The sequence below is a fragment of the Somniosus microcephalus genome, chromosome 9, assembly GCF_052327205.1.
Source record: "Somniosus microcephalus isolate GS21.2 chromosome 9, FLI_Smic_1.0, whole genome shotgun sequence".
NCBI classification, from domain to species: domain Eukaryota; kingdom Metazoa; phylum Chordata; class Chondrichthyes; order Squaliformes; family Somniosidae; genus Somniosus; species Somniosus microcephalus.
Genome location: NC_140995.1, coordinates 65775128 through 65846531, shown reverse-complemented (window position 1 = coordinate 65846531; position 71404 = coordinate 65775128). Strand labels below are relative to the sequence as shown.

At 50.2% G+C, this 71404-nt stretch overlaps 1 protein-coding gene and 3 non-coding genes across 4 annotated transcripts; all 4 read right to left on the bottom strand.

Moving 5' to 3' along the window:
* Positions 1 to 32997: 32997 nt before the first annotated feature.
* Positions 32998 to 66696, bottom strand: LOC147112440 (mitochondrial import receptor subunit TOM20 homolog). Its single transcript, XM_085996723.1, has 5 exons — positions 66392 to 66696; positions 63217 to 63263; positions 61711 to 61792; positions 35783 to 35925; positions 32998 to 33478 (listed from the first exon to the last, which is right to left on the bottom strand). The coding sequence occupies exons 1-5, from the start codon at positions 66510 to 66512 to the stop codon at positions 33434 to 33436; spliced, it is 438 nt and encodes a 145-aa protein (XP_085852849.1). The 5' UTR covers positions 66513 to 66696; the 3' UTR covers positions 32998 to 33433.
* Positions 34577 to 34713, bottom strand: LOC147112443 (small nucleolar RNA SNORA14). Its single transcript, XR_015079665.1, has one exon. It is a non-coding gene; the product is annotated as a small nucleolar RNA SNORA14 (small nucleolar RNA).
* Positions 62878 to 63013, bottom strand: LOC147112442 (small nucleolar RNA SNORA14). Its single transcript, XR_015079666.1, has one exon. It is a non-coding gene; the product is annotated as a small nucleolar RNA SNORA14 (small nucleolar RNA).
* Positions 64107 to 64243, bottom strand: LOC147112441 (small nucleolar RNA SNORA14). Its single transcript, XR_015079667.1, has one exon. It is a non-coding gene; the product is annotated as a small nucleolar RNA SNORA14 (small nucleolar RNA).
* Positions 66697 to 71404: the final 4708 nt, after the last annotated feature.

The following is a 71404-nucleotide window of genomic DNA, read 5'->3' as shown; positions in this document are numbered from 1 at the left end:
CTATCAGAAAAGGACCTTACGCTTTCAGTATGGCAGTATCACACGAAGCAGCCGCAAGGGGCGCTGCAGAGATACAACGGAGACCGCAAGAATGTGGCACCAATGAAATGTCCTATGGAACAGGGAAGTACTATCGCTGCGGCAGAACAACACATGACCAGAAAGATTGTTGGTTCAAGGACCAAGTGTGCAGACAGTGTGGGAAAGCAGGACACATAGCAAGAGTCTGCAGGTCTGGGAAGAAAACCAACAGTAAGAAATCTCCACAGGAGAAGTACAAAAAGGTACACCAGGTGATGGACAGTGGTTCAGACGAACAGAAAAGTGACACAGACTCCGGAATCAAGGAGCTGGGTTGTCTGAAACGACATAAGGTAACCAAAATGGAGGATCACCAGACTATCTGGGTTACACTCAAGATAGACAGAGTCCAAGTGAAAATGGAATTGGACACAGGGTCAGCGCTAACAGTCATAAATCAAAGAGACTACAAGCGGCTATTTTCACACATACCCTTGAAAGCTACAGAGATTGTCTTGAAGACGTATACGGGGCAAAAAGTCTACCCCAAAGGAAAAATAAGGGTGAAAGTGACATATAAAGGCCACGAAATACCTAAAATGGATATATATGTATTCCCAGATGGAGGACCACCACTGCTAGGACGTGAATGGATCCGGAAGATACAATTAGATTGGCATTCCATACAGGCACTGAAGGTTGAGGCCAAAAAGAATGACGACGTCTCACCTGGACGACTGTCAAAAATGCTAACTGACGCAAAAGAAGTGTTCCAGGAGGGACTAGGAACACTAAAAGGAATAACAGCAACGATTAAAATAGAGGAAAATGCAAGCCTAAAGATTCTGACGGCCAGACCAGTGCCTTATGCGCTGTTGAAGCAGAGCTGGAAGGGTTGGAACGTTCAGGAGTACTGTCCAAAGTGGACTGGAGCGAGTGGGCTACACCCATCGTTCCTGTAATGAAGAGGTCGTTGAGTAATACGCCTGGGGAACCAAAGAAGGTCCGCATCTGTGGGGATTTTAAGGTGACAGTGAACCCAGTCCTTCACACGGTACAATATCCGCTTCCACGAATTGAGGATATTTTCGCCTCGCTATCTGGAGGTAAACGCTTCACCAAAATTGATCTAGCCCAGGCGTACTTGCAAATGGAGGTAGAAGAAGCTTCGAAACAATACCTTACGATTAACACTCAAAAAGGTCTCTATCAATACAACCAGCTGGTGTTTGGAGTAGCCTCGGCTCCGGCTATCTGGCAAAGGGCGATGGATCAGGTCCTGCAAGGGATTCCAGGGACCCAGTGTTATTTGGACGACATCTTGGTCACGGGCGAAAATGACAGTGATCACCTCGCCAACTTGGAGAAGGTGCTCACCAGATTAAAGGAGTATGGGCTACGAGCTAATCGCCACAAGTGCGAGTTTTTCCAGAAACAGATCTCGTATTGTGGCCACGTCATCGATGAAGAGGGGTTACATAAGTCCCCTGACAAGATTGAGGCAGTAGTCAAGGCTCCAGCACCGGAAAATGTGTCACAACTGAGGTCATTCCTCGGGCTGGTAAACTACTACCACAAGTTCTTACCAAATTTGTCTATGGTATTACACCCACAGAACACCCTACTGCAAACAGGGGTACCATGGAAGTGGGATGACGAACGTAGACGAGCTTTCCAGAAGTGTAAAGAATTGATCACATCAAAAGAGGTGTTGGCCCATTTCAACCCAGCACTACCAATTCGTTTGGCATGTGATGCATCACCCTATGGTATTGGAGCGGTGCTGTCGCACAAATTCCCTGACGGGTTGGAGAGGCCAGTAGCCTTTGCGTCTTGGTCACTAACCTCAGCCGAGCGCAACTACGCCTAGATTGACAGGGAGGCCCTCAGCCTAGTATGGGGAGTAAAAAAATTCAACCACTATCTGCATGGGCAGAAGTTCACCTTGCTGACTGACCACCAACCACTTGTCTCCATCTTTAATCCTAAGAAGGGCGTTCCAGTGATGACTGCACAGCGGTTACAAAGATGGTCCCTGTTTCTAGGGGCGAATCAATATGAAATAGAATATAAAGGCACGAAACAGCATGGGAACGCTGATGGGCTATCGCGCCTGCCACTGCCTACGGTGGAGGAAGCACCAGCAGTGGACCCTAGCGAGATATTTTATTCATCAATAATTGAACGATTGCCAGTAACGAACGCGGATATAGAGAAGGAGACCCGCAATGATCCGCGCTGTCTCGGGTATATGAATTGACGGTGAGGGGATGGCCAACTCATGGCGGCTCACTGTTGCCAGCATTCTCATCCAGAAGAGAACAGCTGTCAGTATGCCAGGGGACAGTGATGTGTGGATCCAGAGTGGTGATTCCACCCAAGTTAAGGGAGAGAGTGCTAAATGAGCTACATGAAGGTCATCTGGGGGGAGTGAAAATGAAAAGCCTTGCTAGGGCTTATGTGTGGTGGCTGCGAATCGATCAACAAATTGAAGACCTAACTAAGAGCAGCTTAGGATGCCAGAAGGTCCAAAATGCATCACCACATGCCCCTCTACACCCATGGGAGTGGCCCTCCTCTCCATGGCAACGGGTGTATATTGATTTCGCTGGTCCATTCATGGACTCAATGTTCTTAATAGCAGTGGATGCTCATTCAAAGGGGTCTGAGGTGATAAAAATGTCTTCAACCACTACAGAGAAAACGATTGCAGTCCTACGGACCATATTTGCCAGAAATGGTTTGCCAGAGCAGATTTGCTCTGATAATGGACCACAGTTTGTGTCCGACGAGTTCCAAAAATTTATGAGAAGGAATGGGGTAAGACATTACACATCCGCCCCGTATCATCCAGCCACAAATGGATTGGCTGAGGGGTTCGTACAAACCTTTAAGAAGGCGATAAAGGCCATGTGCGACGATGAAATTCCACTACAGCATAAGGTGGACAATTTCTTATTAGCCTACCGAAACGCGACACATGCAGTTACCAACCAAACCCCGGCCATGATGTTCTTTAACCGAAGGTTGAGATCTCGTCTGGACTTGCTCAGACCAAATGTGCGAAGAAATGTTGAGGACAAACAATTCCAGCACATCAATGAGAAGCCAACAAGGAGCTTCAATGTAGGGCAACCAGTCTTGGCCCGGGACTATCGAACAGAGAAATGGCAACCCGAAACGATATGCACACGGCAGGGGCCATTAATGTAAACAGTGGATGTCGGGGAGAACATTGTGAGACGCCACGTCGATCAGATCTTAGCGTCACAGGAACGCGTCAACCCCATGTCCGAGTACCTGGGGATGAACCCGACATACCAGTAGCATCTACCTCAGACCCAGTAGCAGTGGAACCCGATGAACTACCTGATGAAAAGGGGTCAGAATCGCCTCTGCACCAAGAACAAGAGCCTCCGGAAAGGCGCTATCCCGAAAGGGTCAGGAAGCCGCCCCAAAGACTGAATCTATAAATGGACTTTTGTTGTTTAATGTACATGTTCAAATGTTAATTGTTATTTGAATATTAGGGGTACTACTAATCTAAAAGGGGAGGAATTGTAGTGTATGTGCCTTTAAATCAGAACTACTTTTACAGCTCCTGTATACTGTAGTACCGGCAGTGACCACACCTGTATATAAGCTTTGCGCATGCCTCTGTACCCCCAGTCTTGAGACTACCCTCCTCCAGTAAAGACCTGTTTATTGTTAATGTACAGCATCCGTGTGATTATTTAATAACAGCATATCCACTGAACCACGGATCCAACAATGAAGGGTTATGATAAGGTTAATTGTGAAACTGTAGGAGTCTACGTACTCCTAGCAAAAAATACTGAACTCAGAGAGGTTCAACAGAAAAGGTTGAATTCTTGAGATTGCATGTTGAACACAAAATGGCGTCAGAGCCTACACCAAGTCCGACTGCTTTTCATCAGTCCACAGCTTCGACTGCTCCTCCCCCGCTCTGGGCTTAACTATATTGCAGATCGAGTTTCTTAAAGGTGTGATCCTTCATAAAGGCATGACGCCTGATTTATAGTCTACGGACCGAAAAGCGGATTCTGTCTGTTCTGTGGTCAGTACGCCACACAGCTCCCCCCAGAATCCGCTAGTAGGGAGTGTACGAACTGGCGTGGCAGCTTGATGGCACGGCTGGAACGGCTCTTGGCGGTTGGTGTCGGGAGCAGGGCGGTCGGATGCGTCGGGCTCTTAGGTGGTCTGCCCCGCGGTGGGGGTTGGCCCACTGGAACGGGTTCATCGGGCTCTAGGTGCGCCAGCTTGAGCCGATCGACCGACACCTTGTCAGTTCTGCCGCCCACTTCGAGGAGGAAGAACTTGTTCACCGTCTGGAGTACCTTGTAGGATCCGTCGTATGGGGGCCGTAGAGGTCCTCGGTGGGCGTCATGACGCATGAAAACAAATTTGGCCATGTGCAGGCTAGGTGGTACGCGGGTTGCTGGTTCGCCGTGCCGGCCGGTGGATACCGGAACAAAATATTGTGCTCGGTTGGCGAAAGCGCGGCGTTGCTGGTCAGCCGACCAGGGGGTCGTGGCGGTGGGCAGGAACTCTCCGGGTACGCACAGCGGCTGGCCGTACACGAGTTCTGCCGCCGAGGCTTGCAGGTCTTCCTTGACCGCGGAGCGTAGGCCAACTAGCACCCACGGGAGGCGGTCGATCCAAGCCTCGTCCTCGAGGCTGGCGCGGAGGGACGCCTTCATGGACCTGTGGAATCGCTCGCACAGTCCGTTGGCTTGGGGGTGGTAAGCCGTGGTGCGGTGAACGGCCACCCCGAGGTCTCGGGCGATGGCGGCCCACAGATCAGAGGTGAACTGCGGGCCTCTATCCGACGTCATGTCAGAGGGGACGCCGAACCAAGCAACCCAGGTACCGATGAACGCCCACGCGATGTCGGCGGTGGTGGTGGACGTCAGTGGAATGGCCTCGGGCCAGCGGGTGGTAAGGGCCACGATTGTCAGCAGGTGCGTGTGACCTTGTGATGGCGGCAGGGGGCCGACGAGGTCGATGTGGACGTGGTCAAACCTTCTTTCTGGCACGGTGAACTCCTCGAGTGGGGCTTTGACATGCTGGTGGATTTTGGCATGCTGGCAAGCTATGCAGGATCTGGACCAGACGCGCACATCTTTGCGCAGGCCGCGCCAGACAGATCGGTTGGCCACCAGTCTAATGGACGTGCGGGTGCCGGGGTGTGAGAGGCCGTAGAGGATGTCGAACACCCGTTTTCGCCAGGACGCCGGGACTACAGGGCGGGGTTGCGCCAAGGAGATGTCGCATTTGACTGTGACGGCGGACGGGCCGCAGGCGACGTCGGTCAGTCGCAGCCCTGGGAGGGTTGTGGGTGCGGAGAGCAGATCGGGGTCGCTGCGTTGCTCCGCTGCCAGTTGAGCATAGTCCACTGCCAGGTGGGCGCCGTGGACGGCGGGCGGGATAGTCAGTCGGCCACCACGTTGTCTCGACCGGAGACGTGCCGGATGTCCGTGGTGAATTCGGACACCGCGGCGAGCTGGCGTTGTTGTCTGGCTGACCACGGGTCCGCAGATTTCGCCATCGCGAATGTCAGGGGTTTGTGGTCGACAAACGCGGTGAAGGGGCGGCCCTCCAGAAGAAATCTAAAATGGCGGACTGCCAGGTACAGTGCGAGGAGCTCGCGGTCAAAGGCACTGTATTTGGCCTCCAGGGGGCGCAGTTGGCGGCTGAAAAAGGCCAGCGGTTGCCAGGCCCCGTCGACCCACTGTTCGTACACGGCGCTGACCGTGTGGTCGGAGGCGTCCGTGGTGAGGGCCACCCTGGCATTGGGCTGTGGGTGAGCGAGCATGGTGGCGTCGGCGAGCGCCTTTTTGGTCGAGTCGAAAGCAGTCAACATGTCCGCCGACCACTCGATCGCCATTCTGTCTTTCTTACCCCAGAGGGCTTTGTATAGGGGCCGCATGAGGGAGGCCACTCCGGGAATGAAGCGGTTGTAAAAGTTGATCATCCCCAAGAACTCCTGGGGGCCTTTGATGGTGGTAGGCCGGGGGAACTGCTGGACGGCTTGCACCTTGGCGGGCAGGGGAATGGCTCCGTCCTGCGTGATGTGGTGGCCAAGGAATTCGATCCTGCTGAGGCCGAATTGGCACTTGGCTGGGCTGATGATGAGCCCGTGCTCACTGAGCCGCTGGAACAGGGTGCGGAGGTGCTCGATGTGTTCCTGCTTGGAGGAACTAGCTACCAGGATGTCATCCAGGTAGACAAAGAGGAACTTCAGGTCCCGGACGACCGAGTCCATGAGCCGCTGGAAGGCCTGGGCCACGTTTTTGAGGCCGAAGGGCATTCGGAGGAACTTGAATAGTCCAAAAGGGGTGATTATGGCCATCTTGGGAACGTCCGTGGGGTGTACTGGCACCTGATGGTAACCGCGCACCAGGTCGACTTTGGAGAAGACTGAGCGGCCGGCCAGTCTAGCCGAGAAGTCTTGAATGTGCGGTATGGGGTACCGATCCGGCGTGGTGGCGTCGTTTAGGCGCCGGTAGTCCCCGCAGGGGCGCCATCCCCCGTCGGGTTTGGTGACGATGTGGAGTGGGGAGGCCCAGGGGCTGTTGGAGCGGTGGATGATGCCGAGCTGTTCCATTGTGGTGAACTCGGCCCGCGCGATCTCCAGCTTAGCCGGGTCCAGCCTGCGGGCGTGGGCATACACCGGTGGGCCTGTGGTGGGGATGAAGTGTTCTACCCCGTGCTTAGCAACTTGCGCGGAGAAGGTCGGGTTGGTGAGGGCTGGGAACTCAGCAAGGAGTGCTGAGTAGTTGTCCGTTGAGCGGGCGCGGCACTGCCACGCCATTTCGGCGGGTTGAGGGGGGCCATGGCGCCCGGGATAGGTGACATGGTGTTCATGTCCACAAGGCGGCGCCGAGGCATGTCGACCAACAGGCCGTGGGCGCACAGGAAATCCGCACCGAGGAGCGGGGAGAGCACCTTGGCGGTGATAAACTCCCAGTGGTAGCGGCGGCCTGCGAGGTCGATGGTGACGGTGCGGGTGCCGTACGTCCGGATGTCGGTGCCGTTGGCGGCAGCCAGCGCAGGGCCGCGGCCGCCTCGCTGGATCTCGAGGGCGGACGCGGGGATGATGCTGCGCTGCGCGCCCGTGTCGCATAGGAAACGGCGTCCGGAGGCGCTGTCCGTAACGTACAGCAGCGCGCCTGCTTGCCCCATGGCCATCGTGTAGGCCGGTGTGGGGGCGGTTGGAAACGTGCAGGGATGGCTGCAGCGGCGTGCCTGTGCGCCAAACCGGGTATGGAAGTAGCAGTAGCCCTGGGTCGGAGGGCTTGGGGGACGTGGGGGCCTGGGGGGCCTTGTGGCCGAGCTGTGTGGCCGCGCGATAGAGGGTGGAGCGCGCGCCGACGCTGCAGAGGCCAGGTCGGGGGTGACGGCGTGGTTGGAGCCGGCGGACAGGAGCTTATCGGCTTCGTCGGCCAGGACCTCGAGGTCCGTGAGGCTGGACGCCACGATCGCCGGGCGGATGCTGGGGGGTAGTTGGCGGATAAAGAGTGTGCAGAAGAGGGAGCCGGGCGGTTTCTCGTCGGTCAGAGCAAGCATGTGTGAGAGCAAGTCTGACGGCGTGGAGTCACCGAGGCCCGGGAGGTCGAGGAGGTGGCAGTTGCGCAAAAATTGGGAGGCTGTGAATTTTTTAAGGAGCGCGGCCTTGAGATGTGCGTACTTGCCTTCCTCCGAAGCATTTTGTAGTGTTGTCCAGATTTTCGTGATTGTGGAGCTGCCCAGGGATCCGATGAGGTAGTCGTACATCGTTGCGTCGGCGGTGATGCCGCGGAGTCGGAATTGCGATTCGGCTTGAAGGAACCAGGCGGTGGCTAGGTTCTCCCAGAACTCCGGCAGCTTCACAGAAACTGCGTTTGTGTCAGCCATGGTTACGCTTAGGAGTCGTCCTGAGCGTCGGGGTCACCAATGTAGGAGTCTACGTACTCCTAGCAAAAAATACTGAACTCGGAGAGGTTCAACAGAAAAGGTTTAATTCTTGAGACTGCATGTTGAACACAAAATGGCGTCAGAGCCTACACCAAGTCCGACTGCTTTTCATCAGTCCACAGCTTCGACTGCTCCTCCCCCGCTCTGGGCTTAACTATGTTGCAGATCAAGTTTCTTAAAGGTGTGATCCTTCTTAAAGGCATGACGCCTGATTTATAGTCTACGGACCGAAAAGCGGATTGTGTCCTTTCTGTGGTCAGTACGCCACAAAACTGTAGGAACGTGGGTTCCTAACTAAAAGACTGAGTTCTACTCAGGCGATCAGTCAAAATGAACTTTAATGAAACAAACAGGCTTTAACAAGAAACTGCAGGATAACATCGAATGTAGGTCTGCTCGCTCTGGAGGCTCCACGAGGACTGCCCCTGCAGTCCTGTGGCTGACGTCATGACTGTAGTGTATGTGCCTTTAAGACAGAACTACTTTTACAGCTCCTGTATACTGTAGTACCGGCAGTGACCACACCTGTATATAAGCCTTGCGCATGCCTCTGTACCCCCAGTATTGAGACTACCCTCCTCCAGTAAATACCTGTTTATCGTTAAGTTACAGCATCCGTGTGGTTATTGAAAAACAGCATCCACTCAGAATCACGGATCTAACAGTGGCGACGAGTGTCGATTCGAATCTACCTGCAACTCTGCATTTCCCTTCAAGGATTCGCTCCGGGAGGGCGATGTAACAAAAAAAAAAAAAAAAGTCGAGGCCAGGAACACGGGCGTCGACCACAAGCAACTGCCCAGTCGTCCGGCAGAGAGTGAACATCGCAGGGGAGGCTGTGGAGAGCCGGGCTTGGTTCCCCAGCCACGACAATCAGCAAGAGACTGACGACAGGTCCAGCGCAGACCCTTCCCAGACAGCGGTGGCTGGAGCCGACCGACGGTGGAGAGAAAGCCAAGCAGCATTGACGGGGTAAGACAGAGGGTGAAGCGGACAGGGCGCAGTCGGGGGTTGAAAATCGAGTGGCGTTGAGAAAAAAAAAACTGGAGAGAGAGAGGGTAAAGTAACAGCCAGGTTCAGGACCGAGCGGCGTTGAGAAAAAAAAAAGAACGCGCAGAGCACAGCCAGGGCTCAAGGGCTGAACAGTGTCCGCGGGGAGAAGAAGGGAGAGCGTGGGAGATGCCATTGAGCTGCGGAGAAGAAGGGGAAGCGCTGGAGACGCCATTTTTGACAGTTAAATCACACCCAGGGATGCCGAAGAGTGGCAGTATCTCTACATTCGACAATGAAGTCGAAGATTGGGCGACATATGTGGAACGTATTGAGGTGTACTGCAGGGCGAATGAAGTGCCAGATGCTAGTAAAGCACTGGTTTTGTTAAATTCCATGGGTGCAAAAACTTATGGGTTACTGCGAAATCTAATAACCCCAGAGAAGCCGGTGAACAAGAATTTCGAAAGCATAGTAGAAATCCTACAGGACCACTTAAACCCCACACCGCTGCTGATAGCAGAACAGTTTACGTTCCATAAAAGGAACCAACACTGTTAAGTATGTGTATTGTATTGAACAATTAACACAAAGACTTAAACGTATAACTCAAACAGGTCTTTACTGGTTGGAGGTAGGGACTACACTGAATACAAGATTACTGCACAGTGCTTATATACCGGTGTGTTCACCCCCGGTATTACGTCTACAGCAGCCTGAGAAAGTAGTACATCTCTTAAGGTGGAACAGGCTTAAGCTCTCTTAAGGTGGAACAGGTTACATACACAACACTCCTCCCTTCTTAGCTTTATAGTCATCCCCCTATTTAACATAACGTAATAACATATATACATATATAACTTCATGTTTAACGTAACATATCACAGATTCAGTCTCTGCGGAAAACAGTTCACAGGTTCAATCTCTGTGGTGTAGTCGGTTCACGTTACTCATTCAATAGTCCTTTCATGGATTTAACAGCTTGAACTTCCGAACTGATTTGGCTCCGTTCGGAGGGACCACGTGTGTGATCTGGTAGAGGTAATAATGGTTCAGATGGGTCATCTTCTGTTTCGACTTTTCCTTTTCTGCTTCTTGGAGACTCTCTGGGCTCCACTGTCAGCTGCCAGCTGCATGCGCAGTTCCTCCTTCTCTCCCTCCTGTTTCCGTAGTAGAGCCACCTTCTCCCGATGTTCCGTAGACTTTCGGTGCTCCTCCATGATTTCTGTATGGTGGGAGTCGAAGTTACAAGTTGGGCAGGACAGGACATAGTAATATTCGGTGTCGTCCTGATCTAGGCCAGCGAGAGGGTCTTCTATTTCCTCCATACCCAGCTGGGCGTTAGCCAGCTTTTGTTCCAAGTCCAGACATCTTTCCTGAAGAGACTTCTTCATGCGTACCTCTTCATCCAGCTTTTTCTGGGCTTTCAGCAAGTCGTTTACTAATGACCTCATTTGAGATTTTACTACTTCAACTTCTTTTGGAGATTGATTGATCGGACTATTCAATCCCTCTACCGGAGCAGCTGTTTCAGCGGTCTGTTGTTCTACGTTGACGTGAGTCAGCGTACTTTTGGCATCCAAGGGCTGCTCTGTTGCAGTCATCTCAGTCTGTGTTGCCACATCAGCCATCTCAATGACTTTTGAGAGCTCCGAACCCTTTTCCTTTGAAGATCGCAGCTCGTGTTCAAGTTTTTCCCATTTCAGAGTCTTGTCCCTCAGCATATGAAGGAGTTGGCTGACCGTTAACTCTTCTGACACCAGATTATGGCACGCACCTTCAGAACCTGAATCAGCTTTGATTCGTTCGGCCTCCTCGCGCAGATGGTTGGTGTGCTCCTGCTCCAGTTTCTCCATCAGTTGCTTCTGTTGCCTTTCCAGATTCTCCCACTCTGTAACAAAGAACTTTTTTATTTCATTCATCTCTTGCTCAAAACGGCGAATCATTTGTTCTAATTGCTGTTGTAGTTTGAAATGGAGTTGAGTTCGAGCCCAGTGTCCCTCAAAAATGTGCATATCAGTAGACTTGACAGACTCAGAATTCTCTGTTAAACTATGTTGTTGTTGCTCAGTGGAATTCTGTGCTGAAACTTTGTCTTTTGCACATGGGTTGGTCTTACCATCATCAGTTCTAGAGTCTGGGCTGATTATCTGCACCGAGTTCTCACTCTTTATGGCTTTTAGCGAATGCCAGTCCATATTTATGTTTCTAAACCACTCCCGGCCTAGTAGTGGTGGACCTCCCTCCGGTAGCACATATAAGTCCATTATTTGACTTCCTTCGCCCTTGTTGGCCACTGCAACCTTTATTGTCCCGATAGGGTACACTCTCTGCCCCGTGTAGGTTGTCAATATAATCTCCGTATCCTGTAGGGGAATATGTTGGAATAACCTTCTGTAATCTTTCTTATTCATGACCGACAATGCCGATCCAGTGTCCAATTCCATTTTTACTTGGACTCCTTCTATCTGAAGAGTAACCCAAATTGTCTGGAGGTCTGCACCCTTACCAGCGTTGAGTACTCTTAAGCTAGCCAGTTCATTACTGCTAGTGTCTGAATCGGACTCCTGTTCGGTCACCTTGTGTACCTTTGCGTATTTCCCTTGCGGTGACTTCTTGTTGCTGGTCTTCTTCCCTGACCTGCATACTCTAGCTATATGTCCAAGCCTACCACAAGTTCTACATTCTTGGTTTTTAAACCAACACTGGTTCTGATCATGCGTTGTCTTTCCACAATGATAACATTTGCCAGAACTCACACCCAATTTGTGTGCACTGAGCTCCGGTGACCGTAGCTGCATTACTGCCGTGCCTCTCGCTGCGGCTTCGTGTGCTGCTGCCATAGTGACCGCCTTCTCAAGCGCCAGCTCATTCTCCTCGAGCAGTCGCTTTTGTGTATCCTGTTTAAATAAACCACACACAAATTTGTCTCATAGTGCATCTGTCAGTCCCGTTCCAAACTGGCAATATTTCGCTAATTTACGCAATTCCAGCAAATATTCAGCATTGCTTTCATGCTGTAGCTGCCTTCTGTCGTAAAATTTAAATCGTTCCGCTAGCATCAGCGGCGTGGGGTTTAGATGATCTTTCAGGACAGTAACAATCTCATCGAACGTCTTATCCGCCGGTTCATCTGGTGATAACAGGTGTTTCAATTGCCCGTATGTCTTCGCACCCATTAAATTTAATAATGTTAGAGCTTTATCTTGGTCACGAATTTTATTGGCCTTACAATAATTTTTTACTCTTTCAACATATATGGCCCAATCTTCGAGGTCACTATCAAAGGTGCTAATATTCCCGTGTTTAGGCATTGTAGATTTGCAATTTCTCAGATTTTATTTTCTTTACTTGTTATCAAAGATGGCGGCTTCCCGCTCTTGCCGTCGTCCTCCGCCCACAAAATGGCGGTTTTCCCGCGCTTGGCGGTCTTCACCCGTCCCCCGACGCCGTCTCCCTTCAGCCCCCGAGTGCGGCCCTTATCTTCGCCGCGATCGATAGCCCGCGCTGTGCACCGCGGCTCTCGCACCTTGAGCTTCTGCAGCCGCCACGCCTTTCAGTCCGAGTGCGGCCCTTATCTTTGGTCCCGATCGCTGGCCCGCGCTGCGCCTCGCACTTGAAGCGGCTCCCGGCCTCTGGCTCACCCACTCGCGCGGCTCTTGCTCGCTCCCTCCCGGGCTCTGGCTTACCCGCTCGCGCGTTTCACCGCGGCCCTTATCGGGGATTGCGATTGCCCTTATCTTCTCCAACTTCCCCAGCCCTGTCTTTGCAGCCAACGCTGCACGGCTTACCCCACCACCTAGGTTGAACAAGGAAACTGCAGAAAGACTTCTGTCAGTCGCTGGAAGCTGTCAGGATGGCTGCTGCACTCCAGTGCTCAGTCGCTGATGGAGGCTTCAGAGTCCTAAAGCCTGTCGCTTCTAGTGGGGTGGTGATGTTTGAAACCTCTCTTCAACTGCCGCAGGGTAAGAACCTGACTCGTCGCCAGTGTTAAGTATGTGTATTGTATTGAACAATTAACACAAAGACTTAAACGTATAACTCAAACAGGTCTTTACTGGTTGGAGGTAGGGACTACACTGAATACAAGATTACTGCACAGTGCTTATATACCGGTGTGTTCACCCCCGGTATTACGTCTACAGCAGCCTGAGAAAGTAGTACATCTCTTAAGGTGGAACAGGCTTAAGCTCTCTTAAGGTGGAACAGGTTACATACACAACAAACACAAAGATGAAAGCAATGCTGAGTACCTAACGGAACTGCGCAAGCTATCGAAACACTGCCAGTTTGGAGCGGGACTAGCAGATACGTTAAGGGACAAGTTTGTGTGTGGGCTACAAAGTGAAGGAACCCAGAAACGGCTTCTATCAGAAAAGGATCTTACGCTGGACAAGGCTTTCAGTATGGCAGTATCACACGAAGCAGCCGCAAGGGGAGCTGCAGAGATACAACGGAGACCGCAAGAATATGGCACCAATGAAATGTCCTATGGAACAGGGAAGTGCTATCGCTGCGGCAGAACAACACATGACCAGAAGGATTGTTGGTTCAAGGACCAAGTGTGCAGACAGTGTGGAAAAGCAGGACACATAGCAAGAGTCTGCATGTCTGGGAAGAAAACCAACAGTAAGAAATCTCCACAGGAGAAGTACAAAAAGGTACACCAGGTGATGGACAGTGGTTCAGACGAACAGAAAAGTGACACAGACTCCGGAAGCAAGGAGCTGGGTTGTCTGAAACTACATAAGGTAACCAAAATGGAGGATCACCAGACTATCTGGGTTACACTCAAGATAGACGGAGTCCAAGTGAAAACGGAATTGGACACAGGATCAGCCCTAACAGTCATAAACCAAAGGGACTACAAGCGGCTATTTTCACATATACCCTTGAAAGCTACAGAGATTGTCTTGAAGACGTATACGGGGCAAAAAGTCTACCCCAAAGGAAAAATAAGGGTGAAAGTGATATATAAAGGCCAGGAAATACCTAAAATGGATATATATTTATTGCCAGATGGAGGACCACCACTGCTAGGACGTGAATGGATCCGGAAGATACAATTAGATTGGCATTCCATACAGGCACTGAAGGTTGAGGCCAAAAAGGATGACGACGTCACACCTGGACGACTGTCAAAAATGCTAACTGACGCAAAAGAAGTGTTCCAGGAGGGACTAGGAACAATTAAAATAGAGGAAAATGCAGGCCCAAAGTTTCTTAAGGCCAGACCAGTGCCTTATGCGATCAGACCAGCTGTTGAAGCAGAGCTGGAAGGGTTGGAACGTTCAGGAGTACTGTCCAAAGTGGACTGGAGCGAGTGGGCTACACCCATCGTTCCTGTAATGAAGAGGTCGTTGAGTAATACGCCTGGGGAACCAAAGAAGGTCCGCATCTGTGGGGATTTTAAGGTGACAGTGAACCCAGTCCTTCACACGGTACAATATCCGCTTCCACGAATTGAGGATATTTTCGCCTCGCTATCTGGAGGTAAACGCTTCACCAAAATTGATCTAGCCCAGGCGTATTTGCAAATGGAGGTAGAAGAAGCTTCGAAACAATACCTTACGATTAACACTCATAAAGGTCTCTATCAATACAACCGGCTGGTGTTCGGGGTAGCCTCGGCTCCGGCTATCTGGCAAAGGGCAATGGATCAAGTCCTGCAAGGGATTCCAGGGACCCAGTGTTATTTGGACGACATCTTGGTCACGGGCGAAAATGACAGTGATCACCTCGCCAACTTGGAGAAGGTGCTCACCAGATTAAAGGAGTATGGGCTACGAGCTAATCGCCACAAGTGCGAGTTTTTCCAGAAACAGATCTCGTATTGTGGCCACGTCATCGATGAAGAGGGGTTACATAAGTCCCCTGAAAAGATTGAGGCAATAGTCAAGGCTCCAGCACCGGAAAATGTGTCACAACTGAGGTCGTTCCTCGGGCTGGTAAACTACTACCACAAGTTCTTACCAAATTTGTCCATGGTATTACACCCACAGAACACCCCACTGCAAACAGGGGTACCATGGAAGTGGGATGACGAACATAGACGAGCTTTCCAGAAGTGTAAAGAATTGATCACATCAAAAGAGGTGTTGGCCCATTTCAACCCAGCGCTACCAATTCGTTTGGCATGTGATGCATCACCCTATGGTATTGGAGCGGTGCTGTCGCACAAATTCCCAGACAGGTTGGAGAGGCCAGTAGCCTTTGCGTCTCGGTCACTAACCTCAGCCGAGCGCAACTATGCCCAGATTGTCAGGGAGGCCCTCAGCCTAGTATGGGGAGTAAAAAAATTCAACCACTATCTGCATGGGCAGAAGTTCACCTTGCTGACTGACCACCAACCACTTGTCTCCATCTTTAATCCTAAGAAGGGCGTTCCAGTGATGACTGCACAGCGGTTACAAAGATGGTCCCTGTTTCTAGGGGTGAATCAATATGAAATAGAATATAAAGGCACGAAACAGCATGGGAACGCTGATGGGCTATCGCGCCTGCCACTGCCTACTGTGGAGGAAGCACCAGCAGTGGACCCTATCGAGATATTTTATTCATCAATAATTGAACGATTGCCAGTAACGAACGCGGATATAGAGAAGGAGACCTGCAATGATCCGACGCTGTCTCGGGTATATGATTTGACGGTGAGGGGATGGCCAACACATGGCGACTCACCGTTGCCAGCATTCTCATCCAGAAGAGAACAGCTGTCAGTATGCCAGGGGACAGTGATGTGTGGATCCAGAGTGGTGATTCCACCCAAGTTAAGGGAGAGAGTGCTAAATGAGCTACATGAAGGTCATCTGGGGGGAGTGAAAATGAAAAGCCTTGCTAGGGCTTATGTGTGGTGGCCAGGAATCGATCAACAAATCGAAGACCTAACTAAGAGCTGCTTAGGATGCCAGAAGGTCCAAAATGCACCACCACATGCCCCTCTACACCCATGGGAGTGGCCCTCCTCTCCATAGCAACGGGTGCATATTGATTTCGCAGTTCCATTCATGGACTCAATGTTCTTAATAGCAGTGGATGCTCATTCGAAGTGGCCTGAGGTGATAAAAATGTCCTCAACCACTACAGAGAAAACGATTGCAGTCCTACGGACCATATTTGCCAGAAACGGTTTGCCAGAGCAGATTTGCTCTGATAATGGACCACAGTTTGTGTCCGAAGAGTTTCAAAAATTTATGAGAAGGAATGGGGTAAGGCATTACACATCCGCCCCGTATCATCCAGCCACAAATGGATTGGCTGAGGGGTTCGTACAAACCTTTAAGAAGGCGATAAAGGCCATGTGCGATGATGAAATTCCACTACAGCATAAGGTGGACAATTTCTTATTAGCCTACCAAAACGCGACACATGCAGTTACCAACCAGACCCCGGCCATGATGTTCTTTAACCGAAGGTTGAGATCTCGTCTGGACTTGCTCAGACCAAATGTGCGAAGAAATGTTGAGGACAAACAATTCCAGCACATCAATGAGAAGCCGACAAGGAGCTTCAATGTAGGACAACCAGTCTTGGCCCGTGACTATCGAACAGAGAAATGGCAACCCGGAACGATATGCACAAGGCAGAGGCCATTAATGTACACAGTGGATGTCGGGGAGAACATTGTGAGACGCCACGTTGATCAGATCTTAGCGTCACAGGAACGCGTCAACCCCATGTCTCGAGTACGTGGGGATGAACCCGACATACCGGTAGCATCTACCTCAGAACCAGTAGCAGTGGAACCCGATGAACTACCCGATGAAAAGGGGTCAGAATCACCTCTGCACCAAGAACAAGAACCTCAGGAAAGTTGCTATCCCGAAAGGGTCAGGAAGCCGCCCCAAAGACTGAATCTATAAATGGACTATTGTTGTTTAATGTACATGTTAAAGTGTTAATTGTTATTTGAATATTAGGGGTACTACTAATCTAAAAGGGGAGGAATTGTAGTGTATGTGCCTTTAAGACAGAACTACTTTTACAGCTCCTGTATACTGTAGTACCGGCAGTGACCACACCTGTATATAAGCCTTGTGCATGCCACTGTACCCCCAGTCTTGAGACTACCCTCCTCCAGTAAATACCTGTTTATCGTTAAGTTACAGCATCCGTGTGGTTATTGAAAAACAGCATACTCTCAGAATCACGGATCTAACAATGACGTCATCACGTTTTCCTGTCAGTGGGGGATCACGTGATGAACGGCGTGACGTCATCACGTTTTAACCGTGCTGTTAAAGCAATCACACTCTGTACAGTTAAACAGCATAAATAAAGGTACAGACTCAGACCGTAGCTAACATGTTGTTAAAGGAATTATGTACAAACGATCTGAGTCCTTTGGTGGCTCCACCACATGCACCCCCCCAAAATTGTCTTTAACAGCAAAAGTGAGACGCCGAGGAGGCCTGTCAAGTCTGTCCGAGTGACTTCGGTAACCTGGCGGAGGAAGCTGATGGACGGTGGTCGAGCTGGCGGGCGGTTGTGGTTGAGCTGGCGCGACGAACATGGTCGAGTTGGCGGGCGGCTTTGGTTGATCTGGCACGGCGGCTGCGGGCGGTTGGCCACGTTTTGGCAGTTGAGCAACAACGACTGGGCGGTCCAGGTCCAGGTGAGCCGGCTTCAATCGGTCCACCTGATGTGCCTCAATAATTCCGAGACTCGATGTTAGCGAAACAAAACAAGGCTTTTATTAACTTAGAAAGTAACACGTAAGAGAGAGAGGTATCTTCCTTCTGGAGACTGAGGCCAGACTGAGCTAGCTTACAAAAGGGGCCAGGTATGGGCGGAGCCCTACACACACAGCACATTCCAGCACATTCCAATAAACAATACAATGAGGACTGGGGGAAGGGAAATGACACTGAAACCGACCACAGTCACAGGCAGTGATGAATGGAATATTTCATCACACCACCGAAATGTGATCCGGCTTTCCATGATTTCGACCGAAAAGGATTTGTCTCCTGATTCAATGACGCGGAAAGGACCAGTGTAAGGGGGCTTGAGCGGATCCCGGTGAGCGTCGTGGCGGATAAATACATACTCAGCATTCTTCAGCTCCGCTGGCACGTGGGAGTTCTGTAAGCCGTGATTTGATGTAGGCACCGGAGCGAAGCATCTGGCCGCTTCCTGGTGGCTGACGAGTTGCTGGGAGGTGGACCATGGCTCTGTGGGAGAAGGGAGGAAATCCCCTGGTACTCGGAGAGGCTGGCCATAGACGAGTTCAGCTGAGGACGATTGCAGGTATTCTTTGGGCGCTGCACAAAGACCCAAAAGGACCCATGGAAGTCTGTCCACCCATCCTGCACTTTGAAGACTGGCCCGAAGGGCGGCTTTCAGCAACCTGTAGAATCGCTCGCAAAGGCCGTTCGCCTGCGGATGATAGGCGGTGGTGTGATGAAGTTTGGTGCCGAGCCCCTGAGCTACAGCGTTCCAAAGCTCCAAGGAAAATTGTGGCCACGGTCGGAAGAGATGTCCGCCGGTACCTCGAAACAGGCAACCCAACAGGAGATGAAAGCTCTAGCGACGTCTGCCGAAGTGGAGGAAACCAAAGGAATTGCCTCTGGCCACCTAGTGGTGCGGTCCACCATGGTGAGGAGATGCGTATAACCATGAGAAGGCGGAAGTAGCCCCACAAGTTCCACATGCACGTGGTCGAAATGATGCTCCGGAACAGCGAACGTAGCCACTGGAGCTTTAACATGATGCTTGACCTTGGCCTTCTGGCAGACTACGCAGGTGTTGGCCCAGTCACGGACATCGAGGTGCATACCCTTCCAGACGAAATTCGCCGACATAAGCTGTTGTGAAGCCTTCATACCAGGGTGCGACAACCCGTGTATGGCATCAAACACCTTCCGGCGCCATGCGACTGGCACGATAGGTCGGGGAACGCCCATGGAGACGTCGCAAAGGAGCGTGGCGCCTGCGGCCTGGAAACTGACGTCGGTCGCTTGGAAACTAGAGTGGACGGTTCTGTATGATTGGACCTCTGAGTCCGAGGCCTGATCTGCAGCCACGAGGGCCTAGTCGATCCTCAGGTGAACCGTCGCACGGGAGAGGCAATCCGCCACCAGGTTGTCCTTACCAGACACATGTTGAATGTCTGTGGTAAATTCAGAAATAAACATCAGGTGACGTTGACAAGCGGACCACGGTTCGGCGGTCTTGGCCATGGCGAACGTTAGAGGCTTGTGGTTGACAAAAGCCGTGAAGGGACGTCCTTCCAATAAGAACTGGAAATGGCGAATGGCTAGGAAAAGGGCCAGTAACTCCCGATCGAAGGTGCTGTATTTTTTTTCATTTTTCCGTAGTTGACGGCTGAAAAACGCCAGCGGTTGCCACGTGCCGTTGACCCACTGCTCTTGCACTGCGCCGATGGCGTAGTCTGACACGTCTGTGGTAAGGGCGATGATGGCACCTGGAAGTGGGTGCACCAGCATGGTTGCGTTGGCCAAAGCGCTCTTGGTGTTGACGAATGCCTGGTCCATCTCGGCCGTCCAGCTGATTGGATCCTTACTGGACTTGCCCTTGAGGGCCCTGTACAAGGGTTGCATAAGCTGAGCCGCCTTAGGGACGAATCAGTGATAGAAGTTGACCATCCCCAGGAACTCTTGCAGGGCCTTGACGGTTGGCGGGCGCGGGAAAGAGGTAACAGCTTCCACCTTCGTCAGTAAGGGGACGGCGCTGTCTGATGTTATGCGGTGTCCCAAGAAATCGATCTGCTGCAGGCCAAACTGGCACTTGGCCGGGTTGATGATTAAACCGTGCTGACTGAGGCGTGTAAAGAGGGTACGCAAATGGGAGATGTGCTCTTCCTTGCTAGCACTGGCGATGAGAATGTCGTCAAGGTAGACGAAGATGAAGTTTAGGTCTTGGAGCACGGAGTCCATTAAGCGCTGGAAAGCCTGTGCCGCGTTCTTCAAGCCAAACGGCATCCGCAGGAACTCAAAGAGGCCGAAAGGGGTGATGACTGCGGTTTTTGGGACATCTTGCGGGTGCACGGGAACCCGGTGATACCCCCGAACGAGGTCGACTTTAGAAAAGATAGAATTTCCCGCCAAATGGGCCGAGAAATCCTGAATATGCGGGATTGGGTACCGATCAGGAGTAGTGGCGTCGTTCAGGTGTCGGTAGTCACCGCATGGCCGCAAGCCGCCGCCCGGTTTCGGAACAATGTGGAGAGGCGAAGACCAGGGACTATTGGATCGGCGAATAATCCCAAGCCGCTCCATCGTGTCGAACTCCGCTTTCGCAGCCACGAGCTTGCCGGGTTCGAGCCTTCTAGCCCGTGCATAAACCAGGGAGCCAGTAGTGGTGATATGATGTTCACCACCATGCTTCGTGGCCGAGGAGGAGAAAGTGGGCCTTGTCAGCTCCAGAAACTCTCCGAGGAGCCGAGTGAAGTCATCCGGAGGAGGGAAAGCGCAGGCAATAGAGCGCGCCACGGTGGTACCGTGGTAGCACGGAATCGAGTGGAAGGTGGCCGCGTTGATCAACCGGCGGTGCCGGACATCGACGAGGGGGCCATTGGCACACAGAAAATCTGCCCCTAGGATGGCCTGCAAGACTGTAGCCGTGACGAATTCCCAACAGAAGCGCTGACCGCCTAAACAGACTTGGACCCGCCGCTTTCGGAAAGTTCGAATTGCTGCGCCATTAGCCGCCACGAGGGAAAAACCGTGGTTCCCAGCTTGCATATCGAGATTCGACGCAGGTAGAATGCTACACTGCGCCCCGGTGTCACAAAGGAAACATCGACCCGATAGAGAATCGGTGATATAAAGAAGTTTCCCCGTACATCCGACGGCCATCGCAACCGCGGAGCGCCCGTTAGACCGGGTCCTCCTTCGCCAGGAACGCTGCAGGGGCTTTGTTTCTTTTTTGGGCGAAAAACTGCAGGGGGAGCGGCAGCGTCGTGCTTTTGCGCCAAAACAGGCGTGGTAGGAGCACCAGCCCGCTGCAGGAGGAGCTGGAACCACGTCTGTGGGGGATGGGCGCCTCGTGGCCACGCAGCACTGCTGGGTTACTGTGAAAATCTTATCTGCTTCGGCAGCAAGCTCTGTGCAGTCTGTAATCTCGGATATGGCTAGGGCAGCCTGTACCTGCTCCGGCAGTTGGCAGAGGAAAAGCTCCCGGAAGAGGAAGCATTCCGGTTCGGCACCCAAGAGCGTGAGCATTTGGCTCATGAGCTCGGACGGTTTGGAGTCCCCGAGGCCAGGCATCGTGATGAGCCGGCGAGTGCGCTCTGACTTCGAGAGCCCGAAGACCTGTAGCAACCGCGCCTTTATCGTATCATACTTGCTGTCAGTAGGAGGACTACCAAGGAGGCTGACGATCTGCGAGGCAGTTGCGCTATCGAGGGCAGAGACCATGTAGTAATAACGGGTCTGATCCGCGACGATGTTCCTGATGGCGAACTGGGCTTCAGCCTGGATAAACCAAGTGTCTGGTTGTTGCTCCCAGAACTGTGGCAGTTTCAGAGTCACGGCGCTCGTGTCCATGCTGAAGATCTTCTGCGAAAACTGTTCACGAATGTCGGGGTCACCAATGTAGGAACGTGGGTTCCTAACTAAAAGACTGAGTTCTACTCAGGCGATCAAACAAAATGAACTTTAATGAAACAAACAGGCTTTAACAAGAAACTGCAGGATAACATCGAATGTAGGTCTGCTCTCTCTGGAGGCTCCACGAGGACTGCCCCCGCAGTCCTGTGGCTGACGTCATGACGTCATCACATTTTCCCGCCAGTCGGGGATCACGTGATGAACGGCATGACGTCGTCACGTTTTAGCCGCGCTGTTAAAGCAACCACACTCTGTACAGTTAAACAGCATAAATAAAGGTACAGACTCAGACTGTAGCTAACATGTTGTTAAAGGAATTATGTACAAACGATCTGAGTCCTTTGGTGGCTCCGCCACAAAACAAGTTTTTTCCACTGACCATCGCGACAGTAACAAGGGGGCACAAATTAACGAATTAATCTCAAAACAAATTCGACAGGAGATTAGCATAATCTTGACACAGAGACTGTTGCTGAAGCAGAGTCGTTTAAAAAGGAACTAAGACAGTTGCTTGAAAAAGAGGAATATTAAAGGGTGTGGGGAGTGTGCAGGAGAGTGGGATTAGACTCTGTAAATTAATGACGCAGTTATAAATGAGGCATTAATCCCAGACCGGCTGACAAGCTCAAAACCAATACACAGACTCGGCTGGTTAGTATTGGACGGAGGGAGACCAGGAAGAGGATTTGTGAGGCACTGCTGGTCATTCTGAGGGAGCCACTGGACACTGGGGACGTACCAACAGATTAGAAAGAGGCTAACATGTGGGCCCCATATTCAAACAGGACAACAAAACAGACACAGGCAACTACAGACCCATTAGTCTTCCATTCCAGAAATAATGGAATCAATTATCAGGAATAAAGGTGAGAATTATCTGTACAACTATAACCTGGTTAATAGCAGTCAGCATAGAAACATAGAAAGTAGGAGCAGGAGTAGGCCATTCGGCCCTTCGAGCCTGCTCCGCCATTCAACGAGATCATGGCTGATCATCCAAACCCTAGCACCCGGTCCCTACACCGACAGCCATCCCACCCAAGCCGTAACCCCGTAACCCCACGTATTTAATCCCCCCTAACACTAAGGGTCAATTTTTATCATGGCCAATCAACCTAACCCGCACATCTTTGGACTGTGGGAGGAAACCGGAGCACCCGGAGGAAACCCACGCAAACACGGGGAGAATGTGCAAACTCCACACAGTCACCCGAGGCCAGATTTGAACCCGGGTCCCTGGCGCTGTGAGGCAACAGCGCTAACCACTATGCCACCGTGCTGCCCAGGAGTCAGGAGGGGAAGATCTGGCCTGACCAACCTACTCAACGCATTTGAGGAAGTGACAACCCAAGGGGCCACTCAAACACTTGAGCCCAGAAATGACTGGCTGCAATATGAGCAACAACTTGCATTTATACAGCACCTTGAAAGTAGAAAATCATCCCAAGGCACTTCACAGAGGGGTAATCAGATACAAACTGACACTGAGCCACATAAGGAGATATTAGGACAGGTGACCAAAAGCTTGGTCAAAGAGGTAGGTTTTAAGGAGTGTCTTGAAGGAGGAAAGAGAGGTAGAGAGATGGAGAGGTTTCGGGAGGGAATTCCAGAGCTTAGGGCCTTGGCAACAGAAGGCACAGCTGTCAATGGTGGAGCGATTAAAATCGGGGATGCGCAAGAGGCCAGAATTGGAGGAGTGCAGAAATCTCGGAGAGTTGTAGGGCTGAAGGAGGTTACAGAGATGGGGAGGGGCGAGGCCATGGTGGGATTTGAACACAAAGATGAAAATTTTAAAATCGAGGTGTTGCCGGACCGGGAGCCAATGTAGATCAGTGAACACAGGGGTGATGGGTCTGCCCAATATTTAGTTGGAGGAAATTTCTGCTCATCCAGCACTGGATGTTGGACGAGCAGTGTGACAATTTAGAGAGAGTGGAGGGATCCAGAGAGGAGGTGGTGAGGTAGAGCTGGCTGTTGTCAGTGTACATGTGGAACCCAATGTGTTTTCGGATGATGTCGCCAAGGGGAAGCTTGTAAATGAGAAATAGGAGGGGGCCATAGATAGATCCTTGGGGGACACGAGAGGTAGCGGTATAGGAATGAGACGAGAAGCCGTTGCTGGTGATTCTCTGGCTATGACTGGGTTGTGGCGTACCGATCACAGAACGGACACAATCCGCTTTCCGGTCCGTAGACTATAAATCAGGCGTCATGCCTTTAAGAAGGATCACACCTTTAAGAAACTCGATCTGCAACATAGTTAAGCCCAAAGCAGGGGAGGAGCAGTCGAAGCTGTGCACTGATGAAAGAGAGTTGTACCTTGTGTAGTCTCTGACTCCATTTTGTGTTCAGCATGCCTCAACAATTAAACCTTTTCTGTTGAACCTCTCCGAGTTCAATATTTTTTGCTAGGAGTACGTAGACCCCTACATTGGTGACCCCGACGCTCAGGACGACTCCTAAGCGTAACCATGGCTGGCACAAATGCAGTTTCTGTGAAGCTGCCGGAGTTCTGGGAGAACCTAGCCACCGCCTGGTTCCTTCAAGCTGAATCGCAATTCTGACTCCGCGGCATCGCCGCCGACGCAACGATGTACGACTACCTCCTCGCCTCCCTGGGCAGCTCCACAATCACGAAAGTCTGGACAACACTACAAAACCATCCGGAGGAAGGCAAGTACGCACATCTCAAGGCCGCGCTCATTAAAAAATTCACAGACTCCCAATTTGTGTGCAACTGCCACCTCCTCGACCTCCCGGGCCTCGGTGACTCCACGCCGTCAGACTTGCTCTCACACATGCTTGCTCTGACCGACGAGAAACCGCCCGGCTCCCTCTTCCGCACGCTCTTTATCCGCCAACTACCTCCCAGCATCCGCCCGGCGATCGTGGCGTCCAGCCTCACGGACCTCGAGGCCCTGGCCGACGAAGCCGATAAGCTCCTGTCCGCCAGCTCCAACCACGCCATCACCCCCGACCTGGCCTCCGCAGCGTCGGCGTGCGCTCCACCCTCTATCGCGCGGCCACACAGCTCGGCCACGAGGCCCCCCAGGCCCCCACGTCCCCCAAGCCCTCCGACCCAGGTCGACTGCTACTTCCATACCCGGTTCGGCGCACGGGCACGCCGCTGCAGCCATCCCTGCACGTTTCCAACCGCCCCCACACCGGCCTACACGATGGCCGTGGGGCAAGCAGGCGCGCTGCTGTACCTTACGGACAGCGCCTCCGGACGCCGTTTCCTATGCGACACGGGCGCGCAACGCAGCATCATCCCCGTGTCCGCCCTCGAGATCCAGTGAGGTGGCCGCGGCCCTGCGCTGGCTGCCGCCAACGGCACCGACATCCGGACGTACGGTACCCGCACCGTCACCATCGACCTCACAGGCTGCCGCTACCACTGGGAGTTTATCACCGCCAAGGTGCTCTCCCCGCTCCTCGGTGCGGATTTCCTGTGTGCCCACGGCCTGTTGGTCGACATGCCTCGGCGCCGTCTCATGGACATGAACACCATGTCACCTGTCCCGGGCGCCATGGACCCCCCACAACCCGCCGAAATGGCGTGGCAGTGCCGCGCCCGCTCAACGGACGATTACTCAGCACTCCTGGCTGAGTTCCCAGCCCTCACCAACCCGACCTTCTCCACGAAGGTTGCTAAGCATGGGGTAGAACACTTCATCCCCACCACAGGCCCACCGGTGTATGCCCACGCCCGCAGGCTGGACCCGGCCAAGCTGGAGATCGCGCGGGCCGAGTTCGCCACAATGGAACAGCTCGGCATCATCCGCTGCTCCAACAGCCCCTGGGCCTCCCCACTCCACATCGTCACCAAACCCGACGGGGGATGGCGCCCCTGCAGGGACTACCGGCGCCTAAACGACGCCACCACGCCGGATCGGTACCCCATACCGCACATTCAAGACTTCTCGGCTAGACTGGCCGGCCGCTCAGTCTTCTCCAAAGTCGATCTGGTGCGCGGTTACCATCAGGTGCCAGTCCACCCCACGGACGTTCCCAAGACGGCCATAATCACCCCTTTTGGGCTATTCGAGTTCCTCCGAATGCCCTTCGGCCTCAAAAACGCGGCCCAGGCCTTCCAGCGGCTCATGGACTCGGTCCTCCGGGACCTGAAGTGCCTCTTTGTCTACCTGGATGACATCCTGGTAGCTAGTTCCTCCAAGCAGGAACACATCGAGCACCTCCGCACCCTGTTCCAGCGGCTCAGTGAGCGTGGGCTCATCATCAGCCCAGCCAAGTGCCAATTCGGCCTCAGCAGGATCGAATTCCTCGGCCACCACATCACGCAGGACGGAGCCATTCCCCTGCCCGCCAAGGTGCAAGCCGTCCAGCAGTTCCCCCGGCCTACCACCATCAAAGGCCTCCAGGAGTTCTTGGGGATGATCAACTTTTACAACCGCTTCATTCCCGGAGCAGCCTCCCTCATGCGGCCCCTATACGAAGCCCTCCAGGGTAAGAAAGACAGAATGGCGATCGAGTGGTCGGTGGACATGTTGGCCGCTTTCGACTCGACCAAAAAGGCGCTCCGCCACCATGCTCACTCACCCACAGCCCAACGCCAGGGTGGCCCTCACCACGGACGCCTCCGACCACGCAGTCGGCGCCGTGTACGAACAGTGGGTCGACGGGGCCTGGCAACCGCTGGCCTTTTTCAGCCGCCAACTGCGCCCCCCAGAGGCCTTTGACCGCGTGCTCCTCGCACTGTACCTGGCAGCCCGCCATTTTAGATTTCTTCTGGAGGGCCGCCCCTTCACCGCGTTTGTCAACCACAAACCGCTGACATTCGCGATGGCAAAATCTGCGGACCCGTGGTCAGCCAGGCAACAACGCCAGCTCGCCGCGGTGTCCGAATTCACCACGGACATCCGGCACGTCTCCGGTCGAGACAACGTGGTGGCCGACTGCCTATCCCGCCCCGCCGTCCACGGCGCCCACCTGGCAGTAGACTATGCTCAACTGGCAGCGGAGCAATGCACCGACCCCGATCTGCTCTCCGCGCCCACAACCCTCCCAGGGCTGCAACTGACCGACGTCGCCTGCGGCCCGTCCGCCGCCACAGTCAAATGCGACACCTCCTTGGCGCAAACCCGCCCCGTAGTCCCGGCGTCCTGGCGAAAACGGGTGTTCGACATCGTCCACGCCCTCTCACACCCCGGCACCCGCGTGTCCATTAGACTGGTGGCCAACCGATTTGTCTAGCGCGGCCTGCGCAAAGATGTGCGCGTCTGGTCCAGATCCTGCATAGCTTGCCAGCATGCCAAAATCCACCAACACGCCAAAGCCCCACTCAAGGAGTTCACCGTGCCAGAAAGAAGGTTCGACCACGTCCACATCGACCTCGTCGGCCCCCTGCCGCCATCACAAGGTCACATGCACCTGCTGACAATCGTGGACCTTACCACCCGCTGGCCCGAGGCCATTCCATGACGTCCACCACCACCGCCGACATCACGAGGGCGTTCATTGTTACCTGGGTCGCTCGGTTCGGCGTCCCCTCCGACATGACGTCGGATAGAGGCCTGCAGTTCACCTCTGATCTGTGGACCGCCATCGCCCGAAACCTTGGGGTGGCCGTTCACCGCACCACGGCTTACCACCCCCAAGCCAACGGACTGTGCGAGCGATTCCACAGGTCCATGAAGGCGTCGCTCCGCGCCAGCCTCGAGGACGAGGCTTGGATCGACCGCCTCCCATGGGTGCTACTCGGGCTACGCTCCACGGTCAAGGAAGACCTGCAAGCCTCGGCGGCGGAACTCGTGTACGGCCAGCCGCTGCGCGTACCTGGAGAGTTCCTGCCCACCGCCAACAACAGTTCGCTCCGGTACCCACCGGCCGGCACGGCAAACCAGCAACCCGCGTACCACCTAGCCTGCACATGGCCAAATTTGTTTTCGTGTGCCATGACGCCCACCGAGGACCTCTACGTCCCCCATACGACAGACCCTACAAGGTACTCCAGACGGGGAACAAGTTCTTCCTCCTCGAAGTGGGCGGCAGAACTGACAAGGTGTCGGTCGACTGGCTCAAGCTGGCACTCCTAGAGCCTGACGAACCCTTTCAAGTGGGCCAACCCCCACCGCAGGGCAGACCGCCTAAGAGCCCGACGCGTCCGACCACCCCGCTCCCGACACCAACCGCTAAGAGCCGTTCCGGCCGTGCCATCAAGCCGCCACACCGGTTCGTACACTCCCTACTTGCGGATTCTGGGGGAGCTGTGTGGACACAATCCGCTTTCCGGTCCGTAGACTATAAATCAGGCGTCATGCCTTTAAGAAGGATCACACCTTTAAGAAATTCGATCTGCAACATAGTTAAGCCCAGAGTGGGGGAGGAGCAGTCGAAGCTGTGCACTGATGAAAGAGAGTTGTACCTTGTGTAGTCTCTGGCTCCATTTTGTGTTCAGCATGCAGCCTCAACAATTAAACCTTTTCTGTTGAACCTCTCCGAGTTCAGTATTTTTTGCTAGGAGTACGTAGACTCCTACAGGGTAATATATGAATGGAACCAGGTGAGTGCAGTCCCACCCAGCTGGATGAGAGGCGTTGGGCGGGGGATGGTGTGGTCAGCCATGTCAAAGGCTGCAGACAGGGTGAGAAGGATAGTTTACCTTTGTCACAGTCACATAGAATGTCATTTGTGACTTTGATAAGGGCCGTTTCAGTACTGGTGGCAGTGGCGGAAACCTGATTGACGGATTCAAACAGAATTTCGGGAAGGATGGGCAGATTTGGGAAGTGACAAAGAAGTCCATGAGCTCCTCGCTCTTGTTGTTGCTCATGGCCTGTGGAGCAAACTCGCAGCTTTGTGACTCTCACCTTTCTCACCAGTGCTTCTGAAGTGTCCTTTTTCCTCCACCGAGGATTCCCCTCTACCGTGGTTGACACGGCCCTCAACCGTGTTCGTTGCATTTCCCGCACTTCTGCTCTCACCCATTCCCCTCCCTCCCAGAACCACGATCGGGTTCCCTTTGTCCTCACCTTCCACCCCACCAGCCTCCACATTCAACAGATCATCCCACCGCCAAACACATCTTCCCCTCCCCTCCCATTTCAGCATTCCGAAGGGACGGCTCCCTCTGTGACACCCTGGTCCACTCCTCATCACCCCCAACACTCGCTCCCCTTCCCACAGCACCTTCCTGTGCAAACTCGAAAAACACTCAAGAAGCTCGACACCATCCAGGACAAAGCAGCCCACTTGATTGGCACTCCATCTACCACCTTAAACATTCACTCCCTGCACCACTGGCGCACCGTGGCTGCAGTGTGTACCATCTACAAGATGCACTGCAGCAACTTGCCAAGGCTTCTTCAGCAGCACCTCCCAAACCCGCGACCTCTTCCAACTAGGACAAGGGCAGCAGGCGCATGGGAACAGCAGCACTTCCAAGTTCCCCTCCAAGTCACACCATCCTGACTTAGAAGTATATCGCGAATCCTTCATCGTCGCTGGGTCAAAATCCTGAAACTCCCTACCTAACAGCACTGTGGGAGTACCATCACCACACGGACTGCAGCGGTTCAAGAAGACGGCTCACCACCACCTTCTCAAGGGCAACTAGGGATGGGCAATAAATGCTGGCATTGCCAGCGACGCCCTGATCCCATAAACTAATAAAATAAAAGTGCAGGAGATGCAACACCTGCCCTTTTACCCTGTCCAGGGCCCCAAACACTCCTTCCAGGTGAAATAACGATTTATTTGTACTTCTTTCAATTTAGGGAGGTTACTTATCACTTGGAGGATGCGAGTCTAGGTGGGGTAGAGGTACAAAGGGATTTCAGAGTACAAATACAAAAATCACTAAAAGTTGCGACACAGGTCAATAAGGCCATAAAAAGAAGCAAACCAAGCACTAGGGTTTATTTCTAGAGGGATAGAATTGAAAAGTAGGGAAGTTATGCTAAACCTGCATTGAACCTTGGTTAGACCACACTTGGAGTACTGCGTACAGTTCTGGTCGCCATATTATAAAAGGGATATAGAGGCACTGGAGAAGGTGCAGAGGAGACATACAAGGATGATACCAGAAATGCGAGGGTATACATATCGGGAAAGGATGAACAGGCTGGGTCTCTCTTCTCTTGAAAAAAGGCTGAGGGGTGACCTAATAGAGGTCTTTAAAATTATGAAAGGTTTTGATAGAGTAGATACAGAGAGTGTTTCTACTTGTGGGGAAGAGCATAACTAGAGGCCATCAATATAAGATAGTCACCAAGAAATCCAATAGGGAATTCAAAAGAAACTTCTTTACCCAGAGAGTGGTGAGAATGTGGAACTCGCTACCACAGGGAATAATATAGATGCATTTAAGGGGAGGCTAGACAAGCATATGAGGGAGAAGGGAATAGAGGGTTATGCTGATCGATTTAGATGAGGAAAGACGGGAGGAGGCTCGAGTGGAGCATAAACGCCAACATGGACTGGCTGGGCCGAATGGCCTGTTTCTGTGCCGTACATCCTATGTAATCCTATGTAGTATACTGTATTCACTGCTCACGATGCAGTCTCCTCCACACTGGGGAGACCAAACACAGATTGGGTGATCACGTTGCTGAACATCTCTATTCAGTCCGCAACCATGACCGAGCTTCCAATTGCCTGTCATTTTAATTCTCCATCCCACTCTGACCTACACTGTTCCAATGAAGCTCAACAGAAGCTCGACCAGCACCATCTTTCGATTAGGCACTTTACAGCCTTCCGGACTCAACATCGAGTTCAACAGATCTTAATTAGTGTTCCCATTTTCTCTCAGACAGCAGGTACTGGTAATGGAGAACGACTGCACCAGTCACTGGGAGTGGAGGAGGTGTGGGCTGGTGCTTGGGGTGGGGGTTCCACTATCGGTACAAGGCCGGTGGGGTAGTCCGCACCCTCGGGGTCTACCCACCTTTCTCCCCCACATTCCCAGGCCACGGGAGCCTTCTGCTCGTCAGGTTTTTCATGCTTCCCGCCTCCTCTGCTGTAACCATTTACACCTCCTCTGGACCCATCTTTTGTTTCTTTACTTGTCCCATTATCACCTCCTTTTGCTTAGCACCATCATCCCTGTTGACATTTAATCATTCCTGCTCTCCACCCAATCACAGACCTTCCCTTTTGTTCCTTGCCAGTCACCCTTTTCCCTAGCTCTGCAACTGCTTATAAACTGTTAAATCTCAAACACCTTCCAATTCTGATGAAAGGTCATCAGCCTGAACCGTTAACTCTGTTTCTCTCCACAGATACTGACTGAGCTGCTGAGTATTTCCAATATTACCTGTTTTATTTCAGATTTCTAGCATCGGCAGTATTTTGCTTTTGTTTAATGTTGAATATATAAAGTTGCTTTGAACACAAGAGCTTTTCTTTATACTTCACATTCTTCCACAACTTTAAGCACAACATGCACTACCCATTGCAGTGCAATTTCTGCCAACAAGCCCAGGGGGCAGAGATTTAAAGTCATTGCTAGAGGAATCAGAGGGGAGTTGAGAAGTTTTTCCACCCAGAGGGTGGTGGGGGTCTGGAACTTACTGCCTGAAAGTGAGGTAGAGGCAGAAACCCTCATCGCACTTAAAAGTGCTTGGCTATGCACTTGAAGTGCTGTAACCTACAGGGCTACAGATCAAGAGCTGGAAAGTGGGATTAGGCTGGATAGCTCTTTTTTGGCCGGCACAGACTCATTGGGCTGAATGGCCTCCTTTTGTGCTGTAAATTTCTATGATCTATAAGATGTTAAAGAGGTTGCAAAATTGTAATAAAAATAGGACAATCTGCCATTAAAGGGCACAAGGGGAGGTGGGGGGCATTAAGGACATTAGAAATAAGAGATGTAGGCCATAAGGCCCCTCGAGCCTGCTCCGACATTCAGTAAGATCATGGCTGATCATCCACCTCAACTCCACTTTCCCACCCGATTTCCATATCCCTTGATTCCCCTAGAGTCCAAAAATCTATCTCAGCCTGGAATATACTCAAAGACTCAGCAGGCCCAGCCCTCTGGGGCAGAGAATTCCAAAGTTTCACTACCCTCAGTGAAGAAATTCCTCATCTCAGTCTTAAATGGCTGACCCCTTATCCCGAGACTATGCCCCCTAGTTCGACACTCCAGCCAGGGGAAACAACCTCTCAGCATCTACCCTGTCAATCCCCTTCAGAATCTTGTCTGTTTCAATGAGATCACCTCTCATTCTTCTAAACTCCAGAGAGTATAGGCCCATTCTACACCATCTCTCATCATAGGACAGCCCTCTCATCCCAGGAATCAATCTAGTGAACCTTCGTTGCACCGCCTCCAAGGCAAGTTTATCCTTCTTTAGATAAGGAGACCAAAACTGTGCATAGTATTCCAGATGTGGTCCCAAGGCCCTGTACAATTGTAGCAAGATTTCCTTATTCTTATACTCCAACCCCCTTGCAATAAAGGCCAACATGCCATTTGTCTTCCATATTGTTTGCTGTACCTGCATGCTAGCTTTCTGTGTTTCTTGCACAAAGACACCCAAACTGTTAGTGCACTGAATGAACGAACAAACATAATAACTTGTTAATGTTCAATTACCTGTGTACTTCTAATCTCACCCCTTTTAAGTGATGTGGGCAGTTATAGTTTGCACTAAGCACTGACTGCAGTTTAAATGAAGCTGGTCAGAGTGGAAACACCTGGGCAAACACACCCCACACAGGAGAAACACTCATTCAAAACTCTGCTGCCTGTATTCTAACTTGCACCAAGTCTCATTCACCCATCAGTCCTGTGCTCCTTGTCCAGCAACGCCTCAAATGTAAAATTCTCATTCGTGTTCAAATCTCTCCATAACCTCGCCCCTCCCTATCTCTGCAACCTCCTCCAGCCTGGCAACAATGCCCCCCCCCCCCATATCTGCGCTCCTCCAATCAATTCTGGCCTCTTGTACATCCTTCACTCCCTTCACCCCACCATTGGCGGCTGTGCCTTCAGCTGCCTGGGCCCGCAACTGTGGAATTTCCTCTGGTCTTTCGGATGAGACGTTAAACCAAGCTGCTCAGGTAAAAGATACCATGGCACTACTTCAAAGAAGAGATGGGGAGTTCTCCCCGGTGTCCTGGCCAATATTTATTCCTCAACCAACGTCACTAAAACAGTCGTTATCACATTGCTGTTTGTGGGAGCTTGCTGTGCGCAATTGACTGCCACATTGCCTACATTACAACAGTGACTACACTTTAAAAAAAAATACTTCATTGGCTGTAAAGCGCTTTGAGACGTCCTGAGGTCGGGAAAGACGCTATAGAAATGCAAGTCTTTCTTTTCCCTAAAACCTCTCTCTTTGACCAAGCTATTGGTCACCCGTCCTAATATCGCCATGGTTTGCCGTGGTGCGTCTTACCAACACGCCTTAAATCACGTCCGCTTTACATGACTTGTTTATTAAAAAATAAGACCACAGAAAGTTGATTCCGATTTAATAAATTTATTAAAAATCTCTGAAGATTAACAGCATTCATTTTAATCAGGCAGCAGTGGAGCTCTGGGGTTGGGGCACTGCCTGGCTGCGAGTTCCCAATGTGCAAGGAATCGACTCTTGTGTCAACCACAACATATTCCGTGTCTGTACAGGACTACATTTCTGAGAGTTAAGCCGAGAAACAAATGGCATTCAGCACCATAACTGCAACGCAATACCCATCAAATTAGTATCAAAATACAGCTGGCAGACTGGTACAATAAATAAAGTGACGCTACAGGAACGTTTAGTGGTGAAGAGGGCAACACTTGAGTTTAAATTTCCCAGTTTCAATCCAGAGTCCACTTTATGCTAAATATATACAATGAGAAAGAGACGAGACAGGAGGGACTGCGACTGCTCGTGCTCCCGGCTATCGCAGGAAGCTCACTCCACATCATCTTCCACTAGGGTCTGTGCAGTCACAATCCTCTGCAGAAGAAGGCAAGACAGCAGTTAACAATCACCACATCCTGCCGAAAAATACTCACCACTTCAGTTTTGTGCACCCTCCTCATTTGCCACCCCCCCAACCCATCTGGTCATTATCACATTGCTGTTTGTGGGAGTTTGCTGTGCGCAAATTGGCTGCTGCGTTTCCTACATTACAACAGTGACTGCACTTCAATGGCTGTGAAGCGTTTTGTGGCATCCTGAGGTTGTGAAAGGAGCTATATAAATGCAAGTCTTTCTTCTTTCCACAGTTAATGAGTGGAGATCACTGCGTACTGAAGGTTTCACCCAATCAAAATCCTCAACATATCTTTCTATTCCAAAGCCACCCAGATTCCTTTCTTTCCCGCTCCCCTCCCAACAAATATACACAATCATTGTAACAGGGCAGATTGTTTAAATCCTGTCTGGGAAATTATAGACCCTTCCCATGCTGTCAGTCCATTCGCCCCCTCACTGCATGGACAGTCTCCCCTCCCTCAACACCCCACACTGATGTGCTCCTCTGCTCCCCATCAGTTCTATTTGCCAGGGTAAAATCCCCAACCATGTGTAGTGAAGGAACAGTTGGTCTCTCCCTCTGACAAGGTTGTGGTTGAGTGCTTGCCCTACAGGGGAATTGCTGGTGCAATTATACTCTTCTGGAGAAATGAGCCCGACTGAAATGCTCCAAGATCAAGTGTGTGCAATCGGGAGGCAACCTGTCTCCCAGAATCCTTCCCTCAGTCTCGTGTGGAACATAAATGCCAGCATAGACTTCACCCAGCCCAGACCCCACCCACCCCCGGTCCAGACACCCCTCACCCAACAGGGCAAGATGCAAACTTCCCTTCGAAAGGCTCAGGGAGCTGACATCAGCACTTGGCGTGACAGAGACTCTGTGCCGCACAGGGACTGAACCTCGCACAATGCGGGCCACAAACAACGCCCGATTCCTTCCTCCCAGGTCCCGTTGTGTCGCCAGTATCTGCACTGAAAAAGGGAAACAATCTCCCGACACACCCCCCCCCCCCACCCCGCAACCAACCACCTCAGCCTATGGAAATGCCCATCGACAGTTCAATGCTCCTTTTGAGAGTTTGTCAGAGAGGTGAAATAGTGAAAAGCACAAGTGAAGCTCGGCACTTTGGAGTTCTCTGGAACTTTAATTTAGCATTCCTTTGTGTCCTGGACGTTGAGATACAAAAACAACCAGGGGATTTAAGAGAATGCAGCCCGCACAACCCTACCCACAGCTCCTCCACACCTAGCACACAGCAGGACATTCAAACGACACAGGGTGAGCACAGGCTATAAAAGGATCAACAAACCTAGGGTCATGGACAAGCAATCGTCAATCAACCGAGAAAAAAAAGTGCTCCATTCACACCCCCCGTCACCGATACACTGAACTCTTCCCTACTCACCCTGACTGCGCACCTCCCCATGCCCTCACCCCCTCCCCTTCCTCACAACACTCCACACTTGTGTGCTCCTCAGCCCCCTACCCATTCCATTTACCAGTGTAACATTGTCAGCAGAAGATATTAAGAGGGTTTTGATAAAGTAAATAAAAAACTGTTTCTAGTGGCAGGAGGGTTGGTAACTGGAGGACACAGATTGAAGGTCATTGGAAGAACTAGAGGGGCGTGCAGGAGAATTGTCTTTTTACGTGAGTTGTTGTGATGTGGAATGCACTGCCTGAAAGGGTGGTGAAAGCAGATTCAAAAGTAACTTTCAAAAGGGAATTGGATAAACACTTGAAAAAGAAAAATTCACAGGGCTATGGGGAAAGAGCGGGGGAGTGGGGCTAATTGGAGAGCTCTGTCAAAGAGCCGGCACAGACACAATGGGCCGAATGGCCTCCTCCTGTGCTGTAACATCAACCCGTCTCCCAGAACCCTTCTCTCAATTATGCACAGGACACTCATTACAGGGCTCTGCTTGTGAGATTTGTTGACATTTTACACATGGCAACTACATGGCAACGACACTGGCACAGCTCATCACAAACAAACACCTGTAGACCCCATCTCCGCTGCGAAGGCTTGGACACGAACCCGCATGTTAACGGCACACAAGGAGCCGCCATCACAGACGGCATAAACTGAAAGGGGCACCTGAAGCTGAACTCCGCATGCCCTCCACTGGTTAGTGTGACATCCCCGGCCCAGGAGGAAAAACCACATTCTACACGGTTACCCATGATCAGGATAAGCACTTGGAACGGGAGCTGACAGAAAACCCCTGCAGGATACAGAGAGTTCAACACCACTGCTGCCGCACCCCCCCACCTCCCCATACCTGGCTGATGGTCGGCAGCTTAGTCAGCAACATCTGGAAGACAGGCGGGGGCAGGGTCTGCTGCAACACCTGCAAGAGCTGCTGAGGTTGTCCACATACAGCAATAGCATTCGTCAGGTGATCCACACCCTTCTCGTAGTCACCTGCAGAAACAAGACAGTCACTTAACTTTCACACAGCAGCAGGGCCTGGGCCCATCAGGACGAAGCCTCATGTCGAGGACTTGCACAACTCTGCGTTTCTCCAATTCTGGCCTCTTGTTCATCTCCCACTCCCTTCACCCTACCAGTGGCAGCCGTGCCTTCAGCTGCCACGGCCTCAACTCTGGAATTCCCTCGTTAAACCGCTCCGCCTCTCTCCTCCTTCAAGACTCTCTTTAAAACCTACCTCTTTGACCGAGCTTTCACCTGTCCTAATATCTCGCTATGTGGCTCGGTGAGAACACTCCTGTGAAGCGCGCTGGGACATTTTACTACGTTAAAGGCGCTACATCCTTGGCTCAGTGGGTAGCACCCTCGTCGGAGTCGGAACGTTGTGGGTTCATGCTCCACAACTTGTAGTTATATAGCACCTTTAGCGTAGTAAAATGTTCCAAGGCGCTTCACAGGAGTGTTGAAACAAAATTTGACACCGAGCCACACAAGGAGATATTAGAGCAGATGACAAGAGGAAGGCTTTGAGGAGCGCCTTAAAGGAGCAAAGGGAGGTAGAAAGGCGGCAGGTTTAGGGAGGCAATTCCAGAACTTAGGGCCTTGGCAACTGAAGGCACGGCCACCAATGGTTGAGCGATTATAATCAGGGATGCTCAAGAGGGCAGAATTAGAGGAGCGCAGATATCTCAAAAGGGTGCGAGGCTGGAGGAGATTACAGATATAGGGAGGGGTGAGGCCATGGAGGCATTTGGAAACAAGGAGGAGAATTTTAAAATCGAGGCGTTGCTAAACCGGGAGCCAATGTAGGTCAGTGAGCACAGGGGTGATGGGTGAACGGAACTTGGCGCGAGTTAGGACACGGGCAGCTGAGTTATGGATGACCTCAAGTTTACGGAGGGTAGAATGTGGGAGGCCAGCCAGGAGTCCGTTGGAATAGAGACTTGAGCACAATATCCATGCCGACACTCCCAGTGCAGTACTGAGGGAGTGCTGCACTGTCGCCTTTCGGATGAGACGTTAAACCGAGGCCTCGTCTGCCCTCTCGGGTGGATGCAAAAGATCCCATGGCACTATTTCAAAGAAGAGCAGGGGAATCTTCCCGGTGTCCCGGCCAATATTTATCCCTCAATCAACATCACAAAAAAAATCATCAAGTCATTATCAGATTGGTGTTTGTGGGAGCTTGCTGTGCGCAAATTGGCTGCAGCATTTCCTACATTACAACAGTGACTCCACTTCAAAAAGTACTTCATTGGCTGTAAAGTGCTTCGGGACATCCTGAGGTAGTGAATGGCACTATATAAATGCAAGTTCTTTCTTTATAAATGCAAATTGATGTTGTCTCGGATCTCCTTTCAGAAATAAGGCAGGACTAATATTGGACACAGGTCCATAAAGAATCTTAAAAATAAAACATTGGATCATAACCCAACTATAATGTGCAGGACTTTCCACTAGGTTGCGCTGGTTTTTCCGGCACAATCCACCTGGAATTGTCCAAACCAGTGCAAAAGGTCGCGGAATTTTAAGCGCAAATTACATTCAGTGCAAATCAAATTTCTGCGATCTTTTGCACCTGTTTAAAAAATGCTTACTTTTTCTCAAAGCCATTTTCAGCTGCATTAATAAAACTGCATCAAGTTGCCACTCTTAAATATCTCAAGGAATAGATAGTAAAGCAAAAAGTGTATTTTTTTTTTTTTTTTTTTTTAAATGATGTTCTAAAACGCTGCCCGATTGTGCTGGTTCATGGCACAGTGTGTGTTTGATGATTTGCAAATGGATTTGAACAGAAACTTGAGGGCAAAAAACACACGTCAATACTAGCACAATTGACAAGTGGATCGCCAATTGCGCCCAAAGTGGAAACTCTAGGCCAATGTATTTATTGTGCATGTGCAGAGGGATATTGGTTGAAGACTGGGCACAAAAGCCAAATCTTTAAGAACATACGAAATAGGAGCAGTAGGCCATACGGCCCCTCGAGCCTGCTCCGCCATTCAACATCATCATTGCTGGTCTTCGACCTCAACTCCAATTTCCCGCCCGGTCCCCATATCCCTTGATTCCAGAGTCCAAAAATCTATCTATCTGTCTAGAATATACTCCAAAGCAGTGGCAAGAAGATAAAGAGCGGCCCGAGAGTGGACCTGAATTAAAGCAGCGGCGAGAGGATAAAGAGCGGCCCGAGAGTGGACCTGAATTAAAGCAGCGGCGAGAGGATAAAGAGCGGCCCGAGAGTGGACCTGAATTAAAGCAGCGGCGAAAGGATAAAGAGCGGCCCGAGAGCGGACCTGAATTAAAGCAGCGGCGAGAGGATAAAGAGCGGCCCGAGAGCGGACCTGAATTAAAGCAGCGGCGAGAGGATAAAGAGCGGCCCGAGAGCGGACCTGAATTAAAGCAGCGGCGAGAGGATAAAGAGCGGCCCGAGAGTGGACCTGAATTAAAGCAGCGGCAGCAGCGAGAGGATAAAGAGCGGCCCGAGAGCAGTCCTGAATTAAAGCAGCGGCAGCAGCAAGAGGATAAAGAGCAGCCTGAGAGTGGACCTGAATTAAAGCAGCGGCAGCAGCGAGAGGATAAAGAGCGGCCCGAGAGCGGTCCTGAATTAAAGCAGCGGCAGCAGCAAGAGGATAAAGAGCGGCCCGAGAGTGGACCTGAATTAAAGCAGCGGCAGCAGCGAGAGGATAAAGAGCGGCCCGAGAGCGGTCCTGAATTAAAGCAGCGGCAGCGGTGAGAGGTTAAAGAGCGGCCCGAGAGTGGACCTGAATTAAAGCAGCAGCAGCGAGAGGATAAAGAGCGGCCTGAGAGCGGACCTGAATTAAAGCAGCGGCAGCAGCGAGAGGATAAAGAGCAGCCCGAGAGCGGACCTGAATTAAAGCAGCGGCAGCAGCGAGAGGATAAAGAGCGGCCCGAGGGCGGTCCTGAATTAAAGCAGCGGCAGCAGTGAGAGGATAAAGAGCGGCCCGAGAGCGGTCCTGAATTAAAGCAGCGGCAGCAGTGAGAGGATAAAGAGCGGCCCGAGAGTGGACCTGAATTAAAGCAGCGGCAGCAGCGAGAGGATAAAGAGCGGCCTGAGAGCAGTCCTGAATTAAAGCAGCGGCAGCAGCAAGAGGATAAAGAGCAGCCTGAGAGTGGACCTGAATTAAAGCAGCGGCAGCAGCGAGAGGATAAAGAGCGGCCCGAGAGCGGTCCTGAATTAAAGCAGTGGCAGCAGCAAGAGGATAAAGAGCGGCCCGAGAGTGGATCTGAATTAAAGCAGCGGCAGCAGCGAGAGGATAAAGAGCGGCCCGAGAGCGGTCCTGAATTAAAGCAGCGGCAGCGGTGAGAGGTTAAAGAGCGGCCTGAGAGCGGACCTGAATTAAAGCAGCAGCAGCGAGAGGATAAAGAGCAGCCCGAGAGCGGACCTGAATTAAAGCAGCGGCAGCAGCGAGAGGATAAAGAGCGGCCCGAGGGCGGTCCTGAATTAAAGCAGCGGCAGCAGTGAGAGGATAAAGAGCGGCCCGAGAGCGGTCCTGAATTAAAGCAGCGGCAGCAGTGAGAGGATAAAGAGCGGCCCGAGAGTGGACCTGAATTAAAGCAGCGGCAGCAGTGAGAGGATAAAGAGCGGCCCGAGAGTGGACCTGAATTAAAGCAGCGGCGAGAGGATAAAGAGCAGCCCGAGAGCGGACCTGAATTAAAGCAGCGGCAGCAGCGAGAGGATAAAAAGCGGCCCGAGAGCGGACCTGAATTAAAGCAGCGGCAGCAGTGAGAGGATAAAGAGCGGCCCGAGAGTGGACCTGAATTAAAGCACTGGCAGCGGAGAGAGGATAAAAAGCGGCCCGAGAGCGGACCTGAATTAAAGCAGCGGCAGCAGTGAGAGGATAAAGAGCAGCCCGAGAGTGGACCTGAATTAAAGCACTGGCAGCGGAGAGAGGATAAAGAGTGGCCCGAGAGTGGACCTGAATTAAAGCAGCGGCAGCAGCGAGAGGATAAAGAGCGGCCCGAGAGCGGTCCTGAATTAAAGCACTGGCAGCAGCGAGAGGATAAAGAGCGGCCTGAGAGCGGACCTGAATTAAAGCAGCAGCATCGCAAGGCTCCGATTCAAAAACATCAAAGAGTGACGTCAGAGGAGAGCAGGTAGGTGATTGGTTGGCGAGTATTACAGCTCTTTTTTGCTCTCTAAGTTGGGGAAGGGGGTTAAATTAAGAGTTGTGAAACTAACTTGCTAGTACTTATTAAATTAATAACTTAGACTAAATAAAATAATCAAAAAATAAACCTAAAATATCGATTGAATAAAATCTTAACTAATTAATTAATAAATAAAACAAGGTTAGACATGGCATGGCAGGTGGCGTCGTAACTGCAGCATGTGGGAGTTTGTGGAGAGCATCGCGATCCCGAGCAACCATATCTGCAGTGTCTGCAACTCAAGGAACGTCGGCTCCGAATTGTTGAGCTGGAGTACGAGCTGCAGACATTGCGATGCATCAGAGAGGGGGAGAGTTACCTGGACACTTTGTTCCAGGAGGCAGTCACACCCTTTAGGTTAAGTAGTACTTTAGAGTTCGTCAGTGGTCAGGGACAGGAGGGTGTGACTGAGAGTCAGGCAGGTATGGGGACCCAGGATGTAGTGATGGAGGAGCCTCAGTCCTGGACCTTGTCCAACAGGTATGAGGTACTTTCTACCTGTATGGATGAGGAAAAGAACTGCAGGGAAGATGGGCAAACTGACCACGGCACTGTGGTACAGGGGGCCATCCAAGTGGGGGGAGAAGGAAGGAATGTGGTAGTAGTAGGGTATAGTCAGGGGGATAGATACTCTTCTCTGCAGCTGCGAAAGAGTCCAGAAGGCTGTGTTGCCTGCCCGGTGCCAGGGTATCTCCTCGCGTCTGGAGAAGAACTTGGAGTGGGAGGGGGAGGATCCATGTAGGAACCAACGACATAGGTAGAACTAAGAATGAGGTTCTGCTGAGGGAGTTTGAGGAGCTAGAGTCTAAATTAATAAGCAGAACCACAAGGGTAATAATCTCTGGATTACTACCTGAGCTACGTGCAAATTGGTATAGGGTCAAGCAGATTAGAGGTTTAAATGCGTGGCTCAAAAGAGTGGTGTGGGAAAAAGGGGTTTCAATTCATGGGGCACTTGTACCAGTACTGGGGAAAGAGGGAGCTGTTCCGTCGGGATCAGCGTCCTGGCGAATCGAATAACTAGGACTGTAGATAGGGCTTTAAACTAAAAAAAAGTGGGGGGGGGGGTGTCAGGTGAGGGGAAATTTCAAAATCTAAAGAGAAAGGTCAAGGCAATAGAGCAGTGTAGCGATTTCGGTAAAAATAAGCAGAGGTGATAGGAAGGGACAGAGAGTTTAAGGCTAGCTCAGACAGTAAATGGGTGACCAAAAGGCAGGGTAAAGGCAGGAAGGTAGTGCAGGAGTCACCTGCGGTCATCTCCCTCCAAAACAGGTTTACCGTTTTGGGTACTGTTGGGGGAGATGACTTATCAGGGGAAGGCACCAGCAGCCAGGTTCAGGGCACCATGACTGGCTCTGCTGCACAGAAGGGCGGGAAAAAGAGGGATAGGGCTATAGTGATAGGGGATTCAATTGTAAGGGGGATAGATAGGAGTTTCTGTGGCCGAGACCGAGACTCCAAGATGGTATGTTGCCTCCCTGGTGCAAGGGTCAAGGATGTCTCGGAGCGGGTGCAGAGCATTCTGAAGGGGGAGGGGGATCAGCCAGTTGTCGTGGTACATGTAGGTACCAACGATGTAGGTAAAAAGAGGGAGGAGGTCCTACAAGCTGAATTTAGGGAGTTAGGAGCTAAATTGAAAAGTAGGACCTCAAAGGTAGTAATCTCTGGATTGCTACCAGTGCCACGAGCTAATAAGTTTAGAGAGAGTAAGATAGATAAGCTAAATACGTGGCTTGAGCAGTGGTGCAAGGGAGAGGGATTTAAATTCTTGAGGCATCGGAACCAGTTCTTGGGGAGGAGTGACCTGTACCAAGGGGACGGTCTACACCTGAACTGTGAGGGAGCCGATGTCCTCGGGGTAATATTTTCTAGGGCGGTTCGGGAGGATTTAAACTAATTTGGCAGGGGGATGGGAACCTAGATAGTGGAAAAGAGGGAAGTCATATGAAGTCAGAAATAGATGGTAGAAAGGTGAGAAGCAATAAGCAAAGGAGAGAAACACAAAGGGCCAAACTAATTCATAATGAGAGTGTGAAAAAAGCAAGCCTGAAGGCTTTGTATCTTAATGCTAGAAGCATTAGGAACAAGGTGGATGAATTAGTTGTGGAAATAGAGGTAAACAAGTATGATTTGATTGGGATTACAGAAACGTGGCTGCAGGGTGGGCAAGGCTGGGAACTTAACATCCAGGGATATACAATATTTAGGAAGGATCGGCAAAAAGGTAGGGGAGGTGGGGTAGCATTGCTGGTAAAGGAGGGGATTAATGCAATGGAAAGGAAGGATATCAACTCGGATGAAACGGAATCTGTATGGGTAGAAATGAGAAATAGCAAGGGGAGGAAAACGTTAGTGGGTGTGATATATAGGCCTCCAAATAGTAATATGGAGGTGAGGGAAGGCATAAAAAGGGAAATTAGAGAAGCGTGCGATAAGAGCACAGCTGTCATCATGGGTGACTTTAATTTACATATTGATTGGACTACCCAAATTAGTAAAAATTCTGAGGAGGAGGAATTCCTGGAATGTTTTCGGGACGGTTATCTGGACCAATATGTCGAGGAGCCGACTCGAGATCAGGCCATTTTAGACTGGGTATTGTGCAATGAGAAGGGACTTATCAACAATCTTCTTGTACGAGGCCCCTTGGGTCAGAGCGATCATAATATGATCGAGCTCTCAGTCGAGATGGAGAGTGAGGAAATTGAATCAGAGACTAAGGTCCAGAACTTAAATAAAGGGAATTACGAGGGTATGAGACGGGAATTGGGTAAGATTGATTGGGTGGTGTTTCTGGGGGGATTGACAGTGGATAGACAATGGCAAGCATTCAAAGATAGAATGGAAGAATTCCAGAACATGTTTATACCGGTTTGGCATAAAAATAAACCTAAAAAGGTGGCTCAACCGTGGATAACGAGGGAAATTAGGGACAGCATAAAATCAAAAAAAAGGGCATATCAACTGGCAAAAAAAAGCACCAGACCGGAAGATTGGGGGCAGTACAGGATACAGCAAAAGAGGACAAAGGGATTAATCAGGAAGGGGAAAATAGAATACGAAAGTAAACTTGCAGCAAACATAAAGACAGACTGCAAAAGCTTTTATCGGTATATCAGGAGGAAAAGACTGGTAAAATCCCAAGTCGGTCCCTTGCAGTCCGATTCGGGAGAATATATAATGGAGAATAAGGAAATGGCAGACCAATTAAACTCATACTTTGGTTCTGTATTCACAAAGGAGGTCACAAATAACCTCCCAGGAATATCGGCAAACATAGGGACTAATGAGAGGGAGGAGCTGACAGAAATTAGTATCTCTAGGGATATGGTGTTGGATAAGTTGAGGGGACTGAAGGCCGACAAATCCCCGGGGCCTGATAAACTACATCCTAGGGTACTTAAGGAGGTGGCCCTGGAGATAGCAGATGCTCTAAGGATCATCTTCCGGAACTCCATTGACTCGGGAACAGTACCCGTGGATTGGAGGGTAGCTAATGTTACCCCAATATTTAAAAAGGGGGGTAGAGAGAAAGCAGGGAATTATAGACCAGTAAGCCTTACATCGGTTGTGGGCAAAATGCTAGAGTCCATTATTAAGGATAAAATAGCGGAGCACTTGACAAATGGGGAAAGGATCGGACAGAGTCAACATGGATTTACAAAGGGTAAATCGTGTTTGACTAATCTGCTGGAATTTTTTGAGGAAGTAACTGGTAAAATAGATGGGGGAGAGCCAGTGGATGTGGTGTACCTTGACTTCCAGAAAGCCTTCGATAAGGTTCCACACAAAAGATTATCATGCAAAATTAAGGCTCATGGGATTGGGGGCAAAGTATTAACGTGGATAGAGAACTGGCTGGCGGATAGAAAACAGAGAGTTGGAATAAACGGCTCGTTTTCGGAGTGGCAGGCAGTGACCAGCGGGGTGCCGCAAGGATCTGTCCTGGGACCCCAGCTGTTCACAATATATATAAATGATCTGGATCAGGGAATTGGATGCAATATTTCCAAATTCGCTGACGACACTAAACTAGGAGGAGGGGTGGGCTCTGATGAGGATGTCAGGAGGCTACAGTGCGATTTGGACAGGTTGGGGGAATGGGCGGATACGTGGCAGATGCACTATAATGTGGATAAATGCGAGGTTATCCACTTTGGGGGTAAAAACAGGAGGGTAGATTATTATCTAAATGGCAATAGATTGGGAGATGGGGAAGTGCAGAGGGACCTGGGTGTTCTTGTGCACCAGTCACTGAAGGAGAGCATGCAGGTGCAACAGGCGATTAAGAAGGCAAATGGTATGTTGGCCTTCATATCAAGGGGGTTCGAGTATAGGAATAGGGATACCTTACTACAGCTGTACAAGGTGCTGGTGAGACCGCATCTGGAGTATTGTGTACAGTTTTGGTCGCCCCATCTGCGGAAGGATGTTCTTGCCATGGAAAGAGTGCAGCGGCGATTCACCAGGCTGATACCTGGAATGGCGGGAATGACCTACGAGGAGAGATTGAATAGTTTGGGCTTGTACTCACTGGAGTTTAGAAGATTGAGAGGGGATCTCATCGAAACATATAAAATTATGGCAGGCCTGGACAGGCTGAATTCAGAGAGAATGTTTCCAATGGCAGGGGAGCACAGAACCAGGGGCCACAGTCTAAAAATAGCGGGCAAATCATTTAAAACAGAGATGAGGAAGAATTTCTTCACTCAAAGAGTGGTGAGCCTGTGGAATTCCCTGCCACAGAGGGCTGTGAAGGCTAATTCAATAAATATTTTCAAGAGAGAATTGGATATATTTCTGAAGGCTAAGGGGATTAAGGGTTATGGAGAAAAGGCGGGGACGGGGTACTGAACTGGTAAGATCAGCTAAGATCTCAGACGAAGATCAGCCATGATCTCATTGAATGGCGGAGCAGGCTCGAAGGGCCGAATGGCCTACTCCTGTTCCTATCTCTATGTTTCTATGTTTCTATGTTAATGGTAGCAGTGCAGCTGAGAATAACGTCAAAGCAGGGAATAATAGCAAAACATTTAAATTAAAGGCTCTTTATCTGAATGCACGAAGCATTCATAACAAGATAGACAAACTAGTGGCACAAATAGAGATAAATGGGTTTGATCTAATAGCCATTAGAGGCATGGTTGCAAGGTGGCCAAGGTTGGGAACTAAATATTCCAGGGTACTTGACGTTTTGAAAAGACAGGCAGAATGGAAAAGGTGGGGGAGTAGCACTGATAATAAAGGATGACATAAGGACAGCGGCGAGAAAGGATCTTGGCTCAGAAGATCAGGAAGTAGAATCAGTATGGGTGGGGATAAGGAATAACAAGGGGCAGAAAACTCTGGTACGAGTAGTATATAGGCCCCCTAACAGTAGCTATACCGTTGGACAGAATATTAATCAAGAAATAGTAGCAGCTTGCAACAAAGGTAATGCAATAATCTTGGGGGACTGTAATCTTCATATAGACTGGACAAATCAAATTGGTAAAGTTAGTCTAGAACAATAGGTCATGGGAACAGGCTATTTTAGATCTTGTATTGTGTAATGAGACAGGGTTAATTAGCAATCTCATAGTAAAAGGATCCTCTGGAGCAGAGTGATCATAATATGATAGAATTTCACATTAATTTTGAGAGTGACTTGCCTAAGTCAGAAACTAGAGTCTTAAACTTAAATAAAGCAAATTACATAGGTATGAGGGGCGAGTTGGCTAAGGTAGATTGGAAAAATAGATTAAAAGGTATGGCGGTAGATAAGCAGTGGCTAGCATTTAAAGAAATTTGACAAACCTATTGGAGTTCTTTGTCTACTCCACTAGTTACACCTCAAAGGGGAACTGGATTTTCAGAAGGCCTTCGATAAGGTCCCACACAAGAAGTTGGTGAACAAAATTAGGGCACATGGAATTGGGGGTAATATACTAGCATGGATTGAGAATGGGTTAACAGACAGAAAACAAAGAGTAGGGATAAACGGGACCTTTTCAGGATGGCATGCTGTGACTAGTGGGGTATCGCAAGGATCGGTGCTTGGGCCCCAGCTATTCACAATCTATATCAATGATTTGGATGAGGGGACTAAATGTAACATTTCCAAATTTGCTGATGATACAAAGCTAGGTGGCAGTGTCAGTTGCAAAGAGGATGTGAAGAGGCTTCAAGGGGATCTCGACAGGCTCAGTGAGTGGGTGAGAACATGGCAGATGGATTATAATGTGGATAAATGTGAAGTTATCCACTTTGGTAGAAAAAAAAGGCAGAGTAAAGAGTTAAATGCGTGGCTCAAAGACTGGTGTGGGAGAAATGGGTTTTGCTTCTTGGGACACTGGCACCAGTACTGGGACAGGAGGGAGCTGTTCTGTTGGGACGGACTCCACTTGGCCAGTGCTGGGACTAGAGTCCTGGCGAATCATATAACTAGGGCTGTAGAGAGGGCTTTAAACTAATTAGTGGGGGGGAGGTTTCTAGAGAGCAAATAATAGAAATGACAACAGAGAAGGTCATAGACTTAGGTAGCAGTGGGGGAATTAAAAAACAGAATGTGTCAGGAAGGGACAGAAGGTATGGAGTAAAAAGTAAAGTACTAAAAAGGGAAAAAACAGGAACTAAGTGTTACAAAACATATTTGAAAGTTCTTTATCTGAATGCACGTAGCATTCGTAACAAAATGAATGAGTTAACGGCACAAATAATGACATATGGGTATGATCTTGTGGCCATTACAGAAACATGGCTGCAGGGTGACCATGACTGGGAATTAAACATACCAGGTTATTTAACAATCAGGAAGGACAGGCAGGAAGGGAGAGGAGGTGGGGTGGCTATGTTAATAAAGGAAGGAATCACTATAATAGAGAAATGATATTGGGTCAAAGGAGCAGGATAGTGAAACAGTTTGGGTGGAGGTAAGGAATAATAAGGGGAAAAAAACACTAGTGGGTGTAGTCTATAGGCCTCCGAACAGTTGCAACTCTGTTGGACGGAGTATTAATCAGGAAATAGTTGAGGCTTGTAATAAGGGAACAGCTATAATTATGGGGGATTTTAATTATCATATTAACTGGACAAATCAAATTGGGCAGAGCAGCCTTGAGGAAGAGTTCATTGAGTGTATTAGGGATGGGTTTCTTGAGCAGTATGTAACTGAACCGACCAGGGGGCAAGTAACTGAACCGACCAGGGGGCAAGCAACCTTAGATTTGGTCCTGTGTAATGAGACAGGATTAATTAAAAATGTCCTAGTAAAGGATCCCCTTGGAATGAGTGACCATAACATGGTTGAGTTCCATATTCAATTAGAGGGTGAGAAGGTTGGATCTCAAACAAGCGTGCTGAGCTTGAATAAAGGAGACTATGAAGGTATGAGAGCGGAATTAATTAGAGTGGACTGGGAAAATAGATTAAAGGGTAAGACGGTACATGACCAGTGGTGTACATTTAAGGAGTTATTTTACAACTTCCAAAAAAAATATATTCCACTGAGGAAAAAAGGGTGTAAAAGAAAAGATAGCCATCCGTGGCTAAGTAAAGTAATTAAGGATAGTATCCGACTAAAAACAAGGGCATATAAGGTAGCCAAATCTAGTGGGAGGATGGAAGATTGGGAAGTCTTTAAAAGACAGCAAAAAATAACAAAAAGATTGATTAAGAAAGGGAAGGTAGATTATGAAAGTAAATTAGCAAAAAATATAAAAACAGATAGTAAAAGTTTCTATAGTTATATAAAAAGAAAAAGGGTGGCTAAAGTAAATGTTGGTCCCTTAGAGGATGAGACCGGGAAATTAATGGTGGGAAACATGGAGATGGCAAAAACACTGAACAATTATTTTGTATCAGTCTTTACAGTAGAGGACACTAAGAATATCCCAACACTGGACAAACAGGGGGCTCTAGGGGGGGAGGAACTAAATACGATTAAAATCACTAAGGAAGTGGTACTTGGTAAAATAATGGGACTCAAGGCGGATAAATCCCCTGGACCTGATGGCTTGCATCCCAGGGTCTTGAGGGAAGTAGCGGTAGGGATTGTGGATGCATTGGTAATAATTTTCCAAAACTCACTGGACTCAGCAAAGGTCCCGGCAGATTGGAAAACTGCTAATGTAACACCCTTATTTAAAAAGGGTAGTAGGCAGAAGGCTGGAAACTATAGACCTGTTAGCCTAACATCTGTGGTTGGTAAAATGTTAGAGTCCATTATTAAGGAGACAGTAACGGGACATTTGGATAAACATAATTTAATAGGGCAAACTCAGCATGGTTTCATGAAGGGGAAGTCATGTTTAACAAATTTGCTTGAGTTTTTTGAGGAAGTAACATACAGGGTGGATAAAGGGGAACCAGTGGACGTAGTGTATTTAGACTTCCAAAAGGCATTTGACAAGGTGCCACACAAAAGATTATTGCTCAAGATAAAAAATCACGGGATTGGGGGTAATATTCTGGCGTGGGTGGAGGATTGGCTCTCTAACAGAAAGCAGAGAGTTGGGATAAATGGTTCGTTCTCAGATTGGCAACCAGTAACTAGTGGTGTTCCGCAGGGGTCAGTGCTGGGTCCCCAACTCTTTACAATCTATATTAACGATTTGGAGGAGGGGACCGAGTGTAACATATCAAAGTTTGCAGATGATACAAAGATGGGAGGGAAAGTAGTGAGTGAGGAGGACATAAAAAACCTGCAAAGGGACATAGACAGGCTAAGTAAGTGGGCAGAGATTTGGCAGATGGAATACAATACTGGAAAGTGTGAGGTTATGCACTTTGGTAGGAAAAATCATAGAGCAAGTTATTATCTTAATGGCAAGAAACTGGAAAGTACTGTAGTACAAAGGGATCTGGGGGTCCTGGTGCACGAAACTCAAAAAGTTAGTATGCAGGTGCAGCAAGTGATTAAGAAGGCCAATGGAATGTTGGCTTTTATTGCTAGGGGGTTGGAATATAAAAACAGGGAGGTATTGCTGCAGTTGTACAAGGTATTGGTGAGGCCGCACCTGGAATACTGCATACAGTTTTGGTGTCCATACTTAAGAAAAGACATACTTGCTCTCGAGTCAGTACAAAGAAGGTTCACTCGGTTAATCCCGGGGATGAGGGGGTGGTCATATGAGGAGAGGTTGAGTAGATTGGGACTCTACTCATTGGAGTTCAGAAGAATGAGAGGCGATCTTATTGAAACATATAAGATTGTGAAGGGGCTTGATCGGGTGGATGCGGTGAGGATGTTCCCAATGATGGGTGAAACTAGAACTAGGGGGCATAATCTTAAAATAAGGGGCTGCTCATTCAAAACTGAGATGAGGAGAAACTTCTTCACTCGGAGGGTGGTAGGTTTGTGGAATTTGCTGCCCCAGAAAGCTGTGGAAGCTACATCATTAAATAAATTTAAAACAGAAATAGATAGTTTCCTAGAAGTAAAGGGAATAAAGGGTTACGGGGAGCGGGCAGGAAATTGGACATGAGTCTGGGTTCGGAATGGTCATGGCCCTGTGGGTAGTGGAGCGGGCCCAGGGGCTGTGTAGCCTTGTTCTGCTCCTACTGTGTTCTAATTCTGTTAGATTTCAGGAGATGGTTTTATTCCTGTTCCTGGCTGGGGTGGAGATCGCTTTTACAGAAGGTAAGTACTGTAGAAAATATAGGGACAGAGTGATCTCCTGGAAGAATTTCGATCGCCTAGATGGGTCGGAGAGGAATTTCCCAGATTTTTTTCTCCCAAATTGGCCATTGGGTCTTTATCTGGTTTTTCGCCTCTCCCGGGAGATCACATGGGTTCGGGTGGATGCAGAGTGATAGAAGATTTGAGGTTAGGATCAGATCAGCCATGATCTTATTGAATGGTGGAGCAGGCTCGAGGGGCCGATTGGCCTACTCTTGCTCCTATTTCTTATGTTCTTATGTTCTTAGTATTTCCTAAATGGTGAAAGATTGGGGAATGCAGATGCTCAAAGGGACCTGGGTGTCCTTGTACATGAGTCACTGAAAGTGAATGTGCAGGTGCAGCAAATCATTAGGAAGGCAAATGGTATGCTGGCCTTCATTACAAGAGGATTTGAGTACAGGAGTAAAGAAGTCTTACTCCAATTATATAGGACCTTGGTGAAACCACACCTGGAGTACTGTGTACAATTTTGGTATCCTTACCCAAGGAAGGATATACTTGCCATAGAGGGAGTGCAACAAAGGTTCACGAGATTGATTCCTGGGATGGCGGGACCATCGTATGAGAAGTAATTGAGTAAACTAGGCCTGTATTCTCTTGAATTCAGAAGAATGAGAGGGGATCTGATTGAAGCATACAAAATTATTACAGAGCTTGATAGGGTGGATGCTGGGAGAATGTTTCCCTTGGCTGGGGAGTCTAGAACCAGGGGCCACAGCCTCGGGATAAAGGGTAGGCCATTCAGGACTGAGATGAGAAGAAATTTCTTCACACAGAGGGTGGTGAATCTTTGAAATTCTCTACCCCAGAGGGCTGTGGAGGCTCAGTCATTTGGGTATATTCAAAACAGAAGTCGATAGGTTTCTGACTAGCAAGGGCATCAAGAGATATGGCGATAAGGCCGGTGAATGGAGTTGAGGCAGAAGATCAGCCATGATCTCATTGAATGGCAGAGCAGGCTCGAAGGGCCAAATGGCCTACTCCTACTTATGTAAATATTTCATAATTCTCAACAAAAATACATTCCATTGAGAAACAAAAACGCCACAGGAAAAGTGATCCAACCATGGCTGACTAAAGAAGTTAAGGATAGCATTAGATTGAAAGAAGAAGCTTATAATGTTGCAAAGAATAATAGTAAGCCTGAGGATTGGGAGAGTTTCAGAAACCAGCAAACGTTGACCAAAAAATTGATAAAAAGGGAGAAAATAGAATGAGAGAAAACTAGCAAGAAATATAAAAGCAGATTGTAAGAGTTTCTACAAGTATGTAAAAAGGAAAAAAGTAACAAAAGTAAACGTTAGAGGCTGAGACAGGAGAAATTATTATGGGGAATAAGGAAATGGCAGAAACATTAAACAAATATTTTGTCTCCGTCTTCACAGTAGAAGACACAAAAAGCATACCAAAAATGGTGGGGAACCAAGGGTCTAATGAGGGTGATTAACTTAATGTAATTAATATAAGTAGCGATAAAGTACTAGAGAAACTAATGGGACTAAAAGCCGACAAATCCCCTGGACCTGACAGCCTACACCCTAGGGTTCTAAAAGAGGTGGCTGAAGAGATAGTGGATGCATTGGTTTTGATCTTCCAAAATGCTCTAGATTTTGGAATGGTCTCAGCGGATTGGAAGGTCGCAAATGTAATGCCGCTGTTCAAGAAAGGAGGGAGAGAAAAAACAGGGAACTACAGGCCAGTTAGCCTGACATCAGTCGTCAGGATAATGCTGGAATCCATTGTTAAAGAAGTGGTATCAAATCACTTAGAAAATCATAACATGATTAGGCAGAGTCAACATGGTTTTATGAAATGGAAATCGTGTTTGACAAATTTATTAGAGTTTTTTGAGGCTGTAACTAGCAGGGTAGATAAAGGGGAACCAGTGGATGTGGTATATTTGGATTTCCAAAACGCATTCGATAAGGTGCCACATAAAAGATTATTACACAAGATTAGGGTTCATGGGGTTTGGGGTAATATGGTAGCATGGATAGTGGATTGGTTAATGGACAGAAAACAGAGAGTAGGGATAAACAGATCTTTTTCAGGTTGGCAGGCTGTAACTAGTGAGGTGCTGCAAGGATCAGTGTTGGGGCCTCAGCTATTTACAATCTATATTAATGATTTAGATGAAGGGACCGTGTGTAATGTAACCAAGTTTGCTGATGATACAAAGCTAGGTGGGACAGTAGGCTGTGAGGAGAACACAAAGAGTCTACAAAGGGATATAGATAGACTAAGTCAGTGGGCAGTAAGGTGGCAGATGGAGTATAATGTAGGGAAATGTGAGGTTATTCACTTTGGTAGGAATAAAAAAAAAGAATATTTTTTAAATGGTGAGAAACTTTCAAATGTTGGTGTTCAGAGATTCGAGTGTCCTCGTGCAAGAAGCACAAAAAGCTAGCATGCAGGTACAGCAAGCAATAAGGAAGGCAAATGGCATGTTGGCCTTTATTGCAAGAGGGTTGGAGTAGAAGAGTAAGGAAGTCTTGCTACAATTGTACAGGGCCTTGGTGAGACCACACCTGGAGTACTGTGCACAGTTGTGGTCTCCTTATCTAAGGAAGGATATACCTGCCTTGGAGGCGGTGCAACGAAGGTTCACTAGATTGATTCCTGGGATGAGAGGGCTGTCCTATGATGAGAGATGGTGTAGAATGGGCCTATACTCTCTGGAGTTTAGAAGAATGAGAGGTGATCTCATTGAAACAGGCAAGATTCTGAAGGGGATTGACAGGGTAGATGCTGAGAGGTTGTTTCCCCTGGCTGGAGTGTCTAGAGCTAGGGGGCATAGTCTCAGGATAAGGGGTAGGCCATTTAAGACTGAGACGAGGAAGAATTTCTTCATTCAGAGGGTTGTGAATCTTTGGAATTCTCTGCTCGAGGGCTGTGGATGCTGAGTCTTTGAGTATATTCAAGGCCGAGATGATAGATTTTTGGACTCTAGGGGAAATCAAGGGATATGGAGATCAGGCGGGAAAGTGGAGTTGAGGTCGATGATCCGCCGTTATCTTATTGAATGGTGGAGCAGGCGCGAGGGGCCGTATGGCCTACTCCTGCTTTTACTTCTTATGTTCAACGATTCAGCTTCCACAGCCCTTTGGGGTAGAGAATTCCAAAGATTCACAACCCTCAGTGAAAAAATGTCTCCACATGTCAGTCCTAAATGGCCGACCCCTTATTCTGAGACGGTGACCCCTGGTTCTAGACTCTCCAGCCAGGGGAAACATCCTCCCTGCATCTACCCTGTCAAGCTCCCTCACAATCTTTCACACCGTTTCAATGGGATTATCCCTCATTCTTCTAAACTCCGGAGAGTCTAGGCCCATTCTGCTCAATCTCTCCTCACAGGACAACCCTCTCATCCCAGGAATCAATCGAGTGAACCTTCGTTGCACTCCCTCCAAGGCAAGTATAATCCTTCCTTAGGTATGGAGACCAAAACTGTGCACAGTACTCCAGGTGTGGGCCCAACAGAGCCCTGTACAATTGCATCAAGACTTCCTTACTCTTGTACTCCAAACCCCTTGCAATAAAGGCCAACATATGATTTGCCTTCCTAATTGCTTGCTGTACCTGCATGTTAACTTTCAGTGATTCGCATACAAGGACACCCAAATCCCTCTGAACAACATTTAATAGTTACTCACCATTTAAAAAATATTCGGTTTTCGTATTCTTCCTAAAGTGAATAACCTCACATTTCCCTACATCATACTCCATTTGCCACCTTCTTATCCACTCATTTAACCCGTCTATATCCCTACTTACTGTGTTGCAGCCACACAAGGTTGTGACCGGTCAACAGTAGAAAGTACTGAGCGACTCCACGCCCTCACTATAAACAGCCGCTCGCCAGTACATATACACAGAGCGGATACCCACCCAGAGGGGCTCGTCCTTCAATACCAGCTGGAACCCTGATTTACAACAATGCCCAGAGCTGAACTTTTTAAATATAAAGAACTTACATTTATATAGTGCCTTTAACAATCTTACGTCACCCCAATTAACAGCCAATGAAATACTACGTAGAATGTACAGCGCAGAAACAGGCTATTCGGCCCAAAAGGTCCATAAGCTCCACAGGCACCTCCCCATCATCTCACCCTATCAGCATAACTTTAGATTCCTTTCTCCCTCATACTTATCTAACTTCCCCTTAAATGCATCTGCGTTATTCACCTCAACCACTCCATGTGCGAGAAAGTTCCACATTCTAACTACGTTCTTTTGAAGTGTAGTCACTGCTGTAATCTGGCGCTACATTGCAATCTAAAAACACTGCCCAAACTGCTCAGTTCCCTTGGTTTGGATCACTTGAGTGCTCACTCACGCCCCATGAGAAGCCTCAGCAGCTACAAGCGAGCTTCCAAAGCTCACATTCTTTTTGCCCAACTGTCAGAACAAAGCCAAATTTACAGCAGCCCTGGACACCACACTGTAGGAAGGACCTCCAGGTTACAGCAGCCTGGACTCCACACTGTAGGAAGGACCTCCAGGTTACAGCAGCCCTGGACACCACACTGTAGGAAGGACCTCCAGGTTACAGCAGCCTGGCCTCCACACTGTAGGAAGGACCTCCAGGTTACAGCAGCCCTGGACACCACACTGTAGGAAGGACCTCCAGGTTACAGCAGCCTGGACTCCACACTGTAGGAAGGACCTCCATGCAGCAGCCCTGGACTCCACACTGTAGGAAGGACCTCCAGGTTACAGCAGCCCTGGACTCCACACTGTAGGAAGGACCTCCAGGTTACAGCAGCCCTGGACACCACTGTAGGAAGGACCTCCATGCAGCAGCCCTGGACTCCACACTGTAGGAAGGACCTCCAGGTTACAGCAGCCCTGGACACCACACTGTAGGAAGGACCTCCAGGTTACAGCAGCCCTGGACACCACACTGTAGGAAGGACCTCCATGCAGCAGCCCTGGACTCCACACTGTAGGAAGGACCTCCATGCAGCAGCCCTGGACACCACACTGTAGGAAGGACCTCCATGCAGCAGCCCTGGACTCCACACTGTAGGAAGGACCTCCATGCAGCAGAGGACACAGCACGCATTCACTGGGATCAATAAGATTTTGTTGGTATGGGTATAAAGGGATATGGAACCAAGTTGGGTAGATGGAGTTATGATACAGATCAGCCATGATCTATTTGAACGACGAAACAGGCTCGAGCAGCTGAATGGTCTCCTCCTGTGTAGCCTGTTATAAGGAAATATGAATACAAAGACTTGGAAAATCAGGGCTGTTTTCATCAGGAGATTATGAGTGATTTGACGAGGTGTTTAAAATTATGAAGGGATGGGACAGGGTAGATAGAGAGACGATTTCCAGTGGTTGCGGGGTCCAGACTGAAGGGATATAGATAAAAAATTAAATGCAAGAGATTTAGGACAGAGCAGAAATCTTTTTTTAATACACAGAACATTGCGAGGCAGTGGAATGCACAACCAGAGACCGTGTCAATGTTTAAGAATAGGTTAGATAGGTGGCTAAAGGAAAGGGATACAGAACAGGGCAGGCACCTAGGAATAGGATACTGCTCGTGTGCAGAATAAACACCAGCATGGACTGGTTGGGCTGAATGGCCTGTTTCCGTGTTGTAATTCTGTGCTGTAACTCTGCAGCATTTTAACATCCACCAGTTACTATTATAGCTTACCTTAGTCGACGTGCAACACAAATTTTGAAAGAACGCCGTGAATCCCAGGGGGTTGTGGCTTGGGGAACAGAACCTGGTCAATGGGGTCAGAATGGTTAATACAAGGGGCGGACAATAAATGCTGACCTTGCCATCAGTGCCCACAACCCCAGAATGAATTAACAAAAAATGTGCACCCTTTATGTTTCCTACATTACAACAGTTACTACACTGCAAAAGAAAAAGTACTTCATTGGCTGTAAAGCGCTTTGGGACGTCCTGAGGTTGTGATAGGCGTTGTATCAATGCAAGTTCTTTCTTTCTTATACCCACGAATCACAGATCACACAGCATAGGACAGAAGCACGATAAATGGCACCAGAGACAAATAATTTACAAGTAAAACATTCCAAGGTGCTTCACAGGAGCGTTATCAAACAAAATTTGACTTCGAGCCACATAAGGAGATATTAGGGCAGATGACCAAACTTGGTCAAAAAGGTAGGTTTTAAGGAGCGTCTTAAAGGAGGAAAGAGGGGTGGAGGGGTTTAGGGAGGGAATTCCAGAGTTTAGGGCCTAGGCAGCTGAAGGCACGGCCAATGGTGGAGCGATTAAAATCAGGGATGGATAAAACCAGGACTTACCTCATATAATGAGAATATTGTGTCTGAAAACTGGAGTAACCCCTTAGTTAGTTCTTCCGTGATTGGACCAATAAAGGCTGGAGCTTTTTAATCTATCTTTAAATAATTTGCGGGTGTGGGCGTCGCTGGCAAGGCTGGCATTTATTGCCCATCCCCGGTTACTCGAGAAGATTGTGATGGGCCTTCTTCTTGAAGTGCTGGTAGCGGTTTGATACAACTGAGTGGCTTGCTGGGCCCACTTCAGAGTCAACCACATTGGTGTGGGACTGGAGTCACATGTGTAGGCCTAGATCAAGTAAGGACAGCAGGTTTCCTTCCCTAAAGGGACATCAGTGAACCGGTTGGGTTTTTTATGACAATTCCGACAGCTTCATGGTCACTTTTACTGAGACCAGCTTTTTATTCCCAGATTTTAAATAACTGAATTAAAATTCTCAAATTGCAACAGTGGGATTTAAACTCACGTTCGCTGGATTACTAATCCAGTAACATAACCGTTATACTCCCGCACCCAGTGCATTTTGAGCCCTGTGTGTTCGGGGGGGGGGGGGGGGGGGGGGGAAAGAGTCGGAGAGATCCTAGCTCAGTAACTGATATACCTATCAATTCATCCAATGAAAAGCGACGAGTTAAGAAAGTAACTATAGGTTTTTATTGGCTAAATAACAGAGCCCACCCTCGTGGGTGATCGGATACAACAAGGAGGAATGCCAGCCAGTCGACTACCTTTATACCTGGGCAGGTAGGTGGAGTCATGGGCGGAGTCAGCAGTGGTCAGCCCAGGTATAGCAGCGTGACAAGAGGCGACCTCGTAGAGTGATACAACAGTGTGAACAGTGATAACCATAGAGTAACGATATAACAGTGATGACTATAGTGTAACGATAGTGAACGATAAAAGTGGTTTACCACATTCACCCCTTGTTTAGATTTGAGTCCGGCGGGGTGAAGTGTACTACCAGTTCTGGTATGTCAGTCTGTCCGGAGGCCTCGTAAGCCTTTCTGATCGTCGCAGCGGCGGTGTTGCATTATCCGGTGTTAATGCTGGTGTCTGCGTGGTCGGCGAAGGCTCGTGGGGTTCCGGCATGCCGTCTACCTGGTCTGGAATTGGGGGGGTGGTGGGGGGGTGAAGGTGGTGTCTCCGGAGTGCCCGAGGGTGCGAGGTCTCGTAAGGAGACTGTGTCCTCCCGCCCGTCTGGGTATGCCACATAGGCGTACTGGGGGTTGGCATGCAGGAGGTCCACCCTCTCGACCAGGGGGTCCGTTTTATGGGCCCTCACGTGCTTTCGCAGCAAGACGGGCCCCGGAGAGGTCAGCCAGGTTGGTAGCGTGGTTCCCGTAGTCGACTTCCTGGGGAAAGCAAACATTCGTTCATGGGGGGTGGCGTTGATGGCAGTGCAAAGTAGTGACCGGGTGGAATGCAGCGCTGCCGGGAGGACTTCCTGCCAGCGGGAGGTTGGGAGGCCCTTAGACTTTAAGGCTAAGAGGACGGCCTTCCATACCGTCGCGTTCTCTCTTTCTACCTGGCCGTTCCCTCGGGGGTTGTAGCTGGTGGTCCTGCTTGCAGCAATACCTCTCGCTAGTAGGAACTGACGGAGTTCCTCGCTCATGAAGGAGGAGCCCCGGTCACTATGTATATAGTTTGGGAACCCGAGCAAGGCGAAGAGGTCGTTCAGGCATTTAATGACCGTGGTACTGGTCATGTCTGGGCAGGGGAAGGCAAAGGGGAAACGGGAGTACTCATCAACAATGTTGAGGAAGTACACATTACGGTCAGAGGACGGGAGGGGCCCCTTAAAGTCGATGCTCAGGCGCTCGAAGGGGCGGGTGGCCTTGATCAGGCTTGCTCTGTCCGGCCTAAAGAAGTGCTGTTTGCACTCGGCACAGGTCTGGCAGTTCCTGGTCATGGTCCTGACCTCCTCGATGGAGTAGGGCAGGTTGCGGGCCTTAATGAAGTGGTAAAGTCTGGTGACCCCGGGGTGGCAGAGGTCGTTGTGGAGGGTCTGAAGTCTATCACTTTGCACGCTGGCGCATGTAATTCGTGACAGAGCATCGGGGGGTTCGTTCAGCTTACCTGGCCGGTACAAGATATCATAATCGTAGGTGGAGAGCTCGATTCTCCACCTCAAGATCTTGTCATTCTTGATTTTGCCCCTCAGCTTGTTATTAAACATAAAAGCGACCGAACGTTGGTCGGTAAGGAGGGTAAATCGTTTGCCTGCCAGGTAGTGCCTCCAGCGTCGTACCGCCTCCACAATCGGCTGGGCCTCCTTCTCGACCGACGAGTGTCGGATCTCAGGGCCCTGTAGGGTCCTTGAGAAGGCGGCCACCGGTCTCCCCTCCTGGTTAAGGGTGGCGGCTAGGGCAAAGTCGGATGCATCGCTCTCGACTTGGATGGGGATGGACTCATCCACTGCGTGCATAGTGGCCTTGGCAATGTCTCCCTTAATGAGAGAGAAGGCTGCGCACGCTTCCTCCGTAAGGGGGAAGGATGTGGACTTCATGAGGGGTCTGGCTTTGTCCACATAATTGGGCACCCATTGGGCATAGTAGGCGAAGAGCCCCAGGGTTCTCTTCAGTGCCTTTGGACAGTGGGGGAGGGGTAGCTCCATGAGGGGGCGCATTCTTTCGGGGTCGGGGCCGATGACTCCGTTCTCTACTACACAGCTGAGGATGGCAAGGCGCGAGGTGTTAAACACACATTTATCCTTATTGTAGGCGAGGTTCAGCCGTTGGGCCGTACGGAGGAATCTCTCCAGATTAACATCGTGGTCCTGCCGGTCGCGGCCGCAGATGGTGACGTTATCTAGATAGGGGAACGTGGCGTGCAGCCCGTTCTGGTCAACCATCCGGTCCATCTCCCTTTGGAAGACCGAAACCCCGTTGGTGACGCCGAAGGGAACCCTAAGGAAGTGGTAGAGGCGGCCATTCGCCTCGAAGGCTGTATACTGGCGGTCCTCAGGGCGGATAGGGAGTTGGTGATAGGCTGACTTAAGGTCGATGGTGGAGAATATCCGGTACTGCGCAATCTGATTGACCATATCAGATATGCGGGGAAGGGGGTATGCGTCCAGCTGGGTGTACCTGTTTATGGTCTGGCTGTAGTCGATGACCAGGCGGTTTTTATTGCCGGTCTTAACGACCACGACCTGGGCACGCCAGGGGCTGGTGCTCCCCTCGATGATGCCCTCCTTCAGGAGACGCTGCACCTCAGAGCTAATGAAAGCTCTGTCCCCGGCGCTGTACCGCCTGCTCTTGGTAGCAACGGGTTTGCAGTCGGGGGTGAGGTTAGCGAACAGGGAAGGTGGCGGGACCTTGAGGGTGGATAGGCCGCAGGTGTTACGCGGTGGGCGGTTTAAAATCTGCTGGTTGTCGACTGTGAGTGGGGGGAGGGGTCCGCCGTATGCTAGCGTGACGCTTTGGAGGTGGGATTGGAAATCTAGGCCTAGTAGGACGGCAGCGCATAGCTGGGGCAGGACGAGGAGTTTAAAATTTTTATACTCCGTACCCTTAACCGACAGGGTCACAACACAGTAGCCGCTGATGTCTGTGGCGTGTGACCTCGATGCCATCGAGATCCGGTTGCGCGTTGGCAGGACAGGGAGGGAGTAGTGGCTCACCGTGTCTGGGTGGATGAAGCTCTCCGTGCTTCCGCTGTCGAACAGGCAGGTCGTGGCGTGGCCGTTTACTTTGATGTCCATCATCGACTTGGACAGGTGATGCGGGCGGGCCTGGTCCAGTGTGACGGAGGCTAGTGTATAGCTGAGCGAGTTGTTGTAGTCTGCGGTTGAGGCGGTAGTCGGGTCTAGAGGCACGGTGGCGGTCAGGCGTGGTGGGTAAAATGGCGTCTCCCACGAGGTTGGACAAAATGGCGGAGAAGATGGCTGCCCCCATAACTCACATGAGGCACTGCTGGTGTCGGTTGCCTGTATCAAAGATGGCCACCCCCCATGACTCACATGTGGGGATGCTGGCCTCTGTTGTCTTGAAGGAAGATGGCCGCCCCCACAGCTTGCATGAGGCACTGCTGGCCTCTGATGATCCACCTCTGCAGGCCTTAGTGAAGTGGCCTTTCTTCATGCAGTTTGAGCAGGTAGAGTTCCTGGCTGGGCAGCGCGGCCTCGGGTGTTTCGCCTGGCTGCAGAAGAAGCAGCTGGCGGCCCGATCGCGGGGGTCCGATGTCGGAGCCGGTACCGGGGGTGGCGGTCTCGATCGGGTCCGGGACGCCGACGCTGAGGTAGGTCCCAGGGGGGTTGCTGCGGGGGGTATCGCGGTCGGGGTCGGTCCCAAGTCCCAGGGTCGCGAGTTACAGTACCTTGAGTATGCCTCGAGGTCCCGATGGGCCACCTCTAGAGAGAGCGAGCGAGGGCTGCAGCTTTGTCCAGGTCGAGGTCCCTTGCTTCCAGTAGTCTTTGCCGTGAGTAGTCGGACCGCAGGCCTTTCACGAAGGCATCGCGGACATTGTCTTCAGTATTTTCTGCCGCCGTTACCGCTTTAAAGTTACAGTCTCTGCTGAGTGCTTGTAGCACCCGTAAAAATTCCTCCACGGGCTCTCCTGGCTGTTGCGGGCGGGATCTTAGGAGGTGTCTGGCATACATGGAATTTACCGGGGTTTGGTACTGTCTTTTCAGCCGGTTGATGGCGTCCTCATATGTTTTAAGGTCCCGGATGAGTGCGAATACTTTAGGGCTCACTTGGGCGTTCAGAACTCTTAGCATGGATTTCTGAGGCACGCCGGATTCTCCCAGGTAGGCTTCGAAGCAGCTCAGCCAGTGTTCGAAGTCGAGGGCTGAGTTTGCTGCCTGTGGGTTTAGATCCAGGTACGGTGGTCTGAGGGCTCGCAGCCAGGCCGGCTGCTGTGGCTGTTGTAGCTGGGCGTCTGGCTGGTCGCTTGGCTGGTTGTTTGACTGCTCAGGTGTCGACATTTTAAAATTTAGCCAATAAAATTGATATACCTATCAATTTATCCAATGAAAAGCGACAAGTTAAGAAAGTAACTATAGGTTTTTATTGGCTAAATAACAGAGCCCACCCTCGTGGGTGATCGGATACAACAAGGAGGAATGCCAGCCAGTCGACTACCTTTATACCTGGGCAGGTAGGTGGAGTCATGGGCGGAGTCAGCAGTGGTCAGCCCAGGTATAGCAGCGTGACAAGAGACGACCTCGTATAGTGATACAACAGTGTGAACAGTGATAACCATAGAGTAACGATATAACAGTGATGACTATAGTGTAACGATAGTGAACGATAAAAGTGGTTTACCACAGTAACCACCTCCAACCCTACAACCCTCCGAGATCTCGGCGCTCCTCCTATTCTGGCCTCCTGCACATCCCATTTTCATAGCCCCACAATTGGCAGCCGTATCTTCAGCTACCAAGGGCCAAGGCTCTGGAATTCCCTTCCTAAACCTCTCCGCTTCTCTCTCCTCCTTTCAGACACTCTTTAAAACCTACCTCTTTGACCACGCTTTTGGTCATCTGCCCCAATATCTCTGCATGTGGCTTGGTGTCAAATTTTGTTTGAAAATGCTCCTGTGAAGCACCGTGGGACATTTTATGCCGTTAAAAGCGCTATATAAATGCAAATTGTTGTTGTTAGTAAAGTTTTTCTTATATAGCAAGGGACACGATAAAAGTACTGACCTTGTGCCAACAACTCTTCACCCAGTTGGATCTCTTCCAGGAAAAACTTCTGCACAGCTTCTGCGTCTTTCAGGTCTGGGAGCTGCAAAGCAAGCGGGGACATACAGGTTACAAAAGCTTTGTTATTCTTCACGGGCTGCATGCTGCGGAGATTGGAGGGGCGTGTGGGTGAGGGGAGCCACTTATTAAGTTGAAGCAGGGCTTTGAGGGGCAGGTGGCCAAGGCTCAGTAGGGGCCGTGAGTTTGGGCACCCCCCCCACCCCATGGATGGAGACACCCAGCTCGAGATGTTCACTTGTCGAGGGGTTCCATCGCTTCTGAATACAATACATTTGACCGGGGACACTCCGTCTCTGCCTCCCTCCTCCGATATTAAAGGTTCGTCGAAACACCAGGAGAGGACCAGGCTTGGTCGCGAGGCTCCGTATGGTGGAATAGCCCACAAGGACACCAGCATGTTAAAGCCGGTGTTAAACCATTTAAAAAACAACTGATTTAACACCAATGGGTAAAACCCGAGCCTCAACAGTTTAGGCTGGTATGAAGAACAGCCACTTGAGAGGGGTAAAAGAGCAGACCCCCCCCCCCAAACACACATCCTGCACTCGGGCAAGGAACTAACGCTTCGGAACAGAACGTCCACTGAAAAGAAAATAGGCAGGAAGGAGGAATCGCCTGGGAGGGGTTGGGAGAAGAGGTAAAATCCCACCTACTTACCAATGAAACTAACGAGGAGCATCCGCCCCAGCCCAGACCCCTCCCCACCACTGACACCTCACCTCCCCACCCTGTTTTTTTTTTGGCAGTGCGGCCCATTCAAATTATCGCACATGCGCGGTGTTTTCCATTATAAAGCCGTTGAGCGGCCTGCGCAGGACCTCCAGATCACTGCACAGCTTAACAGGAACATTGCACCCCATGCCTCACCCGACCGGGCGAGTTGCAAACTTCCCTCAAAGGCTCGGAGCCGACATCGGCACTCGGTGTGACAGAGACTCTGCCGCACAGTTACTGAACCTTGCACAACGCGGGCCACAAACAACGCCCGATTCCTTCCTCCCAGGTCCCACTGTGTCGCCAGTATCTGCACTGAAAAAGGGAAACAATCTCACCCCCCACCCCCAGCCTATGGAAATGCCCATCGACAGTTCAATGCTCCTTTACAGAGTTTGTCAGAGAGGTGAAATAGTGAAAAGCACAAATGAAGCTCGGCACTTTGGAGTTCTCTGGAACTTTCATTTAGCATTCCTTCGTGTCCTGGACGTTGAGATACAAAATCCACCAGGGGTATGAAGGAATGCAGCTTTGTGAGTGGGCAGCCCACACATCCCTACCCACAGCTCCTCCACACCTAGCACACAGGACTGTAATGGGGAGCAACCGACACTGCAATGGGGGGGGGGGGGATGAGCAATGCCCTGTACACAAGGGGCTGTGCTGCTCACATCCTCTGCATTTCAAAAATCACAACCCGCACAGTGGCACGCTCGATCCGCTAACACTTACCCGCGGGAGTCCAGCCTTTTCTCTGGCGAGTCTCTGCTTCCTCCTTCCTGTAAAGTGCAGAGGAAGATTTGAAGGTGTGAGGTGCTCTCATTAATACAGGGTCACTGCACAGGTTCAACGCTAGCGCTGCACCTCTGGTGGAGCAGAGTGATTAGAAAGCCATTTCAGCGTGGCACCTGCTACAGGGGATCTGTGACCTGCGTGAAGAGGGCAAGCAACGGTGTGTCTTAATCAATCAGATTGAAGTATCCTTACTGAGGCATGCAGAGTCCAAACCAGGAAGTGTCAGTTAGAATATTTAATTCATTGCCAAATCAGGTACCGAAAGCAAAATAAAGAGAGGGGAAGAACGCTTGGATTGAGAGAGATAAAAGAGAAAGAAAGAAAACGATTTTTTAAAACGTATTTAAATTTTTTTAAATCTCCAATAATTAAAATCTGAAGGAATGTGACTCCACACTTGTAAAAGTTAATTTTTGGCCAGAGGTGTTGTTTGGCAGGAATTAATACTTAGCACGCCATAAAAAATTCACTTACACTTGAATGGACAAGCCCAACCTCTTTCTGGCGGGTTTAGTCTGTATCTATCACGTACAGACTGCCACGTGTTTCAATGGTGAGCCTCTCAGCGAAATACCGTTACAGCGAAGTCTCTGGAGGAGCCGGGTAACTTGGACAGCAACTCCCGATTTCCGCATTTAACTGCACATATGTGGTTGCTGGAAGTTACTGTCCGATTTACTCCTTAATAACGGTGAGTACCGATAGCATCACTGTTATTCCCATCGCAAAATCCAGGCCAATATCTGCACTGAAAAGGAAAAACAATCTCCCCCCCACCCCCCCGAGCTATGGAAATGCCCATCGACAGTTCAATGCTCCTTTACAGAGTTTGTCAGAGAGGTGAAATAGTGAAAAGCACAAGTGCAGCTCGGCACTTTGGAGTTCTCTGGAACTTTCATTTAGCATTCTTGTGTGTCCTGGACGTTGAGATACAAAAACCACCAGGGGGTTTAAGAGAATGCAGCTTTGGGAACGGGCGGCCCACACAACCCTACCCACAGCTCCTCCACACCTAGCACACAGGCCTGTAATGGAGAGCAACCAACGCTGCAATGGCAAGTCTCTGATTCCTCCTTCCTATAAAGTGCAGAGGAAGAGTTGAAGGTGTGAGGTGCTCTCTCATTGAGACAGGGTTCAATGCACGCGCTGCACCTCTGGTGGAGCAGAGAGACAGGTAAGGGGGAGCACGTTTATATAATCTTATACAGCACAAAAGGAGGCCATTGAGGCACTCTCAAGGAATCCACACTGAGCATGGTTGGGGAGGGGGTGCAACCAGAGTGAGCTCCCTCCACGACCCTGCCCAGTAAAGGAAAAAGCAGCAGCTTGAGGGGGTGCAGTTGCCCAGTGAGGGTGGATCTGTGTGGAGTGTGAGCAGGAGTCCGGGAGGATATGGGGCGGGGGGCCGGGAAGGGAGGGCGGGGGGTTGAGGAGGCTGTGGCCAGTGCAGCATGACAGGAATTGGGAGGGGTAGTGCAAGTGGTCCAGGGATTGGGGGTGCAGAGCATCCAGTGGTGAGGGGAGGGTGGTGGGTGGTGCAGAGGGTCCGGGGGTGAGGGGTGGTGCAGAGGGTCTGGTGGGGGGTGCAGATGGTCCAGGGGTGCAGAGGTTCCCGGTGGTGGGGGGTGCAGAGGGTTCGGGTTTGTGGGGGGGGGGGGGGGGGGGGGAAGGAGGGGTGACCAGGGGTGGATGCTGGGGGTCCGGGGAGGGGGGGGTTCAGGTGGATGCTGGGGATCAGGGGGGTGATATGGGGGGGGGGGGGGTGACGCTGGGGGTCCAGGGAGGGGGGGTGGATGCTGGGGGTCAGAGACGGGGACGGGTGGATGCTGGGGGTCCGGGGACGGGGGGGTGGATGCTGGGGTCCGGGGAGGGGGGGTGGCGTGGCGGGGGTCAGGGGACGGAGGGGTGATTGGGGAGGGGGGGGGGGTGGTTGCTGGGGGTCCGGGGAGGAGGGAGGGGGTGGATGCTGGGGGTCCGGGAATGACAACCAAAAACTCCCATTCCTACTGGGAGAGGAGAGAAGCTGTATAACACTGGCGGCACACTATGTTACAGCTTGCCATGAACAGAGGGACAACCAGTAAACTAAGAAAAGAATATATATAAACAATGCGAATGTATATTTATACACTCAGGGATATACCTGTTTATACACTGTATGAATAGAACTGCGTTTATGTGCTAAACCATAAATGTATTTTGATGCTTTGGCAACATAAGATGTAACTTATCATGCCAATAAAGCGATTTGAATCGTGAATCGGATGCTGGGGGGTGGATGCTAGGGGTCCGGGGAGGGTGGGTGGATGCTGGGGGTCTGGGGAGCGGGGGGATGCTGGGGGTGGATGCTGGGGGTCCGGGGGGTGGGTGGATGCTGGGGGTCCGGGGAGGGGGTGGATGCTGGGGGTCCGGGGAGGGGGGGTGGATGCTGGGGGTCCAGGGAAGGGGGGTGGATGCTAGGGGTCCGGGGAGGGTGGGTGGATGCTGGGGGTCCGGGGGGGGGGGGGGGGGGGGTGGATGCTGGGGGTCCAGGGGGTGGGTGGATGCTGGGGGTCCGGGGAGGAGGGTGGTGGATGCTGGGGGTCCGGGGAGGGGGCTGCTGGGGTCCGGGGACAGGGGGGGTGGATGCTGGGGTCCGGGGAAGGGGGGGGGTGGATGCTGGGGTCCAGGGAGAGGGGGGGGGGTGGATGCTGGGGTCCGGGGAGGGGGGTGGTGGTGGATGCTAGGGTCCGGGGACGTGACTGGGGTCCGGGGATGGGGAGGGGGTGGTCCGGGGAGGGGAGGGTGGATGCTGGGGGTCCGGGGGGGGGGGGGGGAGATGATGGGGGTCCGGGGGGGGGGGATGATGGGGGTCCGGGGATGGGGGGGGGTATGACGGGGGTCCGGGGATGGGGGGAGGGGGGGGGGATGCTGGGGGTCCGGGGAGGGGGGGAAGGGGGGGATGCTGGGGTCCGGGGGGGGGGGGGGGTGCAGGGGCTCCGGGTGTTGCTCCCTCTGACTGCGGCACCTTGCAGCACGTGCGCCGACCTCTACAGAAGGCGGGCCGGATCCGGCAGGGTGACGTGCGGCCACTGACCCCGCGCTGCCCCCGGGGCCTGCTCCAGATACTCACGCTCCCGCAGCCTGTTCTTGAAGTCCGGGTCGCTCCGCCGCTTGCGGTCGAAGTAGATGCAGTAGCCGATGAAGAGGGCGCCGCACAGCCCCGCCGCGATGGCACTCGTCTTGCCCGCCATTATTCTCCACCGGGGGTTGGTTGCGAGGCTGCTCGCTCTCTGTGTCTCCGGGCAATCTAACGGGGGTTGGCAGGGGGACCAGCTGGGCTTCACGCGGTGCCGCCCGCCGCCATGACCCTCAACTCGATCTCCCTCGCCACAGCAGGAAAGGACCCTGCGGCCTCCGCGTCATCGCCCTGCGCCTACGCTCTGAGGTGTCCGCGCAACTGCCCAAGAGCAGCTGCATGAGCAACTTCTATACAGCTCAGTCCAATTTGAAGAAAAAGCACCTTGTGTAAGATGAAAAATAAATATTAAAGCATTGTCGAGCACTCAGATACACCATTCGAATTCAATTCATCAATTTAGAATTACATGCATTTTGGAAGGAAGAATGAGATGCGCTATAAACTAAAGTGGGTGCATGAACAGAGACCTGGGGTTTCATGTACATAGGATATACGGCATAGAAATAGGCCCCACACGAGCCTCCTGTCTTTCCTCATCTAATTCTATCAGCGTAACCCTCTATTCCATCCTCCCTCATATGCTTGTCCAACCTCCCCTTAAATGCATCTATACTGTTCGCTTCAACCACTCCCTGTGGTAGCAAGTTCCACATTCTCACCACTCTGGGTAAAGAAGTTTCTTCTGAATTCCCTATTGGATTTCTTGGTGACGATCTTAGTTTGATGGCCTCTAGTTATGCTCTTCACCACAAGTGGAAACATTCTGTTACCACTCTTATCAAAATTTTTCATAATTTTGAAAGACCTCTATTAGGTTACCCCCAGCTGTTTTTCAACAGAAAAGCGACCCAACCTGTTCATCGTTTCCTGATATGTATACCCTTGCATTTCTGGTATCAGCCTTGTAAATCTTCCCTGCACCCTCTCCAGTGCCTCTATATCTTTTTTATAATATGGTGACCAGAACTGTATGCAGTACTCTAAGTGTGGTCTAAACCAAGGTTCGATACAGGTTTAGCATAATTTCCCTACTTTTCAATTCTATCCCTCTAGAAATAAACCCTAGTGTTTGGTTTGCTTTTTTTATGGCTTTACTAATCTGTGTCGCAACTTTTAGTGATTTCATCATGGAAATTTACAGCACAGAAGGAGGCCATTCAGCCCATCTTGTCCATGCCAGCCGACAAAGAGCTATCCATCCTAATCCCACTTTCCAGCACTTGGTCCGTAGCCTTGTAGGTTATGGCACTTCATGTGCATATCCAAGTACTTTTTAAATGTGATGAGGGTTTCTGCCTATACCACCCTTTCAGGCAGTGAGTTCCAGACCCCCACCACCCTCTGGGTGAAAAGATTTCTCCTCAAATCCCCTCTAAACTTCCAACCAATTACTTTAAATCTATGCCCCCTGGTTATTGACGCTTCTGCTAAGGGAAATAGGTCCTTCCTATCCACTCTTTCTAGGCCCCTCAGAATTTTATACACCTCAATTTGGTCTCCCCTCAGCCTCCTCTGTTCCAAAGAAAACAACCCCAGCCTATCCAATCTTTCCTCATAGCTAAAATTCCCCAGCCCAGGCAACATCCTCGTAAATCTCCTCTGCACCCCCTCTACTGCAATCACATCCTTTCTGTAATGTGGTGACCAGAACTGCACGCAGTAGTCTAGCTGCGGCCTAATTAGTGTTTCATACAGTTCAAGCATAACCCCCCCTGCTCTTATAGTCTATGCCTCGGCTAATAAAGGCAAGTATCCTGTATGCCTTCTTAACCACCTTATCTACCTGTCCTGCTACCTTCAGGGATCTGTGGACATGCACTCCAAGGTTCCTCTGATCTTCTGCACTTCTCACTGTCCTACCATTTATAGTGTATTCCCTTGCCTTGTTAGCTCTCCCCAAATGCATTACCTCACACTTCTCCAGATTGAATTCCATTTGCCACTGTTCTGCCCACCTGACCAATCCACAGCTTTCTTCTTCATTATCAACCACACGGCCAATTATTGTATCATCTGCAAACTTCTTAATCATACTTCCTACATTCAAGTCCAAATCATTGATATATACCACAAAAAGCAAAGGATCCAGTACTGAGCCCTGCAGAACCCCACTGGAAACAGCTTTTCAGTCACAAAAATACCCTTTGTTTCCTGCCTCTGAGCCAATTTTGGATCCAACTTGCCACTTTGCCTTGGATCGCATGGGCTTTTACTTTCATGGCCAATCTGCCATGCGGGACCTTATCAAAAGCCTTGCTAAAATCCATACAGACTACATCAAACGCACTACCCTCATCGACCCTCCTTGTTACCTCCTCAAAAAATAGTGTATTTGTACTCCTAGATCCCTTTGTTCCTCTACCCCACCTAGTTATGTGACCTCCCCATTCTTCCTACCAAAATGTAATACCTCACATTTATGTGTTGAATTTATTTTCCTATTATATGCCCATTCTGCAAGTATATTAATGTCCTCCTGTAACTTGTTGCAGTCCTCCTCAGTATTGATTATCTCCCCCCCAATTTGGTGTCATCCGCAAATTTAGAAATTGTGTTTTTGATTCCCAAGTCTAAATCGTTAATGTAAATTGTGAACAGCAGTGGTCCCAGCACTGATCCTTGTGGAACACCACTGCCCACCTTCTGCCACTGTGAATAGTAACCCTTTACCCCTACTCTCTGCTTTCTGTCCTGAAGCCAGCCAGCGATCCATTCTGCTACTTGTCCCCTGACTCCGCATTCTCTGACCTTGTTCATCAGGCTAAGGTGGCGGAAGTTGAGAAGGCTGTTAAAAAGCACACAGGATCGGTGGCTTTATAAATAGAGGCAGAGAGTATAAGAGCAAGGAAACTATGCTAAAACCTTAATAAAACACTGGTTAGGCCTCAGCTGGGCACCACACTTTTACGCATCAAGTTATGATGATCTGGAATGCGCTGCCTGAAAGGGTGAAGGAAGCAGATTCAATATTAACTTTCAAAAGGAACTTGAAAAGGAAAAAAGTGTGCAGGGCTATGGGGAAAGAGCTGGGGAGTGGGACTAATTGGATAGCTCATCTGCATGATTCTATCTTTGTCTTGTCTTTAATTCCTGACCAAAAGGGATCTGCTTTTTTTTCCCCAACCTATCACTGGTCTAACATTTTAAAACTTGAGTTTCCATTGCTTCAAGTTTGCCACATACAATGCAGCTTCTCCCAGCTCCTCAGAGTCCAGCCACACTCTCTCTCTCTCTTGGTGGAGCCGAGCTCTCCGATCGGAGTGGCCACCTTTTGAGTCAGCTGCCAGAAAATGGCTCCTCACAGGTCGATTTCAAATTCTTATCCGTTGTCAAATTTGTGGAGAGACTAGAGAAGATGGCATTGTTCTCCTTCGAGCAGAAAAGATTAAGGGGAGATTTAATAGAGATGTTCAAAATTGTGAGGGGTTTTGATGGAGTAGGTAGGGAGAAACTGTTTCCACTGGCAGGAGGGTCTGTAACCAGAGGACAGACCCTTAAGGTAATTTGCAAGAACCAGAGGGAAAATGAGAATTTTTTTACTCAATGAGTTATAGTCTGGAATACACTGCCTGAAAGGGTGATGGAAGAAGATGCAATAATAACTTACAAAAGGGAATTGGATAAATACTTGAAAAGGAGAAATTTACAGGGCTATGGGAAAAGAGCAGGGGAAGCTATCCAATTGGATAGCTTTCAAAGAGCCAGCACAGGCACAATGGGCTGAATGGCCTCTTTCTGTGTTGTATAATTCTATGATCTCTCTATAGCCTTGCCACCTCCTACCTTATGGATCCCTCTCCTACCTTCTGTCCCTGGAGGCACGTTGTGCTCTTTTAACACTGGGCTTCACTTCACTCCTCAGAACCTCCATTTAACAAAACAACTTGCATTTCTATAACGCATTTATCATAGGAAAACATCCTGAGGCGTTTTTATTCGGTCAGGTGGCCAAAAGCTTGGTCAAAGAGGTAGGTTTTAATGAGCGACTTAAAGGAGAGAGACATAGAGGTCTAGGGAGGGAATTCCGGAGCTTAGGGCCCAGGCAGCTGAAGGCACGACCGCCAATTGTGGGGTGATGGAAATTGGGAATGTGCAAGGGGCCAGAATTGCAGGAATGCAGAGATCTCAGAGGCTTATAGGGCTGGAGGATATTACAGAGTGGATGGGGTGAGGCCATGGAGGGATTCGAACACAAGAATGAAAATTTTAAAATCAAGGAGTTCGTGGCCCGGGAGACAATGTTGGTCCCTCCTGTGCTTTCAATTCCCCACCCGCACCCTCCATTCCCTATTTCAGTCTCATTCCCTTCCCCCATACCTGGTACGCACTATATCCTGTTCCTCCTTATTGTACAGCTCTGAAACACCTTCTAGGAGGCGAAGAGTGCTGTATCATTGCAGCTTCTTGTTGAGACATCTTCAAGCTCTACTACCAATTGAGGTGGGTGTGAACAAAAGGGCAGAGTCAGGGGATCGAGGTGCACAGATTGGGATATGAGGTGAAGGAGGTAGGGTGGGGAGTGAGGAAGAGTTTGAATTTGAAGCACTGGGGGATGGTGCCATAGGAGGACAGGGGCAATGAGTGAGTGAGACTCGGTGTGGGATAGGTTGCAGGCAAAAAAAAACTCGCATTTATATAGAATTTAGAACAGCAGTGGGAAACATTAAAAACATTGATTAAGAGAGTTCAGGAGAAATATATTCCACTGAAAAACAAGAACAAACTAGCCAATAATGAAACACCATGGTTGAATAAAGAGATAAGGGTAAAACTGACACTAAAGAAAAAGGCATACACTGACAATAAATGTGAGGATGACAAGAGGTTAGGAAAGAAGTAAAAAAAAAGAAAGCAAAGAGGAACTACAAAATTAAATTATCAAGGAATATTAAAACAAATAGTAAAGTATTCAATAGACACATATAATAACATAAGAAAAATCAG

Coding starts and splice junctions, on each gene's coding strand:
- LOC147112440 (XM_085996723.1), bottom strand. CDS start 66,512: ATGGCGGGCAAGACGAGTGCCATCGCGGCGGGGCTGTGCGGCGCCCTC. Junction 61,793..63,216: donor AAAAGGCTGGACTCCCGCGG/GTAAGTGTTAGC, acceptor CTTGCTTTGCAG/CTCCCAGACCTGAAAGACGC. Junction 35,926..61,710: donor TGAAGAGTTGTTGGCACAAG/GTCAGTACTTTT, acceptor TTGTTTCTGCAG/GTGACTACGAGAAGGGTGTG.